Source organism: Polypterus senegalus, chromosome 12 (assembly GCF_016835505.1).
Source record: "Polypterus senegalus isolate Bchr_013 chromosome 12, ASM1683550v1, whole genome shotgun sequence".
Lineage (NCBI taxonomy): Eukaryota > Metazoa > Chordata > Cladistia > Polypteriformes > Polypteridae > Polypterus > Polypterus senegalus.
In genome coordinates this window covers 102,154,618-102,226,706 of record NC_053165.1, presented here as the reverse complement: position 1 = coordinate 102,226,706, position 72,089 = coordinate 102,154,618, and the positions used below count along the sequence as shown (strand labels likewise).

The 72,089-nt window shown below is 39.1% G+C and overlaps 1 protein-coding gene across 3 annotated transcripts; it reads right to left on the bottom strand.

The window, feature by feature from the left end:
• Positions 1-11,921: 11,921 nt before the first annotated feature.
• Positions 11,922-61,940, bottom strand: rlbp1a (retinaldehyde binding protein 1a). 3 transcript variants are annotated; one of them, XM_039771231.1, is made up of 8 exons: positions 61,803-61,940; positions 42,530-42,570; positions 33,648-33,776; positions 30,075-30,279; positions 23,843-24,021; positions 15,300-15,458; positions 14,975-15,085; positions 11,922-12,247 (listed from the first exon to the last, which is right to left on the bottom strand). In XM_039771231.1, exons 2-8 carry the CDS (start codon positions 42,533-42,535, stop codon positions 12,089-12,091), a joined length of 948 nt encoding a protein of 315 aa, XP_039627165.1. In that variant the 5' UTR covers positions 42,536-42,570; positions 61,803-61,940; the 3' UTR covers positions 11,922-12,088. The 3 variants fall into 3 exon arrangements, with proteins under 3 accessions (XP_039627165.1, XP_039627167.1, XP_039627166.1); XM_039771233.1 differs by lacking the exon at positions 61,803-61,940 and adding an exon at positions 48,940-48,983; XM_039771232.1 differs by lacking the exon at positions 61,803-61,940 and adding an exon at positions 47,923-47,939.
• Between the last annotated feature and the right edge of the window lie 10,149 nt (positions 61,941-72,089).

Genomic DNA, 72,089 nt, shown 5'->3' with positions numbered 1-72,089 from the left:
CGGTCATCCTTCAACGATGGCCCATTATTCATTGTCATTTTCCTAACATTTGTGATGAGTACACGACTCGCTACTTGCTATGAGCCTATGATATTGTAATGACCCGGCAGTCAGCGCTGGCGGCATGGTGCATTGTGGGTATTTCTGTAACGTTACTGTTTGTACTGGGCAAGCAAGGCAATTGATTTCCTGTTGTACTATAAATGTTATATGTGTTTGTGTTGCAGTTGCTTGGGTGGGCTTGGGTCATTTGCAGCCCAGGAGTGGTAAGTGTAACTGTTACCATCATGGAGAAGGATGTCTTTCTGAATGACCTTGTTTCTGACTATCTGCTCAAATAAAGAGATACAAAAGGACAGAGCGGTGTGTTGCTAGATTCCATCTATGCAATTATGTACGGAGACACTCGGGGTCGTGCGGTGTATGGTACACGAGTGTTCGCTTGCTTAATGAGCTGGGTACAGCTGCGTGCATGGCGCTGGCATTCCGCTGGCCGACCAGCTTGGGGGAAGTGTACGGCAGAGTTCGGCTCCGAAAAGTTCAATACTCAACCACGGGTTGTTACAATATGAACTCTATCTAAACTGCTGCCAAACCTAATCTGTACACTTTTGTTTAGACAAAACTTAAAATATGACAGCATGCTAAGAAATAAAATTTAATGAAAAATGAAAATTTTGTAACACGGCTTATACGTTATTAGAGTACATGTCAAATATCATTGTCGTGCCCAAGTGCCAGTAGGCCTACCCTAGTAGGCTGGTAGCTGCCCATTTACAATGGAATAAATTATAACCAATGTTATAATGAAAACCTCACATGACTGAAATGTCCCATTAACTTAACGATAAACTATAATCGTTCTGTCCTAATATGAAAAATTCCTATCCTGTGCTTTATAACTTTATTTCATTATACTAATAATCGCAGCTGAAAACCACTAATTATCGCTCACGCCGACGACCAGAGAACAATAAAATGCATAATACACAATCTAAACTAATTGTTAGTACCGAAGAATATAAATATTAGATATGAGATAAAATAAATTGCAACAATGGATATGCTAACCGAAATGTAGCGGTATCGAAACTGAAATCGGTAAAAGGCAGTTATGACCAAATTTTTCGCTGCAACGTTGTGCACTGACAACTTAAACAACTTGATGACGTAAAACGGTACATTATATCTTATTCTTCTTCTTCTTCTTTTGGCTTCTCCCGTTAGGGGTCGCCACAGCGGATCATCATCTTCCATATCTTTCTGTCCTCAGTATCCTGTTCTGTAACACCCATTACCTGCATGTCCTCTCTCACCACATCCATAAACCTTCGCTTAGGCCTTCCTCTTTTCCTCTAGCCTGGCAGCTCTATTCTTAGCATCCTTCTCCCAATATACCCAGCATCTCTCCTCTGCTAAGGTGACCATCCGTCCCCGTTTTCCGGGGACAGTCCCCTTTTTCGGACAACTGTCCCCACTCAGAAACATTTCCTCGTTTTGTCCCTGGTTGAAGATTTCGTCCCCGGTTTCAGCTGGTTCACTTTTTTGAATGTATCTCATCACCAAGATAATTTGAACTCGCGCGCGTGCACGTTGTTTCAACGGAGGTCATGCTTTACCACATCCTGCAACGTTGGCGAGAAATCACGTGATAAGCTTTCGCTTTGTACTCTGTAGTGTTTAGAGTCCCTACTCGTGATCTGTATGTAGATTTTACGCTCCTTTACCGTAAAATATACCATTTAAACAGAACTGACAATATACATTGCAAGAAGAGTCGAGCCATGTTACCAAAATACAGACCGACCAAGAACAGCCAGCCTAAGGGCATGATGCTTTCAAGCTATCATTTTTAAAGCTTCGCTTCATGTTGGGAGCTTTTTTTTATTCTCCATTGCATGCTGCCGCCAACTTTTAATGGTGATTTCAATATCACGCCCTCGTGTCAAGTTCACGCGCTCAGATTTTATTCTTAGAGTCGTCAAAACCCTCAAACAGCAGGTGTCTGTCGCACAGCGATCACAGCCGCCTGCCGTTCAAAGGCGCTGGGTTCGCTTTCCGGTTCCATCAGTGTTCCCTTTTAATTTCATACTCTGTATTTTTAATGTGAATTCTTCACTTCGCATTCTTCATTTTTAATGTCACTGTCAGGTCGTCACATTTTCCTCATTTCACGCTCTCAACATTTAGTGTTCATTTCACACCTTTACTTCATTTTACCTTCACACTTTGTATTCTTCATTTCAGGCAGTCACCGATCTCGCCTAAAAAGAATGGGAGTGACGTTCACCTTCCTATTCTTATTGCTTGCTGTTTGGCTCGCCTCACCTACCCATTAATAGTATCCTTTATCTCTACAATACATCATGTTTTATTGGAATATCGAGTAGTCCTGATACGTGCGAGCAAGCAACATCCCAGTAAACAACTGCTTTTGTTTTCGGCTTGAATATGCAATTCGCTTAGCAGACAGTTCTTCGGATTAACAAACTGACAGTTGAAATCCAGGCCAGTTTTCCCGTTTTAAATTATTTGAACGATTCGCACCGTCAGCCTGATCTGCCAGGTAGCCAAAACATCTGGCGTGTCATTCTACTTTTTACACATGAATTAATACACAATACAATAATAAAGACAAAAAACACGATAAACGTGTAAACTTATTGAGCATACTAGTTGCACAGGCGAATCCTGGGCAGGAATTTCAAGCCAGCAATTCTGACCAGTGCCACACGACCTGTGAGTCAGACAGCGTGCGCTTTGACAAGAGATTGCCTATTCACTTTATGCCATGACCAATCAGATATTAACGAGCAATAAATCCCTCCTACTCGACACTGTATTCCCTCCCACTTGTCATTTGGCTCCTGTCTGCACCAATATCCTAAACGCATATACAGACATGGGCACACGCTGTATAATTTTCAGGGCTCGTGAAAGGAAGGCGGGAATTTAAACCGTCTCACGCGAAACTACTTGGTCACGGGTGGGACCATTGCAGGAGATTCACGGCAGCCAAGCAGTTTGACACTGTGGTGTATGATGAAGTGCTTCGCTCTATTTAACTCGGTTGCATTTGAGTCCCAGTCCGGGTGGTTCGTTGTGCGGTGGGTGCGGCAACGCGCTGTGATCAGCGCATGCTCCCAACCTCTAAGGTCATTTTGCTGTAGGCGAAGGGTGCGGCAATACGCTGTCAGCGCATGCTCCAAATTTAAGTGTAGGTCAAATCTCGCGTTTCTAATGGTAATCTTATATACAAAAATGGCCGTAATATTGCCATCTTATCACAGCTCAGTCAGTTTGCCCACCTTCTCATTTGTCCACAGGAATTTCGCAGCCTTGCTTGATAAGAAAAAGCATAAACACGGATCGAGTCGCTGCTAGTCAGAGGTGCTCTTTGTGTCGCCTCGCGTATCTGAATGTTGAGAGCTAGCAGAAGAAATTTATTGATCGATTGATTGACTGAACCTGGAACACTTAGAGTTATGACGTTGGTCGGCCTGCAAGCGTATGATTGTTCAGTTACCAGTTAAAAAGACGACGGTACAGCACCTATTGTCTACAATATAAATAATTCACTGCATTCTTAAAAATGTTGTCGGTTATCCATCCATCCATCCATTGTCTAACATGCTGAATCCGAATACAGGGTCACGGGGGTCTGCTGGAGCCAATCCCAGCCAACACAGGAACCAATCCTGGGCAGGGTGCCAACCCACCGCAGGACACACACAAACACACCCACACACCAAGCACACACTAGGGCCAATTCAGAATCGCCAATCCACCTAACCTGCATGTCTTTGGATTGTGGGAGGAAACCGGAGTGCCCGGAGAAAACCCACGCTGACACGGGGAGAACATGCAAACTCCACACAGGGAGGACCCAGGAAGCGAACCCGGGTCTCCTAACTGCGAGGCAGCAGCGCTACCACTGCGCCACCGTGTTGTCGGGTGTGCTAATGCTAAAAACAAGCAACAAAAAAGAAAACTTTTAAGGGAACCAATTAACAAATAAGTTAATCACAGCACAGGTTGAGAGATGCTTAATGAAAACTGTCATTGTTACACAGCTAGGAAACCCAGATTGTGCTTGCCATCCATAGGCATATCCAGCTTTTTTAGCTTATTAAACATTACCAGTTTGACCAGGCACTTATTACAATTTCTAAAAAGGACAGCGGATCGTCCAAAGTGGCCTGGCAGGATGGAGCACTCAGGTATAAATCTGGCTTGAGCACGCACTTCTTTGGAAGGTGTGCTTCATAGATTGGGAGCATGCGCTGAGCGTAAAAACTTAACAAATCTGACAAAGGAGAATAGACTATTTAGCCCAGTGGTTCCCAAACTCGGTCCTGGGGACCCCCTGTAGCTGCAGGTTTTTGTTCCAACCAGATTCACAATCGGTGATAATAATCGATAACAACTGACCTCATTTAATTAGCTGGTCTTTTCTTCTCTTCTCTTATTCAGCATTCAGAAAAACACAACAGTATGTTTTTTTCATTTATAAGACATTTAGAAATATTTCTGTTTTTTTCTAAAGCTGTAAATCAGTGGTTCCCAAACTCGGTCCTGGGACCCCCTGTAGCTGCAGGTTTTTGTTCCAACCAACGTCTGTTGTTAATTGGACTCCAAGCCTAGTTAAGTGAGTTGTTAATTGTCTGTGCTTTGGGGCACAACACTAAGTTTGGTTCATCTTTATTAAAATGTGCTACTTATATGAGGATAATGTTGTTTTTGTTTTTTTTTTACTTTTTAACAATATTTTCATCCTCATTTTCATCTGCTTTTCCAGGTGTTCTGGTAATTTCATTCTTTATTTACGATTTAGTGGGTCTGAAGCTGAAGTAGTTGCAGCCTTTCATTATTCCGTGTCATTTGCTCAGGTGTCTGTTCTGATTGATTTAATTGTCATTATTAGGGTACGAGGAAGCGGAGGCGTGACCACGGGTGGGCACTGCCCCCCGCAGACAAGCCGTGCCCACCCTGCTAAAAGTTCTGTCTGTTCAATGAAAAGTCTGAAGAAGAATAACATTTGATTTTCAAAACTGAGTTGCTTTCCAATTAGACAGGCACCGTGCTGCTCACAGTTCACGCTGCGGCACATTTCACAGCACGTTTTGAACCCGTTGACCGCATTCTTTAATTAAAACAGTGTATACGTTCCATTCTTCTTTTATTTTCTGGTTGGTAACACCAAAGGCTATGCATAGGTGGCTTATTAAAAAGCAGACATCTTCAACCTCTGTCCCTCCGCAAGCTGCTGGCTCCACGGTTGAGCCCAGCACCGCTGCTACCAACCAGTGCAGGATTTACGTATAAGCTACACAAGCTTATATATATATATATATAGCTTAGGGCCCCCAAAACAAATTGTCCGAGTGAGCAATTGCTTGATGTTGATTACAAGAAAAGCAGTTATAGAAGAAGGCATATCAATAATGATGAAGATGATGCTTTAGCGAACCTTGGGCCAAGAGACAAGTTCAGAATTAAAACATTTATACCTGTGATGGATGCATTAGAGTCAAGTCTGGCACAGAGGGCCTCAATATACTATGATGCTGCAAAACATTTTTCATTCCTAACAAAGTTAGAAGCTACAGAAGAAGAGATTCGTGAAGGAGTTAGTGCTTTATGCCAAACATATCCTGACGATGTGGACATGAATCTTGTAGGAGAAGTCAAGCATTTTCACCGGTAGGTTAGACATAGTCAAGCCCATGGTTCAACGTAACATGATAGTCTGACACATCAGGATCTGTATAGGGTAATATTTAACGATCGTGTCCAAACAGCATTCTCTAATGTAGAAGCAGTTTTGAGATTGTTTCTATGTATGATGGTTGCAAATTGCTCTGGAGAAAGATCTTTTTCTCAGCTGAAGAGAATAAAAAATGAATTTAGAACAACAATGACACAAGATAAATTATGTTCCCTCAGTCTCATGTGCATAGAAAGTGAAAAACTACACAGTTTATCATTTGATGATGTCATCAGTGACTTTGCTCTGGCAAAGGCAAGAAAGAAAATATTTTAGTTTAATATAATTCCTTAATCCTTATACCATGTTGCAAGATATTACATAATAAACCTTTGTACATTGTGCCTTTTAAAAGAACGTTTGTTTCTTTTTACCAGAGTTTGCATTTTTAAGTTTATTATGAATAAAAATGATTTTAAGTTAAGCATTTATTATTTCACTATTTATATACTTCTTAATTGTATTTCAGTTTAAACCTCTAGGTATCGGAAAATCATATTTGGCACTTACATAGAATATCTGGACTTATAAAGGGCCCCATGTCTCAAATAGCTTAGGGCCTTATCAAGTCTAAATCCGGCCCTGCTACCAACACGGAGCACAGCGCACCCACGTCGGGAACTGAAACTCCAAAAGATGTAGATAAGCCTACACAATCGTGTCGGGTACTCCAAACCTCTGCCTTCAACAAAATGTACGGCCCGGTCTGCCTGACTTAAATATGGATAGCCCATCCCAGCCTATTCTAATTAATTATCCCGAGCGGGCATTCGGAAAGACACTCAGATGTTTTAGTGCAAGCTGGTATCAGTCTCGACCATGGCTTGAATATCCTGTTGTCCGATAATTTTTGCCCCCCCAGACAAGCCAAATGCCCACCCACACATGATGTTCTGGTCACACCTCTGCGATGAAGGGAGCAGACTACACCGAAAAAGGGCAAAACAACAAGAAAATAACACAAGAGAGGCAAGCATTTAAAGCTACAGCCAAAACAGAAGGGTTTCTAAATGTTGTATCAATGCAAAAGTCACTGTTGTGCGTTTCTGAATGCAGAATAAACGAAGAGAAAAAAGACCAGCTAATTAAATGAGATGATCAGTTATCACTGATTGGGAATCAAAAACACGCAGCCTCAGTGGGTCCCCAGGACCGAGTTTGGGAATGACTGATTTAGGGTACTAAATTACAAAACTGTATTATACATTATTGTCTGAACTAATGTAGGATGCAATTTAAAAAGTTCAACTTATGTCAGATTTATTAAAGTGTATCTTAAGTACAAGGTTGCTAAGATCTAACCTTCTTAATGTCTACTTAGTATATTGCTAAAAGCAGTTTACTGTAAAATCTGATATAAAATAGCAATACAGTAATCCCTCGCTATATCGCGCTTCGACTTTCGCGGCTTCACTCTATCGCGGATTTTAAATGTAAGCATATCTAAATATATATCACAGATTTTTCGCTGGTTCGTGGATTTCTGCTGACAATGGGTCTTTTAATTTATGCTACACGCTTCCTCAGTTTGTTTGCCCTGTTGATTTCATACAAGGGACGCTATTGGCAGATGGCTGAGAAGCTACCCAATCAGAGCACGTATTACATATTAACTAAAACTCCTCAATGATATACGATGTGCTTCCCCGAGCAGATTGTTTGCTTTTCACGGTCTTTCTCTGACATTCTCTGTGCCTGACGGAGGGGGTGTGAGCAGAGGGGCTGTTTGCCTAGAGGATATGGACGCTCCTCTAAGAAATGAAAGCACGTATTGATTTTTTGATTGTTTGCTTTAAACTCTCGCGCTCTCTCTCTCTGACGTTCTCTGCGCCTGACGGAGGGGCTGTTTGCACAGAGGCTGTTTGTTTAGAAGATACGGAGGCTACTCTAAAAAATGCTGAAAGACTTACCTTCACATTGCTTTCTTCTTTGCGGCTGCTTTATCACGGTGCGCATACTTAAAAGCCCAACAGCACGTATTGATTTTTTGATTGTTTGTTTTCTCTCTATCTCGCTGACATTCTCTGCTCCTGACACGCACACTCCTTTGAAGAGAAGATCTATTTGCTTTCTTTTAATTGTGAGAAAGAACTGTCATCTCTGTCTTGTCATGGAGCACAGTTTAAACGTTTGACTAAAGGGTGTTATTTCATGTCTAGAGGGCTCTAATAATGTTAACAGTGTGGGAGAGTTTATAAGGGCTTAAAATATATAAAAATAACCATACAAACATATGGGTTCTACTTCGCGGATTTTCATCTATCGCGGGGGGTTCTGGAACGCAACCCCCGCGATCGAGGAGGGATTACTGTACATCAATAATAAACCACAATTTCTTCAAATGACCTTATTTAATATTATTCATGCTTATTCTCAAATGACAATGAGAATAATGTGAAATGAAACAAGTAACAAGTAAATCGGATACTTCTGAGCAATAACAATTCTTATTTGCTCACATAAGATTTGTAACTTTAGACGAAACGTGTCCCTGGGTTGTTTATTCATCTAATTAGACTGTTGAGGGTTTGTACCACGTAGGATTTAATCATTTGTGTCCTGAAACTTGTTTTTCATTCGGATTTAGTTTATATTTAATTTTGGCTGTTCTTTAATTTTAGCGATGTACTGAGATGTGTCATGTGAGCACTTTAGGTGCATTGGTGACATCAGTGGAAAATGACAGCAGTGCCATGTAGCGCAATGTCCTGGTAGGATAAAAACCAGGAAGAAAATCTCGAGTGAAGTTATTTTTTCTCACGTAGACAAAGCAGCAGGTTCCATTTTGGTTTTAAACTCCTTTTGTTTCCTGAGTTTGATTCTCAGTTTGCTGGCTTTGACTTTGGCCTGGCTCTGACTGTGCGTCTTTCTTATGTTTATCTGCTAGTTTTACATTTCTTTCTTCACAATAACCCTTGGAAACTGAGTCTCATCATGCCGTACATTGCAAAAATAATATCTGATTACAGATTGAAGAGAGGATGCAGATTGCGAGGTAATAATGATAACGCTTCACTTGAAGGGCTTGAAATTCAGTTTGGTTATACCTACCCGACATTTAAGTGTTATTTCTGATGTAATGCTATACTCCCGGGGAAATAAAACACAAAGAGTAGGACAGCTGCTGTACAGGCTTTTAAACGTTTGAAGATATATATATACGTCATATGGAACCCCTCTTAATTCTTTGGGTTTTTGTTTATCATTGGCTGAGCTTTGAAAGTAGCAACTTCCTTTTAATATATGACATGCCTTATGGAAACAGTAGTATTTCAGCAGTGACATTAAGTGTATTGGATTAACAGAAAATATGCAATATTCATCATAACAAAATTAGACAGGTGCATAAATTTGGGCACCCCAACAGAGATATTACATCAATACTTAGTTGAGCCTCCTTTTGCAAATATAACAGCCTCTAGACGCCTCCTATAGCCTTTGATGAGTGTCTGGATTCTGGATGGAGGTATTGTTGACCATTCTTCCATACAAAATCTCTCCAGTTCAGTTAATTTTGATGGCTGCTGAGCATGGGCAGCCTGCTTCAAATCATCCCATAGATTTTCGATGATATTCAAGTCAGCAGACTGTGACGGTCATCCCAGAACATTGTACTTCTCCCTCTGCATGAATGCCTTTGGAGATTTTGAACTGTGTTTTGTGTCATTGTCTTGTTGAAATATCCAACCCTGCATAACTTCAACTTTGTGACTGATGCTTGAACATTATCCTGAAGAATTTGTTGATATTGGGTTGAATTCATCTGACTCTCGACTTTAACAAGGGCCTCAGTCCCTGAACTAGCCACACAGCCCCACAACATGAGGGAACCTCCACCAAGTTTGACAGTAGTTAGCAGGTGTTTTTCTTGAAATGCGGTGTTCTTCTTCCGCCACGCAAAGCGCTTTTTGTTATGACCAAATAACTCAATTTTTGTCTCATCAGTCCAAAGCACTTTGTTCTAAAATTAATCTGGCTTGTCTAAATGAGCATTTACATACAACAAGCGACTCTGTTTGTGGCGTTGGTGCAGAAAGGGCTTCTTTCTCATCACCCTGCCATACAGATGTTCTTTGTGCAAATTGTGCTGAATTGTAGAACGATGTACTGATACGCAATCTACAGCAAGATGTTCTTGCAGGTGATCTGTGGGTTGTCTGTAACCATTCTCACAATCCTGCACATATGCTGCTCCTGTGTTTTTCTTGGTCTGCCAGACCTGCTGGGTTTAACTGCAACTGTGCCTGTGGCCTTCCATTTCCTGATTACATTCCTTACAGTTGAAACTAACAGTTTAAATCTCTGATAGCTTATTGTAGCCTTCCCCTAAGTCAGGATACTGAACAATCGTTGTTTTCAGATCTTTTGAGAGTTGCTTTGAGGGTCCCATGTTGTCTGTCATTCTTCAGAGGACAGTCAAAGGGAAGCACAACTTGCAATTGACCACCTTAAATACCTTTTCTCATGATTGGACACACCTGTCTATGAAGTTCAAGGCGTAACAAGCTAATCAAACAAATTTGGAGTAGCCAATAATCAGCATTGAGCAGTGACAGGCATTCAAAACAGCAAAATTACAAGGGGAGCCAAATTTTTGCACAGCCAGTTTTTCACATTTAATTTAATTTCATACAACTAAATACTGCTTCACTAAAAATCTTTGTTCGGAAAACACCGAAGTACTCAGATGTTCCTCATAAATGAAAGACACACCACTGTTATCTTTTTTTGTTGAAAGTTGAGTAAATTATTATGAAGACTGAGTGGGGTTCCCAAACTTTTTCTTATGACTGTATATACACACACAAGGGACATTCAAAAACGTTTCTGCACTTTTATATTTTCGTTGGAAACAGTGAAGGCGGAAGGAGTAGTAATTGGCCATTAAAAAGTTGGCACAATGCGGGGAAAATTGCATCGCAAACGAAGGTGGCTATCTAGAAAGCGATGTTTGACCATCATTTTTATTTTAAATTATACATAGAAAGCCATTTTTTGAGACAGACCTGCAGGACCTGTTTTTGGGTTCCTCTCTGTCTAAGTTGAAGTGTATATTTTTCGACAAATGGAATTATGAACCTTTGGTGGAAGAGAGTCAATCTTGACTGCAGCAAACTAATTTAGACATGTGTGTATAGCCTATGGTGGAAATATGCCATGTTTAAAGGTTTAATGCTCAACTCACAGTGTCAATTGCAAGCAACTAATCAATCAATCAATATTTCTTGTATGATGCACCATCATGTTGAAACAGAACAACAGAACAGGTGACAGTTGATAAGTGAATATATCATACCATACCATATCATTATTGTTCATTCATGCCAAACTGCATTTCAGCTAGACAGTGACAGAATGTGAGTGCTGCCATGCTTAGTGCCAGAGAGGGCAAATATGACATCTTTAGTGGTGTGATAGATTAGAATGGCAATTAGTTTTATCATCCCACATCTAAACATCCTTTTTTTAAAAAGCGATTGCATGTTGAAGTGTTGAACAAAATTGACATTGAATTAAAACAAGTTCAGTCAGAATGTGATCCTTCTTAACTTCTTGCCCAGTGACCAGGCAGCTGTCAGTCTTTACCCAAATTATGTACTATAACCAAGTTTATTTTTAATAAAACATTGTCCATATAGTATATGGTATTTTTGCTCGATATATGGCATAAACGTTTAATTAAACAGTGAGTATTAACAGCTTGGACTGGCTAGATCTTTCTTAGCTCAACATTTGTCATCCATATTATACCCAGGGCTCTGTGCCTCAGGGTGTGGATTTTATTCTTTCCTTGTTACCTCTGAAAAAGAATCACAGCACATATGGTATTTAAAGTATCAATGATATCATAGTAATTGTCCATAATACCAGTTTCAACAGTAAATGGTTTAATTTGGTTGGTTCTGCCAAGAATAGGGTTGTGCTGAAAGTGTCAATTTCTAAACTCACAAAAACACCACCTGAACTCATTGAGCTGTGAACAATAAACCGGGAGGTATGCGCCTAAATAAAAGTGTAAAGATGTGTTCATAGTTAGCCTGTCAGTTTCTCATTGGTGTAACTAGTATGGAAAGTTGATGACTTTGGGCAGAATGTTTTCCATCTGGATTGTTTAAAGGCTCTTAAAGTCCATCTTGTTTTCACTACTGACGTGTTCATATAGTATTTTTCATTTATTGTATACAAATGTTTAGATGAGTTACAGGAATGCCACATTTTTGCAAAGAAATGCCTAACATTTGTTTCAATTGCCTTAACCTCATTGGGACTAACAGATTTTGGAAGGAAAAAGGCTGACAGAAACAAACTGAACACCCAAGGCTAAAGAGCTGTGTCTTCAGATTCGATCCGTGGCCCAAAGAGTTTTTCAGCGATGCCTTTTCCGTCATATTTTGGCAATGTTCCACCAAAGTCTAATGGCAGGATGTCTTCATCAATCTCTTTGTAAAAAGTTTCCAGGTCATCTCCATGAACAAATACCTGCAAGAAAAACGGGAAAGTTTAATATTCTTCTTCTTTTTTTTTTTTGTAATTACGCCGTAGTCTGCTGATGTGGTAACCCTTCTGTTAGCGCCTATTCTGAAATTCACTTCTGTTATTCTTCTACATGGCACTAGTGCTTGGTAATGAGAAGAGATGGGTTAACACAAATAAAACATGTTGACTACATTAGGAAAGGCACCTGCATGTAATTCTAGACTAAAGGGCAAGGAGAAGTCAACAACGGTACCTTTTTAGTCTTAAGCAGAGAAGGCCATGTAGGAACCTAATAAGTTCATCCATTTTGTAACCCACTTATCCAGTTTAAACAAAAGTCTTAAAGCTTACTGAATACGTTCACTTCAAAGCCAAGATTTTTCTTGGGTGTTGATTCATTTCTTGAGATTGATCACATATTGTATTAGAAATGTGCATATCTATATGACTTTTACAAAAATACAATTTCTTTTCACGAGTCTCAACCATGTTTAAAGACGTTTGTCTGCCATCTTCATTTCATTCTGTTTCCATACACAGTATCCACCTCGATGGGCCTGGTCTTGTGCAGTTTATTTTGTGAATGGTGCAGTAACAATTATATATTGACTAGCCGCCCCCTGCAGCTTTGCCCTTTGACATTGAGGAGGGCACTGCCCGGCTCCCCACTCCTGATGTCATGCTTCCCCATCCCCTCGGCCCATAGCCTCTGTCTCGGATTAGCGCAAATATATCACTCCTGCAAGTGAACTATGATTCTTAGTTCAATGAGAGAAGTTGCAAAATCAACCGGAATGTTCAAGCAAATTATAGAAAGAAAAAAAAAAAACCAGATCGAAATCCATTAAGCAGTTCTCTCATTCGCTAGCTAAGCAGAGGTAAGGTATGCCCTGAGGTCTCACCTCCCTCCCCTTGGCCCATTACGTGTCTCCTGGATTTGCACAAATAAATCGGTACTGCAAGCGAACTATGATACATAGCGCAGTCAGAGAAGTCGCAAAATCAACCAGAATGTTCAAGCAAATTCTAGAAAAAAAACTCGATCTAAATCCAGAGTAGTTCTCTCGTGAAAAGTGGACAGACATACAGAGAGACAGATGTTGGATTTTATAAATATATATATATATATATATATATATATATATATCAGTCGCGGTGCACTGCACAATAAAGTGACTTGACTTAACCATTCAAAGTTTTCCTCCTCTTTGTCTTTATGTTTACCATTTGTTTGCTCAGAGGTTAATGCGCTTGCTGCTTCCTGAGCAGATCTTCTTTTTTTCACTCTAGTGGCCCGCTTCTTCTCTTCTTTTCACATTAAAACTGATTAAGTCAGTGTTTGTGTTGCAATTACTTTGTACGTTTTCCTTAATTTTTCACTTAAGCAGGCACTTAAGTCTTCACTCTGCCTCAAGAATGTTTTAAGATATGAAGAGGTAGGGGACGTGACGACGAAGATGGGAGGGAATGAGAACGGCGCCCATACACATGTGCCGCATGGCCGCCCTGCTGTGTGGTGCAGAGAGTTGATTCTACAATAAAATAAAATCAAAACAAAAAGAGGAATAACCTTGGTGGTCAATCATCACCCCAAAAGCTGAGAGTAGACGTCACATAGTATATGGGTACCAAATTTCAGGTCAATAGTTCAAATGGTTTGCGAGCTGCAGGTGATTTAAAATCCTGGACAGACAAACAGACAGCCATGGTAGTGTATTATAGAAGAAGATATATAGATAATAATGACAAGAAAGAAAAGTCTGTACATAATCAGCACGGAGACAACCACTGCAGCCTAACTACATAGTACACTTCTGCATCAACATAACATTTTTGTTCTTCCAACACTTACAGATTTAATAACCTGAAAGAGAAATGCATGGAAAAAAAACAGAGAATGTTTAAAATACAAGTGCATACAGAAAATATAATTATAAATAGGAAAAATACGTAATTCTCGCTCTCTCACACACACACACAACACAAGTAGAGAATGAACAAGATGCAAGGCGAACGATGCTCAACAGTGAGTTCCTCCGGAGTGAGACTGAGGATTTGCCTACATAGGCCTACACGTCACTTCATTTTTGTCGATTCAGCACAGAACTCGGCACTCAGCAAAGTGAAGTTTAGTTTTTTGGAAATTTCTGTGTTTTTTTTTGTTTTTTTTTTAATATTTTCGATTCGCGGTTGGTTGAATCTGTGGATGCAGAACCCCCGGATATGGAGGTTTAACTGCAGTGACACTCTTTCAATTAAGAAGTCATCTGCTGTCACCTGATTGGACAGTCATGAAATTATTGGTATTTGGCCAGTCCTCCCTGATCTCAGCTTTCAAAGGGCAACATGACCATCTATGGTTGAATCCCTTGTCTTAAAGAGGATCAGACATTCATGTTTTCTGCTCTACTGCCTGCCCTCTACAGTCTAGGAGGAACATCACTCAATTCCACCCTGGTTGCACTTCTTTCTTTCCTTCACTGGTGCTACTGTCTATTGCTCTTCTGGGGAATGAAGACATATGTAACCACCAGCAGCTCCAGTTGTTTTTCTTTCTCTCTACCACTCATTCTTCACTTTGCTGAGCTCTTTCCTGGGCTATTTCTTTCCCCCTGGCAATCCACCACACTCTTGATAAAGAAATGTAGACTTCCCAAGTTTCGACCTCTCAGACTTAAGCAGGCATTTCTTGCTTAGACATTACTAAGCCTTCTTACTCTGACTACTCACCCTTTCAAGCAGCTTGCTCTTCATTAGTGGCTTGACAACATTGTAAGTGGTGGTGAAGTACCACGGCTGATGAATGAAATGGACTGCCTTAAATCTTGCTGGAAAGGAGTCCTTGAATAACAAAATAAAGTGTGTTATCCATAATGTTACATTTCATGTTTATTAGTATACTATGTTTCTATGAATCTTGGCAACAGAACCTGGAATGGAAAACCAATTGTGTTACTTGAAGAGATCAGACGTTTTCGGTCAATTTATCCCCAGAGTGTAAAATCCTCAGACTGTTTAGTAGCTGCCTGGCATGTTTGCTATTCAAGGCGCTTACCTGGAGCATGTCAACCATCTTCTTTAATTCAGAGGGCTTAATGCCAGATGCCTGCTGCATGGTGAAGCCCTTAAAGTTCTCTATGATGCAGAATCCATTGATCTGTGTTTCCTCGTTTTCTAGCAAGCGTTCCAAAATCACACAATAAGCACGCAGGATCTGAGGACATAAGAAGTCATCATTAGCACTGACAGAGCTGACTACAATGTTTGTGCAAGCGTTGCAGTGCAGTGCTCAGTGTCATTTGGTAGTTAAAAAATGAGACAGTTAAGCACAAGGCTGCTAGTTCAATTCATACAGACTCATTGTGTGACCCTGAGTGCTGCCGCTCACCAAGTGCAATTATATAAACTGTTCTCCTGTACACATTGCCTGGCCGTGTCAGCTAAAGCAAAAAATGTACCAGTGTTAATTGTGGGTCCTGACGACTGCTTTATCAGCGGTCTTCTTACTCTAATGTATTTAAAAGGCAAACACTGGCCTGGAATATAAATTGTGTCTGTGGATTTAACTTTCCTCAGCAGAATCCCCTTGTGACTGCATCTTTAATAAAATAGCCACTATGAAGGGCATGACCCCATTACAAAAAAATACAGATGAGCTGCTGGACCGCTATATGTAATTGAGAAAGAGAAAGAAGAAGACGAATAGGAGAGTAGACTTCACAGATGTAGTTTAAATCCTAAATGAAAAGTCGTCACAGCCCATAAAAAACAAGCAAATGGATATAAATTACCAGAAGGCGCAACTCAACACTGCACATTTGGTTCTAATAACAGCAAGTAATCCAATCTAAAATCATTAAATTAGTCGTCTACATGACAATCAAAGAGCAAAGTGACACCCCAGATATCTTTAAGCCTCTCTTCAATTGTTACTTTGTATCTTGTCTTCCACCAAAGTGAACAAGTGCTACCTTACAAGACTGGCAAAGACATGCAGACAAAGATGCAGACAGATTGGAAAGAGCAGTATGATGATCATCTCTTGGAGATTCAAACCCATCAAATGCTGGCACTGACCATCATAATAAAATGGTTTAGTGATGACAATGATGAAAAACATTAATGTTTAGAGGTTGTAATCAAGTAAGTTAAGTGTAGAAAACTGAAGAATGTGGAAGAAAACAAAAAAAGGAGTCCCTGACTAGCACTCTTGCCTCTTGTCTATCTGATATTACAGTCACTGTTATTCTAACTCTAAACTCCTCTAGCTTTTATAAAAGCATATCAAGCTGCATACAAGAAATGGAAAAAAACATAAAATTAAGTCGCTTTTCCGGAAAAACAATTAATGTCACTTTTTTTTACCAAAAAACCTTGATAAACATGCTATTGTTAACTATCCATCCAATATCCCACCCGCTATATCCTAACTACAGGGTCACGGGGGTCTGCTGGAGCCAATCCCAGCCAACACAGGGCGCAAGGCAGGAAACAAACCCCGGGCAGGGTGCCAGCCTACACATATTGTTAATTATACAATACATTATTTAAAATGCATACATTGGTCTAAAAGAATCATTACAACATAAAGTAGTTTTGACAAGAATGGGACATTCGGCTCAACAGGGTTTTCAAGACGTCCCCAAAAAGACATCAAGTTGAAGAACCCTAAAGTTCTCATTTAAGAAACTACTTATAATGTTATACACTTAATTTATGCCACCTTTTAACCTCTTTTGTCCAAAATTGATGAGGTTCAGCGCCTGCAATTGTTCCTCACAGCTCATACCTCACAGTTCTGGAAACAGCTTATTCTCTCTTCTCTGGACCTTTTCTAGTGTTGATATGTCTTTTTTTGTAAGATGGAGACCAAAACTGCACACAGTATTCCAGATGAGATCTCACTAGTGCATTACATGTATTAAGTATTACTTTATTGACTTGTACTGCACACATTGTACTATGTTAGTATATACCCTAGCACCCTATCAGCCTTCTTAATGACTTCTGTACACTGCCTGAATGTAGTGAAGAGTCCACAATGGCTTTTCAAGTTTCAAACTTGCAAATTGTGTACAGAAGCTTTTTACTGCCACTCAATAAAAAAAGAAATAAATTATTGCATTATTTTGCAAAAGTATTGTGTTATTTTGCATTCATAAATTGCATAATTTTGCAAGAGCCTTGCATTATTAAGTAAAGGTATTCCATTATTTAGCAATAATCCATCCATCCATCCATTTTCCAACCTGCTGAATCCGAGCACAGGGTCACGGAGGTCTGCTGGAGCCAATCCCAGCCAACACAGGGCACAAGGCAGGAACCAATCCTGGGCAGGGTGCCAACCCACCACAGTTTAGCAATAATTATTGTGTTTTTTTGTAAAAGATCCTTGTGTGGTCAGTATCATAGTGCACAGGCATGCTGAACACATCCTGTGATGGCTAGTGAGGGATATATTAAGGATGTGCACACATGTAATCAAGTGGCAAAAAAGTGAACAAAAGTCATAGGTATACATTTAATTCTACAGGTGCTGAAAGATAAATTTAATCCGTATAGTTCAGGGTCAAAGTGACTGCAGTGATTATTGCAGCAGCATTTTGTGTATGGCAAGAAACAACCTACTGCATGGAGATTGAGATGAGGAACACATGTAGCTTGCAATCACTAGCTGAACAAAAGTTACAGGCATACATTTAATTTTAACCAGATTGAAGTTTAGCAATTTTGGTACAGTTGTTTTAACATAGGCAAAGTGTTAGCACAGAGGCGGGTGCATTGTTAGGATTTGCAGAGATCGGGTTTTAGCCCCCCTGTGATTTTTGGGTGCAGTCTTACTCAGATTACCCAAATAATGGAAGGTTGCGTGGCATGAGGCTCCCATCTTGACCTTGCTCGATTCCTATCCAATATATAAATTTGCAGAGTTTCCCCTTTTGCCTTTGGCACTATGTTAATATGTTTTTCTTATGTGCAAAACTTTACATTTGCTTACATTAAATTTCATCTCTCACATATCTGCTCAAGCCTGTATTTGTCCAAGTCCATCTGTAATGATTTGGCTGAATCGTAATAAAATGTCATTCCCCTAGTTTGATATCATCTTCAGAATTAAAAACACTTGATATTTGTATTCTTGTTTAGAATCACTTAGATATACAGTATGAAAAAGAACAGTGGCCCCAATTTTTGTGCTGTTATTTGTAAAGTTAGCTATGTTAATATTTAGATAAATAAAGTCCAAATGACTGTTACATCCCACTCTCTTGTTAAAAACGGGCATACTAAAACTATTGGTTTTGCATTTGTTGTCTATAACGCTCCCAATTTAAGGCATCTATCACTAACACACTAAATAATTTGTGGCTCATCACCCAAAGTAAAGTGGATGAACTGCAAGCATGTGTGTGCACTTTCAAGCCATTACAGAGATGTGTGCATTATGGCATTTACAGAAATCTGCTTGATTGATTTGGTGCACCCATTCATTTGGACAGAGACTCTGCCATCACCGGTAAGTCACACGACAGTGACATCTGTCTTTATATATCAATCAATCAATCAACATTTATTTATATAGCACATATTCATACAAAAAAATGTAGCTCAAAGTGCTTTACAAAATGAATAGAAAAATAGAAGACACAATAAAAAATAAACATAAGTCAACATTAATTAACATAGAATAAGAGTAAGGTCTGATGGCCAGGGTGGACAGAAAAAACAAAAAAAAAACTCCAAAAGCTGGAGAAAAAAAATAAAATCTGTAGGGGTTCCAGACCACGAGACCGCCCAGTCCCCTCTGGGCAATCTACCTAACATAAGTCAAGCAGTCTTCTTTGTATTTAGGGTTTTCATGGAAGGACCTGATGATGATGGTCACGTAGACTTCTGGCTTTCAGTCCATCAATGTATATAAATAAACAATTGCGTAAATTGGTGGCGGTTAGAAAAAAAATGTGCATGAAGGGTGGAATTTCTGTCTGTCTCACTGCACTTCATTTATTCACCTAAAGAGTTTCCACAAATTTTCATGACGATTGAGTTTTATGAACTCCCGAGTGGTGGTTAGTGAAGCTGCTGACACAATCTCCATAGTGAGGCTTGAATCACTGTCTCCTGATATTAACCAGTGTTCACTGAACAAAACACAGCATAACTTTTACAAGTATGTCACTTGCTCAACTTGACAAAACAAAGTGCTTGATCAGTGCTATGGGAGCATTGAAGTCACTTATGAAGAGCGAGCCAAACCCACCACTTGGTGCATCTGATCCTATCTGTGTCCAGCTTATTCAATCTATAAGCCAGTTTCAAATAAGAGAAATTAAAAAGTTAAAAGTCTGGGACAAGGAATTTGTTGAGAGCCTGCATGGGTGTTTTAAATGCACTGGCTGTTCCATTTTTAAAGAATCCTGTGCTGACAAAAATTAATTGACAATCACTCTAAGCACTTACGGTATATAAAATTTTGTAGGATGCCATAATCCCTGTCAAATCAATCAAAATACAGTATATCATATTAACAAGTAATGTACCAGATACTTAAAACAATTGATAACCAGAATAACAGGACATTTCAACATTGAACATTAACTGAACAGAAAGAATTACAGAAGGTAAAATTTGAAATAAAGTAGGCAAAGGCAAAGGCTGAAGTTTAAGTACAGAAATGAAAATAAACTGTGGACTGATAACCTGGGCTCATTGTGGAACAGCATGAAGGTGATGGCTGGCACTCTCACTAAATGTAATAATCATGTTGACCTGGCAGAGGTTAAAACTGAATATCATTTGGCTAAAAATTCAGTATATTCTATTTAAGGTTTGAGACAAAAGATTTTGCTTTAGAAATTAGTCAGCAAAAGAGCTGACTCAAGACTAAAGCTAGGAGTCAGTCCTTCTTTGACCAGAGTGACGTCGGAAAGATCCTTCAACAAACGTGCCATTTCAAGCTGCCCTAAGAGTCTAATACAGTTACGCTCTTCTGAGACCTCAAATGTGGCTTTACTAAACCTTAGAGTGTTAATCAGTAAGACTTTTTACTTTAACAATTTTATCAGTGATTGGAAAATGTACTTTGTTGCATTGAGTGAAACTTGGCTAGCAATGATGTTGCAGCAGTGTTGATTAAAGCAGTACAATTTTGTTCATTCAGTTAGTCAAGGTAAGAAAAGTTGGCAGTGAAGCGAGCATTTTTTATAACTGTTTAAACTGTAAAAATGCCAGTTTTCGTACTTTTGTCTTTCGAGTATCTTATTCAAGAAATGTTCCAGTCTCTCATATTGTCCATATAAAGACCTCCAAAATATAATGCATATTTTATCAAGGAATTCTCAGCCTTACTGTCTATAATAATAACTAACTATGACAGGTCCCTAATTGTAGGTGATTTCACTTTTTATATGGATAGCCAGTGTGACACTAAAGTATGAGGATTTATGAACTTACTGCAATCTTTTAATATTAACCAGCACATAAGGGTGGCCATATGCTGGATTTAGTCATTTCGGAAGGATCAGGAATTGATGTGAGCAGGTTGTGCATTTCGATATATCTGACCACTTCTGCATTTTATTTGATGTAGAAATACTGGTAACTAGAAGTAATGAGAAGCATAATTAAAAAAAAAAAATTATGATGCACCTGCAAGTTCTGTGTTTGCTAATGTTCTAAATAATCAATCAGAATATAGTGCTTACCCTAAAACGGTTAGCAATGTAATCAGTAAGGTGGAAAATTTGAATGGTTTGGTGGTACAGTATCTGCAGCCAAAATATTGGCCCTATAAAAATTGTTAAGAAATCCACCAGCCCTTAAATATAGTTTCTAAACTAAAGAATAAATGGCAGATAGCTAAATGTAAATGAAGGAAAATTAAACTATACTATGAAATATTTAACTGAATATAACAAAGCAGTCCACCTGGAGGGGCAGTCTTATTTCACTAATATTATAAATGATAATGCTAGAAATCCAAGAGTTTAATTCTCTACTATTGATAGTCTTCTAAACCCAGCTCATTCAGTGGAATGTCTCTTGAACATTTCTAGCAAAACTAGAAAAAATAATTGATATTAGATGTAGTATAATACATCTCTCTAAAGTCAATCCTGTTATACACAATCATGCTGTTGTTACCAAATGAAATTCCTTCACTCAAATAGGTCTACCTGGACTTCATAGAATAATTTCTCAACTGAAGCTGTCCTTCTTGTCACAGTCCTAACTGGCTTTTTCAAAGAAATCTTCAATGTGTGTATCGATAGTATCGTTGACACAGTAACTCATTATTCGATATGTGGGTCCACCCAATTTCTGTTAAGACTGCAGTTATTAAATCCCTGCTCAAGAATAATAATCTTGACTCCTCTGTCTTTGATAATTTTAGACCTATTTCTAACCTGCCTATTAAAGTAAAAGTTTAGAAAAAGCAGTTTTTCTGCAGTTAAATGATTACTTGAACAAACATTCTATTCTTGATAAGTTTCAGTAAGGTTTTAGAAGAAACCATAGTACAGAAACTGCTCTGGTTGAAGTAATAAATGCGGACACAGGCCACGTATCTGTTCTTGTTTTCTTAGACCTTGAGTTAAGCATTTGATACCATAGACCACAATATTCTTATAAACCACCTTAGACAATGAGTGGGCCTCTCAGGTAATGTCTTAAAATGGCTTCAGCCTTATTTAACAGATATAAATTTCTTTCTTAGATGTGGTGTACTTTGAAGACCACTGTGATCAATTTGGGCCTGCTGCTTTTTTCGTTTTACATGCTTCCATTAGGCCAGATTATAGTGAACCACAAGGTAAACTACACAACTACATAACTATGTAGATGACATGCAGCTTTTCTTATCTATAGCATCTGATGACCCTGGTGCTCTGGCCTATCTGATCAATGTCTTATATTTCTGAATGGATGTGTACAGACATCCTACCCCTGCAGAACTGATTTAAGAGAGGTTAGGGTGAGGGGTTTCCATGTCGTAAAGGAACCAGTTGGCCATGCACAGTTGAATTTCTAAGAATTGCCGATATCCAGGTCAGTGCCCCCTAGGGGTTTCTTGTAGGGGGTGTCCCCATGGAGGTTTCCAGTCAATTGTTCCCCTTGAGGTTTCCTGGAGGGATTTTCAAGAGATTGGAAATCAGTTGCGGGAGTCCGGGAGAAGACACTGATTGTTGGGAGACTAAGAAATATCTGGGAGAAGAGAGCAATACTAATCAGATTCTCAGGAGAGAAACCTTCCAGAATGGTAAACTTAATACTGTACTTGCAGTCTTGGGGCATCTTATATATAAATGACTACGCGTGGAAGTGTGTGTGTCTGTCTGTTCGGCCCAGAAGTGAGAGGTGGAGTCGTGGTAAGGGTTCCACCTCCCAGGAAACAGAAAACTTGCTTAGCTGCTAATAACACAAGCAAGGTGAGCATGTTACCAAACAAAACCTTAGAAGAAAGACAAAGTCGTTTAGCCGCTAACATCAGCAAAACGGTATGCCTTTTACTTTTCCTCCCGCCGCTAATGCACAAGCGATGCAAGCACATCAGTAAAACGAATCCTCCTAGGGGAGAGATGCCCAGAGTAGTTGCTTTCAATTACCTGACATCTCTACATTTTAGTTTTTTTTCTGACGATTTCAATAGTTTCTAGGACCCCTGGCTTTTTACAGCATGGGCTTACACATCTGGTTATGTGTTGGTTTAATGTGATTCTGAATACTTAAGCCAAATTGCGAGTTTAGTTAATTTATTGAAAACTTTTGTGTTATTAAGGAAATTGTGTGTGTGTTCATTGCACAATCAGAGCAATAAGTGCTACTTAGTGTTTTAATTCTAAGTATTACTATTTATTTTCAATGTATTATTATATAAATATTGCATGAAAACCTATATTTTGCATCTATAAATTTCTGAATTTCTGAAAAATTTTGACCATTTGACCATTTTGTTTGCTCAAAGGTTCCTCTAACGCACTTCATGTTTTTAATTGCAAATGAAAAAAAATGTACAATCCAATTAATCAATTAATTGACAAATAATTGACAGATTAATCGATTATCAAAATACTCATTAGTTGCAGTCCTAAATTTTATTTTAAATTTGAGATACTGTATTTTCCTTTGTTCTTTTCTTTTATTTCATTCATGAGCAATCACAAGTTCAAATGTATGCAACTTTTTTCATTGAAGTCAAATGTTCAATAAGGATGGATGTCGACACTAATGATGCAGCTGCTTTCATAAAGTATGCCAACAGTTTTGCTTGATAAGACAGTGTGACATGTTAATAAAGCCTTTTTTATGACATCACCATAGCAACAGGCAAGATGCCAGGCAACTGATGACACAGAAGGGTAGAAAAAAAATATTAAGCTGCACAATAAGATTCCTACTTCACAATCATAACTGAAACAGAAATAATTTATTTTTTAAACTTAAACTGCACTCATTAAAATCATTTAAACCAGCTAGATATATCCACCTCCATCTTCTGTTATTAATTATTTTTGCATACTTTATCATCAAAAAATAATTAGGGTAGATCTACCGTTGTGCCACCAATGGTATACTGGTCTACGTTAATCATTTTACCTCATCAAAGGTGATTTCTTCATAGTCCCAGTTTTCGATGTTGAAAAGCAGCACTACACGGCCATATTTGTCTCGGCTGTGCAGTATTCCTGGATATCCAGCTTCAATTGTGCTGCGGACTGCTTCAGGAGTTAGATTCTCAAAGAGCTCTGGGTACTGCTCTCGAAAGCGCACATATCCTGACAGAGATAATCAGACAGTAAAGGGTCATTGTCCTCCAGATCCCTGTCTGAGTCCAGACATTAAGCTAGTTGTGTTTGATAAAGAACTAAAATGAGGGGGTGGGCCAAGAATACAAGTCACATTGCCAGTCTTGGAAACAATACACACAGTTTTGGATCTCCAGTCCATCTAGGTAGATCTCCTACCGAGGATTATACACTGCTCAAAAAAATTAAAGGAACACATTGAAAACACATCAGATCTCAATGAGGAAACAAATCCTGCTGGATATCTCTATTGATATGGACTGGGTAATGTGTTAGGAATGAAAGGATGGCACATCGTTTGATGGCAATGAAAATGATCAACCTACAGAGGGCTGAATTCAAAGACACCCTGAAAATCAAAGTGAAAAAATGATGCAACAGGCGAGTCCATTTTACCAAAATTTCATTGCAGCAACTCCAAATTGTACTCAGTAGTTTTTTATGGCACCCACATGCTTGTATGCATGCCTGACAACGTCGGGTTGGGGGCATGCTCCTAATGAGACGACAGATGGTGTTCTGGGAAATCTCCTCCCAGATCTGGACCAGGGCATTACTGAGCTCCTGGACAGTCTGAGGTGCAACTTGACGGCTTCAGATGAACCGAAACATAATGTCACACCCAGAGGTGTTCTATTGGATTGAGGTCAGGCGAGCATGGGGGCCAGTCAATGGTATCAATTCCTTCATCCTCAAGGAACTGCCTGCATACTCTTGCCACATGAGGCTGGGCACTGTCATGCATCAGGAGGAACCCAGGACCCACTGCACAAGCATAGGGTCTAACAATGGGTCCAAGGATTTCATCCCGATATCTAATGGCAGACAAGGTGCCATTGACTAGCTTGTAGAGGTCTGTGCATCCCTCCATGGATATTCTTCTCCAGACCATCACTGACCCACCACCAAACTGGTCATGCTGAATGATGTTACAGACAGCATAACATTCTCAATGGCTTCTCCAGACCCTTTCACGTTTGTCACATGTGCTCAGGGTGAACCTGTTCTCAAATGAGAAAAGCACAGGGCACCAGTGGAGGACCTGCCAATTCTGGTATTCTATGGCAAATGCCAATCAAGCTCCACGGTGCTGGGCAGTGAGCACAGGGCCCACTATAGGACGTTGTGCCCTCAGGCCACCCTCATGAAGTCTGTTTCTGATTGCTTGGTCAGAGACATTCAAACCAGTGGCCTGCTGGAGATCATTTTGTAGGCTCTGGCAGTGCTCATCCTGTTCCACCTTGCCCAAAGGAGCAGATACCGGTCCTGCTGATGGGTTACAGACCTTCTCTGGCCCTGTCAAGCTCTCCTAGAGTAACTGCCTGTCTCCTGGAATCTCCTCCATGCCCTTGAGACTGTGCTGGGAGACACAGCAAACCTTCTGGCAGTGACACGTATTGATGTGTCTGCCATTCTGGAGAAGCTGGACTACCTGTGCAACCTCTGTAGGGTCCCGGTATCGCCTCATGCAGCTAATAGGGATAATGTCCATAGCCAAATGCAAAACTAGTGAAAAAACATATGAGGAGGGAAAAATGTCAGTGGCCTCCACCTGTTAAACCATTCATTCCTGTTTTGGGGGTCGTCTCATTGTTGCCCCTCTAGTGCACCTGTTGTTAATTTCATTGACACCAAAGCACTGAAACTGATTAACAAGCCCCTCTGCTACTTAACTGACCAGATCAATAGCCCAGAAATTTCACTGACTTTATGCTATACTCTGATTAAAAAATGCTCCTTTAATTTTTTGAGCAGTATATTATACCTCATTTATACTAAAGTTACTGTATGAAACCAAGCACCATATGAATTTTAAAGTTTTTTTAATATACAGTACAATAGTTCCTTTAGATGTTATTTGGCAGCATAAGGTTTGTCTCTTGTGAGTGTTTAATTTAAATACAATTATGTGATTCAATAATGACAATAGATAAGGGGCCCATTTCTACTAGATACAGGATACAGATGGACTAGCTAGGATCTGTCACCTTCCTGAGATAGATGGGGCTTTAAAATTTTGTCACTTATTACCCAGTATGGTCTGCTATGGCAAGCATTCAGACATTCATTACCAACTTCTTCTTTTGTAAATAATACAGCTCAGCAAGATAGAGGTGAAAAACATGTGGGACAGCCAACCAGATGTCATGTTCAGCAAAGCCTGCAGCAAATTCACCTCCATATAGCATTTTTTTTCTTCTCTTGGATCTAGCACCTTCAGTATCAGACGAACATCTTCCTTCTTCACATGCAAACCATTTTCTTGACATTTTGCATGCATCCGTCGGTAACCATGAAGCTGACCTGAGCTTTGCAATTGTTGCTGTTTAAACACAATCATTTCCCCAATGTTGCTATAGACCTTACAACAAAATAAACCTTTAGACTTCAATATACGTCTTAAATACCTTTCAGTGATAATGTATCCATGACGAACTGCAAGAACAAGCACTATGTCTTTGGGTTTAAGACCAAGCTGAAAGTATACTCCTATAAAGTCTCCAATTTCCATTTTTCCTAAGTGCAACTATGAAACAGAACTAATATGCATCAGAAATTATGTGTAGGTATGGAGCCCCTTTTCAGTTACTGTGCGGTTGATAGTATCTGGTGCTCACTTGAAAGTGTCTGGTGTGCTCTTGATATTATGTTTTGCTCACTTGATACTATCTGGTGTGTTCTCAATGCTATCTGGTGTGCTCTTGATACTATCTGGTGTGCTCTCGATGCTATCTGGTGTGCTCTTGATGCTATCTGGTGTGCTCTTGATGCTATCTGGTGTGCTCTTGATACTATCTGGTGTGCACTTGATGCTATCTGGTGTGCTTTCGATACTATCTGGTGTGTTCTTGATACTATCTGGTGCGCTCTTGCTCTTTTGCTCACTTGATACTAGATGGTGTGCACCAGAAAAATCCCCAGAAAAAAAATTACACAATGTCACCTTGGGGGCTCCGTAAAATAGACAAGGAAGAGAACAAAAAAAATCTCCAAATGGCAAATGTAAGTTTTACTTGGTATCAGATTTGTGCATTCAACCACGAATACTACTATTGCGCAAGTAATTCTTGTGGGAGAGAAGTTTTCAGAAAGTCTCATAAACCTGCTGTACAGAAACTGCCTTAAGCATGTGGCATAGAATCGGCTCCACTATCTCCCCATAACCGTGGCCTATTTCTACACAATAAGCTTTTCTGTGTCCTAGAAGCTCTATTAAAAGCTCCTAATTAATGGGCAACAGCATGTTTTCCCAGGAATGAGCCTTAAGAAAATAGGCAAAAAAAAAATTAATTAAGCAACGATCACAGATTTATAATGAATGCTTATCATCTGACTGCGTGAATAACTCTTAAGTTGAGTATTTACATTGAAATAATGCTTGCCTTAATTGCAATACGTGTTACAACATTATATAAAACTGAACATACTAAAAACCTGTGATTCATTACTAACTCCTACTTTTATTATCCCCGTTTTCAAAAATGTAGGTACAATCTAATTCGTCGAAGAGTTTCATTATGATTGAACTGCATTGATTGTTTAATTAGATAACCTCAGTTATCTTATGTGAATTAAAGGATAAGTTTGGTATTCTTCAAGTCGCAGTTGTTACTTCACAATCATGGCATATATTAGTTTGCCATATCAAGTTTTGTTTTAAAGTGAGCATGTTTGATATATCTAAAACAATATAGCCCACTGTTGATTTTCATAATTAAGATAATAAGTACTGGGATCATATAGTGAAGAAAAGACTTAAAACTTACCAAATAGATCCATTTTTCAAACCAAAAATTTTATTGGGTATGGATCCATATCCTGAGATTGCACAGATACGTACACATTTTATTTTATATTGCTAGTCTATTTTTAACTTGTAATTTTTTTTTAAAGTATTTTTAGCTTTATTGGAACTAGGCTGAGTGACTTGTTGTTCTCGTCATACACATTTCATTGTAATGTTGACCCTGTGTTAACCTATATATGACAAATAAACCTAAACTTAAACCATATTGTAAAGCAGTGTATCCATTTCATTTGAAAAAAGGAAAATAAATAGCCAAACGCAAACCATTGTGAGATTCAGCCAATTTAAAAGGAAAATGACTGTATGCTTTGCTTTACTTTACTGCTTGCTGTCCTCTGCAGCACCTTTCTGGGTCAAAGGCATGGGTTCACCTCAAAAACACACCACCAAGTGTCGTTATTGACATTGAACGTTGATGCCTGTACATGAATTTGTGTCAATACTGTAGACAACTAGACAATAATAACTGAAACAAGTGACACGAATGCTTAGGTTCTTTCACTTTATGGAAGCTTACTTTATTGTTTCAAAAAAAAAAATAATGCCTGTTGCCACTGGATTTATAATGTACAAATGTGCTTTGGTGAAAGAGAATATTGAGCATGGCTGTATTGTGTAATCAAGTGATACAAACAGAGCAGACATGATAGACGTACATCCATCAATCCATAGCCATAGTTCAACAATTCATTAAAGGACAGATATCGTTGGTTTCCATTTATTGGTAATCAGTTTCTACTTTGTTTTCTATGTGCTTTAAAAAATCTATGTCTTTATGTGCACTAGCTCTGTATTAAGCAATTTGTAAAATTGATATTTGCATTTCACCTGAGAACTTGTCACAGTGCTCTGTACCTGCACACAGTGAAGGCCGCTATAGGAAAATAAAGATATTTGAATTGAATCCATCCATTCTCCTAACCCGCTAATCCAAATCAGGGTGGCAGGGCTGCTGGGGCCTACACCAGGCAGGAACAATCCCCGGACAGACTGCCAGTGCACTGCAGGGCGAATACAGACATACACACTAGGACCACTTTAGCAATGGCAGTTTACCTCAGTTTAATCAGAACGAAGTTCAGTAAGTTCTGTACTGATATTTCCTGTCATTCGTGACTCCACCAGGAATCTGCATGTCCTCCCCATGAATTTAAGGACTGATTGGTATCAGAGAGTGTCAGGGAGTTTTTCATTCAAAAATGTTGTCCTCAGTTTTTTTTTTATTACAATATCCTCAACAAGACATCTCATCATGGATTTAAAAGTTCAATAACTGGTTTGTGGCACTTCACTTCTCTTTTATTGCACACTTTGCCTTTTCCATTTATTGACTATTTCTTTTATTGTTTCATCTGAAAGTGGAACACGTGAGTGGCTTGGCTTTTTAAAAGATCTAAGGCTTTTATTAAAATACAAAGCAGTGTCCTCAGTTCACGTCAGATTTATTGTTATGTGTACAAAGTACTATGAGACACACAAGTGTGCTTCTCACTACGCATCTTGCTATTTCAAAGTGTGCTATTCTATAGTGTTTATGGCTTTTCTTCTTCACAAATACCCATCAGCTTAATTATGAAACACAAGAGCAAGCTAGTAATTTTTTAAAATGCATAAAATATGCTTTACTTTAGAACACAATTTTTGTTGGACACTAATAATGGTGAAGAAATGACTTGGACATGAATAATGAACTTATCCTTTAAAAGCAAATCATGTCTTTTTACACAGAGATAATGTTACTTGAAAAAATATTTCTTTTGGGGTATTTTGTGGTGTGTTAATCGATAATTAAGAGCAAAGGAGGTGGACCTGGAAGAGGTACATATTGTGGGTCCTGTTCTGCTAATGACATTTTTTACTGACTAAAGACATCTGGGTAAGCTGAGTGGAGCTGTTAAAATCGTAGTACTGTGGGTGTGTGTTGCATTAAGTGGCACCGAAAAAACAGCATAACACTTTTTATCTCATCGAACAGCATCTAAATGTTACAACTTATGGCCAAAAGTGTTGTCCCAAAGTTAAAACTCCTTATTACAATCTAATCACAATTTACAGGTAAGAGTAATTCAGGAAGAGCTGCATAGAGTTTATCCCTTTCACAGTTCACCCTGACCTTGGCATTGTAGGCAGAGTTTCCAAGACTACACCTGTTATTTTGCTAGTCTTGGTAGGATGGCACTGGCATTAATAGAAGATTGAATGTCCACCCACTTACCTTTCATCAGCTCATAGGCACGGTTGATGTCATATTTACGAGCACGAATAAAGCGTATAAAGAACAAATCAGGTTTCTCCAGCATCCATGCTGCCACTGATGCTTCTGTTTCCTCCCCAGAACTGGCCTTCTCCTGGATCAGCGAACGAAGCTCCTTGACTGCTAAAACTTTCTTTTCCTCAGTCTCATTTAGCTCATCTTTTGCCTAAATGTCAACAAAAAGTATTTGAAATGGAAGCCTAAATGGAGATTATTGAAGAAAAGACAGTTTTACAATGGCTGTTAGAAAACAAATTAAATTACTATTCATCATAATCTGAGAGCAACAGTTAAATGGGAAAAAGGCAGCTGGAGGAACATAAATGCGTAATAAAACCAAAAAGGACTGTTCCTGTATTAAGGTATTATTAAGAAAACAGTGAGGGACCATATCATTGTTTTTTGTTAAGTACAGCAAGGGTGAAATTAAATATACTAGAAAAATAATTAGAAGATTTTACAAATGACGATTTTGTTTCTGGAACACTTTTGGACGTATCTTATGGATTTAGTTTTATTTCTCATTTACTTTTTTTTAATTAGATTTCCAATTAATCATTGTTTTGCCAAACAGTAAGTTTATTTTCTTAATCTTCCTAATCCTTCACAGGGGGCCATACAGGGTGAAAGAGTATCTTTTCCACATTAGGGCAAGGAAGGACTGGAGGCAAACATCACAGAGCCTGCTTAGTTATATCAGGCCAATCAGCCCAACCCCAACCTCGATATCTTTAGGTTATCTGAGTACACAGAAGTGACAAGAACAATAAATCATAAACATAAAGTAAAAGGAATGTTAGGATAACGACTAGGCTGGTAAATTACCTCAGCAGCTTGGAGCCATGAGACAGGAGTGCTAGGCTATTGTATGTGCCACTGTACTGCTCTTACTGTATGCCGGGGTGCCCACACTTTTTCGGCTTGCGAGCAACTTTTAAACTGACTAGGTCGAAATGATCTACCTACATTAAAAATGATATATATATATACATAATTTATACATAAACTATATGGTGTTGTACCTTGCATTACTGAATAACCTTTCTGACACAATAACAATTCAATACATTTATGGTCACTACAATATTTGTATTTAATAATCGTCATGTGGGAAAAGGCTGACTCGCATAAATAAGTAGAGCCGAATGATGCTGTCAAGGAGCTTTTGAATTCAGCTGAGTGAAAATGACGGCTGTCCGATTCACTGCGATTTTAGCTCCCTCTCCTTTCTCTTTTTCAGATCGCTTTCGGAAGGAAGTCAGTTTCGTAGTTTTTATGAACAGTTCGAAAGTGCCTTTCCACATTTTCCTTCTTTGGAATAGCAGTGATAGATTGACAGATCAGACAAACTCACTTCGATTGTGACATTGTGAGAAAAAAATCCTCTTCCAATTCCACATCCAGCCCATACCCTCCCCAAACATTTTTTTTTAAATCCCTTCTTTAGTCGATATAAATTGGAAAGCTAACTAGATCACAGCCGGAGTTTTGCAGTAGCTCACGCATTAGATCGTGCGTGCGGGATGACCAGTGTGTTAGAAGAGAAGAGATCTCAGACTGGCCGCCCTGTATGTCAATCAAGTGGCAAATGCCATAGGGAGGATATTTGATAGACTAACGTTTAAAAAAAAAAAAATTTTGAATGGAACGCGATCTACCTGCACTACCTTTGCGATCTACCGGTCGATCGCGATCGATGCATTGGGTTTTAGTAGTATTTTACTTCTGTTTCTTTATTTGAAATTTAAAACTTTTAAGACCAGATTTTGCACAAAATTATAAGCATTCACCCACAGCAGAAACTGAATCTACAATACAATACAATTTATTTTTGTATAACCCAAAATCACACGAGAAGTCCCGCAATGGGCTTTAACAGGCCCTGCCTTTTGACAGCCCCACAGCCTTGACACTCCAAGAAGACAAGGAAAAACTCTCCAAAAAAAAAAGCTAGTAGGGGGAAAATGGAAGGAAACCTTGAGAAAGGCCTTTCAAAGAGAAACACCATCACCAGGTCGGTTGGGCATGCAGTGCGTGTCAAAAAGCTGGGGGTAAATACAATACAATACAATACACAGAACAGAACACAAGTAATCCTTAATACAATACAATAGTAAAATAAAAATATTACAACTACAGAGCAGAATTCAGCAGTAGATGGTATCACATGATATGATTTGGATTTGTTCAGAGTTCTGGAGACCTCGGCCATCAAGCTGCCTCCCCGGATTGGCCATTCTACAGCTGAGTCAGCGCTGGGCCAGCCAATCCGGTGAAAGGACTCCTCTACCCGATGATTCCTGTGATCCTCTATCAGAGATGACTTTACCTTAGCCAGGGGTCCTCAATCCCAGTCCTGGAGAGCCGCAGTGGCTGCAGGTTTTTGTTCTGACCTGGTTGCTTAATTAGAAAACAATTCTTGCCAATAAAGCACTAAAAAGCTATGAAATTAAATTAACTCTGCTATGTCAGGTCATTCTCATATCCTAGATTTTCTTTCCCTTTCTATCATGCCAATGATTTGAAGGCTAAAATGGACAAGTAATTCTCAGTCCATTACTTTTTTCTCTTCATTCTTCTTCCAAGTATTTAATTAAACCCAATAGTGCAGATAAATACACACAGGTGTAAATGTAAATAAGCTAAATGGAGAAATGCTGCTCTCTCTTGTCATTTGCATGTTATTGATAATAAAGAGCAATTAAAATAGCTGTTTAAGACAAAATTAAGCAATAAGGGCTCAAAATCACTAAAGTGAAGCAGAAGTGTTACTTTAGCAATAAGTGCTTTTTATTAAGCAACTGGGTTGGAGCAAAAACCTGCAGCCACTGTGGCTCTCCAGGACCGTGATTGAGGACCCCTGCCTTAGGCAGGCAAAACAACTTGGCAGGTGGGCAACTTGGTCTAAGGGCCATCTGGTTAATTGTCCCTCTTTACCACTTTAAGTCTGGCTTCAGTTCTGTTTAATCAAGTATATGTGCTGCTCTGGCACTTTGTATTGATTGACCATTCCTGTATGATTGTAATTGAAGACATCTTACATGGTTCTTCCATGAGTGACAAGCCAAAGATACTCAGTTATTTGCTATTTTTCCAGCAAGTTTCAGCTTATATCATAATACTTGCACATGGATTGTGTGCTATGGTGCCATTTAAACTGATTCTTGCTGTCATCTGATGACCATCTGAGCCTATTTTCCAAAGCAGGTTCTTTGTACTGCTTCTGGTCTTAGCTGTAAGTTGCACCTTCGCTTTCTGTTACTTACACAAGACAAAATAAGGGAAAACTTAATAAAAAAAAAGTGTATCTATGGTTTGCAACTCATTCTGACTTCAAACTGTACCCAAAATAATGCACAATTAAAAGATATAAATGGCATAGTTAGAACAGCATGGCAGCCGTACCAAACAAACACAAAAATTACACATTTGATTACCTGAAAAGAAACAACTACATTACCAACAGCCTCTGATGAAAAATCCTGTGCAAAATTTTGGAAAATGACCCAATACCATAAAAGTAGGGAGGTGTACCTTCTGCTGGGTGTGAGGGGGCAGATTTTCGCATCGCCCAAAAACGGGTCCGTGGTCCTTGACAGTGAGGCGCTCCAATTTGGTCCGAAGGGCTTGTTCCTCTTCAGACACCATGCGGAACGTACCTGTCTGCAAAAGACATGAATTTACAAAAACACGTGGAATGAATTTCAAAACACACGTCCAAAAATGCATTTAAGGAAAAGCCAAGCAGGAGGTCTAAGCGAGAACATCTTAATTCTCAAAGAGCCAGAGTAACCTTGGCGGCTTAGAAACCATAGCAAAGGCACATTTTAACTTGATATTGGGTATACATAATGCCACTGGCATGGAAATGCATGAGGAGAAAAGTGGGAGGCACAAAAATAGAAGATAAAAAAAGGATGTAATGAAAAAACGACCAACAAACAGAAACAGCTAGAACAAGACTGGCAAATTCTATAAAGTGAATGAGGCTTAAAAGTTGTCACATCTGACCAGCTAGCACTGGGAACTAAGCACTTTTGTAGGATTTGGAGTGCGTACCTTCTGCACTGGCCAATAAGCTTCCTCACATGACGCAGTAAGTCTTTGAAAAGCTTTCTCTGAAACAAGGGATTAGTAGCTAATTCTTGAAACCACAGCTCATGTCAACAATAAGCTCACAGTATCTCAAGGCCAGTGAGATTAGCAGAGCAAGCAGAAGAAGAAGTGGTTAGTTGCATCAATGAGAAATTCTAGGGAGCTCAGCTTCACAGTGACTCTTTTGTAACAAGAAAACTGTAACAACAACTAGCCTCTTACACTCCAGAAGCTGACGATCTGACTATGTTTTAAAGAACTGGTGCATTCATTTTTAGATTGAAGCAGCAAAACACACAATGCATGCAAGCTATACACGTTTCATAAAGGCTTCTGAAAATGAACTTCAAATGCAACTCCTTCTAGCACCAACTTGTGCCACCTTTGTAAAATGTTCTTTCAAAGAGTTGATAGTATTGTGAGAAGGGTGTTGGACCTGATCGCTTTCTTAATATTATGAAAGGTTACAGGTTGCCAGAGTATTATGCATGAATGTGATCAGACTGGAAGACACAGGGAAAAATGAAAACTCCAAAACAGAAAGGGCATCCTGCACATAAACCAGAGGCTGTCATACGGATACGTGCTGAGTTCATACTGGGAATTAAGACGACTATTGTCTTCAGTGTAGCAGATTGAATGTGCCTGTCTATTATACCAGTACTATTGTGTCAGGTGTGGCAGGCGGCTTGGGGTGGCACCCAGCCGGGATGCCTGGAAGGACCATAGGAGGGATTGCACCTCCTCCAGACCACGAGGGGGCAACTTGGAAGCTCAACCCTATAAAGGGCCCGCCACACCTGGAAGTGCGGGGGGAAGAAGACCAGTGACACCCGGAGTGCTTCCGGGTGTGCAGCCGGTACTTCCGCCACATTGGGGAGTGCTGGCGGAAGCTATTCGGGAGGCACCTGGAGCATGTCTGGGTGTGGATAAAAGGGGCCACCTCCCTCCATTCGATGGCTGGAGTCGGGAGTGCAGACGACAAAGTCTTGGTGGAGAGGAGTGGAGGCAGCCTGAAGAAGGAAGAGGCATTGTAGAGGCCTGGAATTTGGGAGAGCTTTGGGGTTGTGTGCACCCTTGTATATAGTAGGAAAATATGAGTAAACGTGTATTGGGTGAACCATCATTGTCCACCTGTCTGTGTCCGGGCCTTATTCCACATAGGCCAAGGCCATGTGATGATGTAGGTAGGAGGTTGTGTCATCAATCAGAAATAGTAATATCAACTGGATAAAAATAAGTTGATCTCACAGTTTCTTAGAACACAACCTCAACTGCATTGTCACTCAGAGTATCTTTTAAACACATGTGACTCTGTGGAGAAAAATGGTTATGTTGTATTTGTCTGTTAATGTATTGTTTACATTGTGAAATTATACTGAAAGAGCAACCCAGCTGGGGTCCGTTTGCCTAGCCCTGTTTGGCAGCACTTGTGCTACACCCAGAAGAAGCTCGTTGGACACCTGGAGTGCTTGTGGGTGTCCTATAAAAGGCCGCCACTGCTTGGGCAGCCAAAGTCGGGAGGAGGTGGACGAAACTTGCTTAGGAGAGGAGTTGAGGCGGAGAAAAAGAGAGAGATAGAGAGAGAGAAGAAGTGAAGATCAGGACTGTGAACTGCACTGTCCTTTGATTGCTACTGTGCTGTGCTCTGGGGAGCAAGTAGAAAACACTCCACGTGTGTAAATAAAAGTGTGTTGTGTGCTGCACTTGTGTCTCTGCCTGTCTGTGTCAGAGTTGGAACAACTGGAGCACCCCTGGCTTCCACACCTGCTTCCATGCCATAGTGGAAAAGCTGCAATATTATCCGGCCGTTTGATTTCAGAGCCATCTAAGCTATAAAAGTACTCTTAGTTGTATGTTCTTATAATTTTACTAGACAGACAGATGGGATAAAAGCTGGATAGCGTTTGGTTGTGAATATATAGGTAAAGCATTTATACAGTCATACATATTGTACTGAATTTTGGTATCCAAACTTCATATATCATATTTGTATACCACGGCAGAAAATACGTGCCACCAGAAGTACTGGTCCAATTTGAATGAAGCCTGACACAAACTGTTAATAAGAAATCATTTTAAAAACCAGGGGAAAAAAATTGATACAGTACAGGGCTTATCTGGGGAATCATCATTATCATGCACATGGATATACTTTAAAGAATTTAGGCAAACAAATGCTGGATGGTGTTCTGTAGCATAACCGTACCGACATTATACAAATGTCCCTCCAGATAGCCAGATATCTGAAGATGTTGTGCAGCAAACTGAAAAACTAACTTTGATTGTCCTCACTTACTCAGGCAGTTTTAGCTTCGTAAAGGTTGGATTCTGATGTCACCTTTAGAAATCTCATGTTGCTTCAATGGTTCACAACTGAGTCCTTTCCTTATTAGACAACTGTACCAAACATTTCAGCTTCAGAAATACATATAGTACTTGTGTATCCCCCTTATAGTGTACTGTAAATGCGAGACCAAAGAGTTGGCAGCTCAGATTGATAGATAGAACTTTATTTGTCCCCAGGGGGAAATTTGGCTTTTTACAGAAGCTCTTTAAATAAATAAATGCATAAATAGGTAAATAAATAGACGTACACACACATCAAAGCACGGGCAAAGCTCACCTAATTTTTTAACCCAGACTTTCCATTTATAAAAAGAAGCTGAAAAAAAGAGATCATGACATTAATTTTAGCCTAAAACACAGGAAAAGTCAAAATCAGAAGATCATAACCAACCAACCATTATTCAACCCGCTATATCCTAACTACAGGGTCACGGGGGTCTGCTGGAGCCAATCCCAGCCAACACAGCGCGCAAGGCAGGACACCAGCCCACCGCAGAGCACACACACACACGCACTCCAAGCACAATTTAGGATCGCCAATGCACCTAACCTGAGTGACCCGACATTTGCGCGATAGACATATGAGCGCCAACAAAATAGCGGCCATTAAAACACGGCGTCAAAATCGCACCAACAAAATATCGCGGACAAAATTGCAAAAGTTTCCTTAAATATGAATTACTAGTTTAAAGCATATATAATAATGTTTATTTTAGAAGACAATATTATGAGACACGGCACGCAGATAGTCCTTAAGATCACGCCCTGCATATGTAGGAAGAATTGCAACAAGACGTCTTGATAGCTGAGCATATTTAGACTTGCTGGCTGCCTGACTGCTGGTAATTCCGCTTTGTATACAATCGACCAACGTAATTGTCCTCCCAGTAATCATAAACATTCTGGAGATTGTCGGGTCTATTCTCGCTCAGTTCATCAAAAGCGGACCCAACATCTTCTGGAGGAATGAAACTCAGTGCAATTAGCATCTTTGAATACAGTTATAACCTAGCACATAATGTGTACATAATGCACACGTACGCGTCCCACTCTCTTGGCCTCTCTCGCGATTTTGTCGTGGCGATTTTGTCGGCGCGCATTTGTCGAAAACCAGTTAGCGAATTTGTTGGCGCTCATTTGTCCGTCGCGGTTTTGTCGGGGCTCATATATCTATCGCGCTTTTGTCGGTGAACCCCTAACCTGCACATCTTTGGACTGTGGGAGGAAACCAGAGCACCCGGAGGAAACCCACACAGACACGGGGAGAACATGCAAACTCCACGCAGGGAAGACCTGGGAAGAGGACCCAGGAAGCGAACCCGGGTCCCCTAACTGCGAGGCAGCAGCGCCACCATGCTGCCCTCATGAAAATCAGGTTCTACAAAAACAAAATGCTAGGCAAACTCAAAGTCAGACGAGGCTCACTATAATTATGAAATCATAAACCACTAGAAAAGACAAAAGCTCTAATAAATACTAATAACAATCTCAGAGTCAGCTTTGAAAGTGTTACCACTAGACATCACAATACCTAATTTCTGGGCCATGCCCCCTAAGAACTACACATAATGTCATGGCAAAGGAACCACAAAATGGTGGCACCCATGAAAAAACAGAATGATGTTACCGTAAAACAAAAACATAATACTAACAATATGTAACATACATTCTGAGACAGTAACTTGTAAAAATAATCATACAGGCAGATTCCCTTCTGTCCAAAGCCTTCCAAAAATGTTCAGTAACCCATAAATAAAATGAATACTGAGCAGTAAAAATGTATTCACAGCTGAATTATGACAAGCATATTGTCGCATGTTCAGACTGTCCCTGATTAGCAGCAGTGGCTAACTATCGCAAGTAATGACTACTACAACATTATGTCTGGTTTTAGGTTGTCTTCCCTGATAAAATTACATCCAGACTGAGCCATTACTACATTATCCCCATATTTGAATTTGATGGTCTTCATGACCAAGGTTATAGTGGAACTCTTTGATGAAGCTGACCTTAGACTGATGAACAGCAATTTTGTCATTGCAAAAATCAGTCAGTCAGTCATCATCCAACCCGCTATATCTTAACACAGACATCCTAGCCCACCGCAACATTGCAAAAATTTTGGTTAAAAATTAATGAATTACTTCATGCTGAAAGTTGCCCTGCTAAGCTTCTGTAAACTGTAAACTTTTTCTAAGAAGTTAAACTTTTTTTTTTTTTACATATGTTTTATTTATAGAGCAATACCTTTCAGGACTGTTCATGGCTATCAGCATAAGGTTATTCATAGGTGCACTTGGGACCAGAGTGCCCAAGGCTGTAGGTCAATGACAAATTCATGGTAATGTTATCAGAAGACCATAAGTCTTGGAAACCCAGGTGAAGAGAGGGGCAGAGCTGTCAACTGTTCACTGCTTCATTGTTATGAGTTGGGTCAGATGAAGTGGGAAGATACCACCCAGACAGTCAGACTGAAGAAGGAGGCCTCACAAGCTTGAGGGACTCCAGAAGCAGTTAACAGGCGCTGACAGGCCAAATGGAACATAGCAATGGTAGTTGTGGAAGCAAAAACTCGGGAGTGGGAAGAGATTGATGAAGCCATGGACAGTGACTTTCAGTCAGTCACAAAGCAATTCTGGCAAAATGTCAGGTGATTCAGGGGGGAGAAGTAGTGCTTTGCTTGTGCGGTTTGTTGCAGGGATGGAGTGCTGCTGACCTCAATTGGGGATATAGTCAGACGGTGAAAGGAGGGAGTATAGGGTAAGTGGGTCAGCTGTTGCTGACTGTTTCATTCCTGAACAACTGGAGCAAAAGTTTGGTTTGCATTGCCGGCAGTAAATCAATTTCATTCCAGTGCTTTTGGTTCTCCACCAGTGCTGACTTTTGTCTCCAGTTCTGTTCATAAATTTTATGGACAGAATTTCTCAGTGCAGCCATGGAATGTAGGGTACCCAGTTTAGTGGCCTGAGTTGAAAAGCAATCCTCTAATTTAACCAGTCAATCTGTGTTCCTACCCTCAGCTATGGTTACGAGCTGTTGGGTAGTAACCAAAAAAAGAAGATCATGGATCCAAGTGACTGAAATTAGTTTAATTTGCAGAGCATCTATGCTCAGCATTAAAGATTGAGTGAGAAACACAGACATTATCGAGGAACTCAAGTAGAGCAACTGCTCCACCACATGAGAAGGAGTTGGTTGAGGTGGTTAAGGCACCTGATTAAGATGTCACTTAAACACCTCCCTGGGGTATGTCCAACTGGGAGGAGACCACAGGGCATACTGGAGAGTCTATATCTCTCAGCTGGCTTGGCAATGTCTTGGTATCTCTGCAGACGAGCCAAAGGAGGTGGCAAGGGAAATGTATGTCTCTTCAGCTAAATGATGTGAACATTTTTGGTTAGTTCAGGTCAAAACTATTGAGTCTTTGTCTGGAGCATTTAAGATTGATTAGCTGGCCAGGCATTGCTAATAATCAGTGCTTTACTGTGCATACAGTATGGGTGGTTTCTCTGTGTGTGTATGTGTTCATGTTAAGCATAGGATGACCAACCCAGTCCCAAATGCTAATTCACAGCTGTTATGGCACCTTGACCTGCCATAGACAGAGATTATAAAAGACACCTGAAATGGAGTCCTAGTCTGAGATTTGTCAGTCCTCATAGTGAAGCCATTACCTAGCTATCCATCCATCCATCCATCCATCCATTTTCCAACCCGCTGAATCCGAATAGGGTCACGGGGGTCTGCTGGAGCCAATCCCAGCCAACACAGGGCACAAGGCAGGAACCAATCCTGGGCAGGGTGCCAACCCACCGCAGGACACACACAAACACACCCACACACCAAGCACACACTAGGGCCAATTTAGAATCGCCAATCCACCTAACCTGCATGTCTTTGGATTGTGGGAGGAAACCGGAGCAAACCCACGCAGACACGGGGAGAACATGCAGACTCCACGCAGGGAGGACCCAGGAAGCGAACCCGGGTCTCCTAACTGCGAGGCAGCAGCGCTACCACTGCGCCACCGTGCCGCCCTATTACCTAGCTAACCATGGAAAATGGCAAAGTTCTATGGATCAAAGATAGTTCATTTCAGTCCTGAATTGTCACTGTGGCTGTGGTTTTTAGTTAATTTCAGTCCTGAATTGTCACTGTGGCTGTGGTTTTTAGTTAACTTGCTTGTTAAGATTCAAAACCTATAATTTTTTCTTTAATTCTCAAACACCTATACTCAAAGTTTTAATTGGTTCTTGTTTTTTTTTCTATCCAGGTGCCAACTAGAAATGAGATAAAAACACCAAGGAGACAAATAGCTAATGAGCTAACATGTTCCCATTTGCACATCTTTATGATCATCATAAGCAAGAAATAGTAGAGAAATGTGAAGGTCTAAAATGTTTTAATCTGCTTTGACCCATGAAACCATTAAATAATGTTCTCAGTAAGGTAAAATCATTAACATTAGAAATGTCCTACAGTATCAAATGAGAATACTAACAAGCCATAGAAAAGCTAGAAATTGTTTGGTGGAAAAAAGCTGCAGCCACTTCCACTGTTCAGCTCTTAGATTTGGACCCTTACTGTAGATGTGAAAAGAGCACTGCTGGGGTAATGTCACACTGTGTACCAGTCTTCACATTGTTTGTATTTTCTGTCCCTCCCAGATGTTAATAGGCATTGTCACCAGCATCATCCCACTTCTCAGATTTGCACAGTCTCACAACCAGCCTCTGTCAAACTCACTCTGATTTTGGCAAAAATGAACAGCTGTATTGCCCAGACCTTTTTGGTATGATAAAACTGCAATCCAAGAATTGTATCTTTATGAAACGATTACCCAGTTATGTCCTTTTCAAATCTGATGCAAATAGTAAAGATCGTAATGGACAGCCAAACCTAAACATTTGAATTCTTGATCTCATAGAATGCAGATCTCTCTATTATAAAAATAATCTTGGGAAGGAGACGAGACGTGGATTGTCTCAGAGACACTTTCACGTCCTGCAAGACAAGTCATCATACCAAGTGATGTAACCGCGCCTGGGGCCGGAAGCCCCGTGTGACAAGAGCTTATGCAAAGAGATTTGGAAAAGTCTTGCGTGGTTATGTCAGACACATTTCTTGGAGAGAGAAACAAACAATATTCACTCATGGGGCAGTTATACATTGCGTTGTCACGATGTAATTCCAAACACGGAATCAAAATTCAATGCGATATTGATGAAAAGGTAAAAGTGAAAAGAGATTAAATATATGGACATAGGTTATATGACAGAAGTGCGCTGCACGTGATGAAAATCATGCGGCATGGCAGCAGCAGCAAACCAGCAGCTGATTAAGCAAAGAGGAGGTAAAAAAAACGGTATGTGTTTCCCATTGTATCACCGTTTAAGAGGCGGTGTCAGAGGAGCGATCGCGTCTCCTTGGGATGCATTCAGCCCCCCTCTTCACAACGCGAGCGGCAGAGACTTATAGTGGTTGGCACGTAGTGCAGGCAGATGTGGAGGTGGGCAAGCAAATCGAGCAGGGGGCGAAGCCCCCTAGTTTAATATATAACACTAAAATTCCCAATTATGACCTGAAATAATGAACATTAGATCACAAAAATACAAAATAAATGGGAGGGTAGCCAAATGATGATGATAACAAATCTCCCAGCTCCTTTCTAGATGTTGAGCTCCCTATCTGTCTGTGGAGAGAGTTTGTGTGTTTTGTCCATAGTGTATTGTTTCTCAAAAATAAAACCCCATCTTCCCATTTCCTGTGCTTTGTTTTTGGAAGGCCAGTCATGATATAATGGTGTTAATAAGAAATGTTCTATTTCTTTTAACCATTTTTTCTAGTTTTAAGTAAACCTGCATTATCTGCTCTGTGAGTTTTCATAAAATGTATGTGCAGCCATTTTAAAAAAGAGGATCTCACTGACTTATTCAAAGAAGAATGAATATGATGATAACACTTCAACTTACAGCCATCTCTGTGGTGCTCCAAAATTATCTGTTGGTAGAATCTGCAACATATAAAGAGAGAAAAGGAAGAAGAAAATGAACAAGTAGAAATGCCAGATACTCCTCAGTTTTTTTTATTGTCAACGAATAGAAAAACATTAAAAAATTGGTTAATTTATTTGCAAGCTGTGAACTAAATCCATTCCCTTACCGAACAATACAGGAGTACTATCTTTACCCAGATTGCATTAACAAACAGGATTCCATGTGGCTTGACACACTCATTGAAAATGGAGTTTCTTGACTTAGTGTTATGACTTAAAATGCAAAGATAGGAGTGATGAATTTGAAAAGACAGGTACTCTATGCAAATATTCCTGTGCATTCATTTGATGAATGGGCAATATAATAAAATACCAGGGTTAACTCAATAAAATGCTAAGTTTATTAAATATTCACGATGTGCAAGCATACAAGATGGCAAATGCCACTTTTCAAACCCTGTCTGCTAACCTTCTCTTTTCACTTCTTCTCACAACACCAGACTATCCCACACATTTTCTTCATGGCCCATTTGTTTTCACCGGTTACACTTGCTTCATCTACTATGTGTATTTCTCTTCAGTAAATGCCTTTAATGGAGTGCTCTGTACGCCTAGTCTTTCAACTTAAACTCATTAAGTGTGGTGCTTGTCATTTGGTTTTATAAAACAATTGTACTTCTCCAGTCATCTATAATACACACTTTGTTCCCCTTTTACACTGTACTGTACATTTGTTCCTGCTTTGCGCTGTTCTTTTCCATAGGTGAACAAAACAAGCTGGAACGGGATGGCCTGCTTTTATACTAATTAACCTTTTGATGTTTTGTGGAGTGTAACTTAATTTGATAATTTTTTGTGTCAGTTTAAAGAAAATAATACACAAGAAGAAATAAGAATTAGCTTCACTATTGATTATGGACACGCAGATACAGAATACTTATCAACTATGTACTGTATTATCCATAAGTTCCAAAGCAAAGTACTGTCGGTGCATTGAGAACACCTGAAAAGTTTAATATCACTTTTAAAACTGGGAGATTCTGCATCCTATTAAAACAAAATGACTGCTTATACCAGCGTTTCTCAACTTTTACGTATTTGCGACCCGAGTTTTCATAACAGTTTTAATCGTGCCCCCCAAACGTTTTTTGGAAAGGAGCCCACTAATACCAATTTATTCTTTTTTAATTAATGATATATCATAGATGCATATTTTATTATACCTGCATAACTTTTATCGACATTTATCTAACTCTAGATTTATTTTTCTAGTATCAGAATGTAGTTTAAGTTAATTTTTTTTGGTTTCAATAGATGTATTTTTCATATTTTCGATTCTTGTTTTCTTCGTGCCCCCCTAGGAGGGCCCACCCCACAGTTTGAGAACCAGTGGCTTATACTCCTTTTCTTAAATAAAATAACCCATCCATCCATTCTGTATTCCACTGACTGGGTTTAAGCTCATGTGGACCAGGAGTAAAGCCTAGCAGCATTAGAACACAAAATATCAGCAAGCTAAAATGAGAAATAAGCCTCCATGTTGAAAGCACATCATCTTTCTTCTTATATAATACGCTACCATGGCTGTCTGTTTGTCTGTCCAGGATTTTAAATCACCTGTAGCTCGTACAGCAGTTGATCTATTGACCTGAAATTTGGTACACATATACTACGTGACGTCTACTATCTGCTTTTGGGGTGTGATTGACCTCCAAGGTTATTTCCGGGAAGCAGGCTCACCAAATTCATGTAGTTCAGACTTAGTGCCACACTGCAACCAGATTAATTAGCAACATCACTTCTATCACATTGATCCTTAACACAGGCACCCCATGGGGCTGTGTGCTAAGCCCTCTAAGCTTATTTCTAGTTCACTGATGACCATGTGTTCACTAATAACTGTTTATCAATGATGTGGCTCCAGCTCCATCATTAGATTTTCCAATAACACCACCATCATAAGCCTGATTACCAAGAATTGGAAGGATGATATACAGTGGGTCAGCAACGTTAAAACTTTTTGGAGTCAACAACGCCTTTATTTTCTCACACATCACAGAAAAGCCCAGCCATACCTCATCCACTTTTATAAGTGCACAGTGGAGTACAACTTCGCTGACTGTATGACATCCTGGTAAGGCGTCTATCAGGTCAAGACCACAAAGCATTGCAAAGTGTGTTGAAGTTGATGCAGCATATTACAAGCACACAGTGTCTTTCTATCCATGATGTATGCAGTATAACATGTGCTTTGTGAAGGCAAAAATCATTATTAAAAACATCAGCAATCACTTTTCTCTCCTGGCAAACAGTGCAGGACCAGTAGCACACACACTCCTAGATTTAGTGACAGTTTTGAACTATAGGTCATAAATCTACTTATCAGCTACTCAAATAGTTAAATGTTTCATGAAAGGAGAGATATTCTGTAAAGTGTTATTAATATTGTTTATTTGGCAGATATCTTTATCTAAGGCAACTTGTTTGTCTGTAGTACTAGGATGTTTTACTGTGTTAGCCATTGTGAATACAGTGAGAAGTCAAGTAAAATGACACCTTTTATTAGCTAGCTAAAAAGATTACAATATGCAAACTTCTGAGGAAACTCAGGACCCTTCTTCTGACAAGATGTCTGTGTCAGTGTGTGTGTGACATCTTGCCTGAAGAAGGGTCCTGAGTTCCCTCAGAAGTTTGCATATTGTAATCTTTTTATTTAGCCAATAAAAGGTGTCATTTTGCTTGATTTCTCTCTAAGGCAGAGGTCTCCAACACGTTGCTCTACCGGTAGCTCGCAACCCCTTTCCAAGTAGCTCACCAAAGAGTTAATGAATCCTATATAAATTTGAAAACTTGATTAGTCAAATTAGGGGTGGGCAATCCTTCCAAAAAATCATATCACAATCCTTTTAACATAAAATTATGATCCACAATCTGAATTGCAATCCATCTTTTCAATGTGGCATACACTTAATATCCTGACTCAAACTCAAGACCTAAGTAACACTTTATTTTAAATATCAAACAAAGTTGAATTCAATTGTTCTCTCGTTTGCTAGCTAAGTGGAGTTAAGGAACATGCCCCGAAGCTAGCTAGTGAGTGAGGAAACCATCCTTCCTTCGGCCCGCTGCGTGTTTCTCGGCACAAATAAATCGGTACCACAAGTGAACTCTGATACATAGCGAAAATGAGAGAAGTTGCAAAATCAACCGGAATGCTCAAGCAAATAATAGAAAAAAAACAATCTAAATCCATTAAATAGTTCTCTCTTGAAAGCGGACAGACAGAGAGACATTGGATTTTATATATACTGTATATATATACAGTATTAGTAAACCTTCAAAATAATGTGCAGTTAAAGTCTCAACAGCATTTCTGAAGCTTAGTAGAGCCAGATAACTAGAAGAATCTTCACCAAGCAGCTCTGAAAATGTCTGCTTTGTTTGGGTCTCCATACCTCTGCGAGTCTGACATGAATGTCATGAAATCAAAGTTCAGAAGAAGACTGACAGACGAACATTTAAATGACTCCATAAGAGTGAACCTCAGTGGCTACACTCCACCATACACCTCAGTGCCAGTCATCTGACTCACTAAAAAACACGTCACACATGCAACTGGACCTGTGAATAAAGTGACACAGTGACATGAAACAAAATGACAAATGAATAAGGAATATCTGTGGATTTGGAATTGCATTGTTTTGTTTTGACAGCATTCATGTTTTAATTCAATAGTGTGAGATACACTAGAAAATGCATACAGACATACAAAATGCACTTGCAGAAGAACTAAATATTTTTTTGTGATGTTTTAATGCAAAATGTGAGTTGTGGACACCAACATGTTGTAAATGCTCGGGCAAAGCAAGCTTATTCAGTTTGTGTGGTTTGAAATAAGCTATGAGAATAAACATTAGAAACATGAGGAGCTCTCTGCCATTTTCATTTTTTAAAAGTAGCTCTCAGGGGGAAAAAAGGTTGAAGACCCCTGGGCTAAGGCAACTTATAAAAGAAACCAAAATAGGTACAATATGTCTAATTAGAAGGTATACGTTTCACAAGTAAAATAGAGTAAATAAGTGTTAGTTCCAAGTTAGTTGTGCTACAGTATTTGTTCTCTGTTATTTGTGTTGTACTCCCGTCACAAGTCTGTGGAAAATATGCAAGTAAGAATAAGCATTGTGCTCTTTACAAGCCAAGGAGTTCGACAGCTAGCTTCCATTTGTCACTGGTGACATTACATACTAGCAGTGTCAAATGTAAATACGAGGTTCTATAAAGGAGTGAATGTGATCCACACAGCACTGAGACAAGAGTAACCAGGCTCAGTGAATGAATAGATGGTTTATTTTTATGTACTGTAATTTAAAGCTGCCAGACATCGGAAAAAACAAATCAAATCGAAAAATACTCTAGACAACAGGATATTACAAACGTCAGAGGTGAGCTGATGAATGTCATTGTGACAGAACTGAGCTGTTGTATGTTTCACAAGTCTGCCACACGATGTTATCACTTCCATTATAAGAAAAACATGAAAATACTTTATCATCACCACCTTCTACCAGGAGTGAGGCCAAATTCTGCAAAATGGTTTGGCCTAGATAACATATGGATGGTCATGGTATAATTTTGGGACCAAGAAAACAAATTAGCAGCAATCAGTATGATACATCTAATGAACATTTGCAATAGCTTTACAATTTTACAGAACAGTCTTAAAGTAGAAAAGTTGACAACTCGTATATTTAGTATCCTAATAATAAAGCCAGCAGTTTCTAACACACAAGGAAATGAGCAGAAAGTTACAACATACAGCATAAAGTTGTCAAAACAAAATTTAAAACAACAAAATAGTCACAAACTGCAAATATTTTGTATGGTATAACATAATACATATTATACCGATACAAATTCCCCAACAGAACAAACATATACTGTATAAATATATATATATATATACTGTAATCCCTCCTCGATCGCGGGGGTTGCGTTCCAGACCCCCGCGATAGGTGAAAATCCGCGAAGTAGAAACCATATGTTTGTATGTTTATTTTTATATATTTTAAGCCCTTATAAACTCTCCCACACTGTTAACATTATTAGAGCCCTCTAGACATGAAATAACACCCTTTAGTCAAACGTTTAAACTGTGCTCCATTACAAGACAGAGATGACAGTTCTTTCTCACAATTAAAAGAAAGCAAACATATCTTATCTTCAAAGGAGCGCCGTCATAAAGGAGCGCGTCAGGAGCAAAGAATGTCAGAGAGATCGCTCGCAAAGAAAAGCAAACAATCAAAAAATCAATACATGCTTTTAAGTATACAGAAGCACCGCGATAAAGCGGCATTTTGTAGAAAAGCGTACGTGTCCCCTGTGTAAACAGCCCCTCTGCTCACACCCCCTCCGTCAGGCAGAGAGAGTGAGAAAGATAGAGAGAAGCAAACAAGCGCCACGCGGGAAGCATATCTTATAGCATTGAGGAGTTTTAGTTAATATGTAATACGTGCTCTGATTGGGTAGCTTCTAAGCCATCCGCCAATAGCATCCCTTGTATGAAATCAACTGGGCAATCAAACTGAGGAAGCATGTAACCTAAATTAAAAGACCCATTGTCCGCAGAAAGCGGCGAACCAGCGAAAAATCCATGATATATATTTAGATATGCTTAAATTTAAAATCCGCGATAGAGTGAAACCGCGAAAGTCAAAGCGCGATATAGCGAGGATTACTATATATATATATATATATATATATATATATATATATATATATATATATATATATATATATATATATAAAACCCTTGTAAAAATTCTAATTAAAGTGTCAATTTTAATACCGCATGTCAGTGTCTAAGCTGTAACCCACCATAAATGTCACAGGTTGCAGAGTTCTTTTTTAGTAGTGGAGAGTTGTTTGGCACCTTAGAAACTGCCACGTTCTCACTATCGTTTAACCACCTGTGCTTTGCTTCGGTTATTTCTTTCATTCCACTATCGTAATAATAATTGTCTACTGAGTAACATCTCTTTTCTGGAGAGATGTATAGTTTGACCCCCAGAGACAGCTGTTCTTGTCTACTGCAGTTGGCGAGGTACGTTTTTTCAGCATACTGTCTATGAATGTATCACACAGGTCAAACGCACAAGCAAATGAATGCTACACATCATATTCAGAATAATATATTTCATTATTATATGCTCAACAATATAATATTAACACAATATTGCCAAATTTTTTGTTATACAATTTATTTTCTTCCAAATGAAAAAACTAAAAATAATATGATAATATTACATAAGTAACTCATTAATGATGGTGGAATGTAAATACAAATGAGAAACATTTCGCTGACAGCTCAAGTTCATGAACATAGTTTACCCGCTACAGTGTATTGTAATTCTGTATTCTGACCAGAGTGGAGCCCGGGACGTATACAGCCGTCCTAACCCGACACAGACAGGCAGGACACGTTTCTCCACACAGCACACAATTTATTCCTCTTCACCAATATACAATCAAGGGCAACAATGCTTGCACAGTCCTTTCGCCTCCAGTCCTCCACACAGGCTTTGTCCTTCTTCCTCCCGTGAGGCGGCTCCTTTTATAGGTCCTGGGAGTGTTCAAGGTGGCTCATCAAGATTAACTGGAATCACTCCCAGGTGTGGTAGAAGTCCATTATAGGGCTCTGTAGCTCTCCCTGGCAGCCCCCACAGAACCCAGCAGGGCTGTACTAAACTCCAGCTCCCAGCATGCCATGCGGGAATCCGTGGTGCCACAACCGCCCAGCAGGGATACCTTCTAGCGTCCCAGGGGAGGTATTGTCTCATCGATGCTCTCTCCCCCGGTCCTCCCATTCTTTTGGTGTCCTGGCCAGGTAATGGCCGTGGCCACCTGTCACACCAGCTATACATATTATAGAGATTGGAGAGCTTTGCATACACAGGTACATAGAAAACTGCATGCTTCTTTTAATATTATATTACATTATATTTTATCATTTTAATTGGTTTGCTCTTTGGGCTCCATTGATCATAATGTTCATAAGTTAAACTTTGTCTCTATTTCTCTTGCATATTAGATTCTTTAATCGGTGTATACAATGCATTTATGACTCACTGTTACACAGTGTATTGATGTTGTGCTGTAAGTGTGTTCCTGTGAGCTTTTGGTTCTTTTATTACTGTTTTGAATTTCATTTTGATCACTAGGACACCAAGACTAGGATATTCGACATGTGATAGGACTTGCTCTGACAGGTGCTACGTAAAACATTATTTTAATGATCATTTAGATGAGTTTTCTTTTGTAAAATAAATACATTTTGTCATATTACAAAATGCCAATGTGTAAATCAGGATAAATCCAGTGGTCCAGCATGCAACATTTTACCAAGCTGATCAAAAATGAAAAATAACACAAATTGAGATAAATATAGGGATATATCTCTATTATAATAAAAAAAATCTTGGGTCGAGACGTGATCTTCTCGGAAAGACACTTTGACATCCCGCAAGACTAGACTTTACAACCTTTGGAAGCAAGACCCATGAGACAGTCACTTTTGCACTTCACGCCCTACTTAAAAACAATTTAAAACAAGATCACAGACATCTAACCTTTCAGTTGTTGGAATGCTTTTGGCAGACACACTTCATGTGCACCCAGCTCTTAAAAATTTTATATGGTCTAGATGGCACATCAACGACTAAGCGAAGAAGAAAGAGCAGCTATGTGCAAATTCTGAAAATAAGGAAAGTAATAATCTACCCGGACCAAGTGGAATTGAAAACCTTGTAGGTCCAGTATGGGGTCAGAAATAAAAGACTTCATAAAGACGTTCAAAAACGTTGGCGTGATACACATGCAGTTATGAAAGTAGTAAAATTCAAAAGTATCAAAAAAAAGTAAAGATTGCATTAGCACTAACAAAAAGAAATTAATACTCGAAATAATGGAAGGTGGCACGGTGGCACAGTGGGTAGTGTTGCTGCCTCGCAGTTAGGAGACTCGGGTTCGCTTCTCAGGTCCTCCCTGCATGGAGTTTGCATGTTCTCCCCGTGTCTGTTTGGGTTTCCTCCCACAATCCAAAGACATGCAGGTTAGGTGCATTGGCGATTCTAAATTGTCCTTAGTATGTGTGTGCGCCCTGCGGTGGGCTGGTGTCCAGCCCGGCGTTTGTTTCCTGCCTTGTGCCCTGTGTTGGCTGGGATTGGCTCCAGCAGACCCCCGTGACCCTGTAGTTAGGATATAATGGATGGATGAAATAACAGAACAGCAAAAAGATATTGAATATATGGACCTAGGTGATATGTCAGAAGTATGTAGATATTGTAAGGCTTTAAAGTTTAAGTCAGAGACTTGTAGATCGTCTAATTCGTGTTGTATTCGCGTATCCGCGAGAATTAAAAGATTTGTTGTTTGGTGAAAGTGAAATCCACAAACACTACAGGCAAAATATCCAAGTCTACAGTAATCTTTTCGCGTTCGCATCATTCAATGCTGAAAAACGTAGATTTACACAATAATGCACCATACGCTATGAGAATCTGTTGTCCCGCAACAATTAAAGCTACGACAAGTTTAATGTCGAAGAAACCACAATTCAGTCAGGTGTATATTTATGATCACAGAAAAGCGATGCAACATAGAATCGAAAGGTTATGTAACAATTCCCATGAAAATAACAATCTCTTTAAGTTGTATATCCAGATAACCAAACCCGGGGGTGGACGAATGAAGCGAGCAGGGGGCGGAGCTCCCTAGTTCTACATAAATTAAAGAATGTGTAACTGATATGTTCTATAAAATATTTATTTTGACTGCTGCTGTGTCACACTTACCACTACATTCCTGCTACAGGTATTCTGCATCATGTGCTATATGAGAAAGGAGAAAAGTATGATGCGTTTATTAATTGAACTTTGGAAGGAGTTTATAATTGTCAACTCCTCATAAGAAAGACTGACAATAATAAAAATCCTGTACTATAGTTTGTTAATATTGTATTGAAAAGGAATGCTTGTTAGATTGATGTATGACATTGCCCTGCTTTGGACTGCTAGCTGCTCATAGTTGTTTCATACCTTGTTCCAGATACTCTGACCATCAACTGCAACCCTGAACATAATTGAGTTGTTTCTACAATGGATGGATCAATCTTTCAGTTTGTTCCAGTACTGGTCACTGTATAAAGAAAGTATAGTATTTTGTTACTGTTTTGTGTGTGCCATTATATACAAATTCTAACACAGCAAAATGTATTTGTTCAAAATTCAACGGCAATTTGATGTCACAGCAATACAAAGGCAAAGTTTTTTGTGTCCTTAAAAGCAAATCAAATATTTCCCAATTTTCTGGCTACTGTACTGAAAACATTATGAGAACTGCAGTCATGTAAAAAAGTAAGTGTGCCCTCTTTTTTTTAGTAATTTGGTTTTACATATTGTCACGCATGTGCGCCTGGGAGTCATTCTTCTGGTTCTGGCAAGGTAAGCAATACCACCCCATGACGAGAGAGGGCACTGTTGCTAACACTGCCTTGTTTCCCGCCTGCAGTTTATACAGGCAGTCCCAGGATAACACCTAGTGCTCGCCTTCAGCTCCGGGATAGATGACAGAGGTCTGTGCATCACAGGTTAAATACGTTATAAATTGAACTGAACTGGCCAATTTAAGCCATTGTTTGACTGCTTGTAAGCACAGAAATGCTGAAACAGTTTTGGTTTCCTTTTGTAAACCTTTGAAATGTGATTGGAAAGAAGTGTCCACACACACTGCAGTCCACATAATGATAAAAGGCCTACAGCTGTAAAGCAGTACACCACCAGACTGACAAGCTTATTATCTGGTTGATGTATTCTTTAGAATATGGTCCTTTTATTAATATGCATATTAATACATGAATTGAAATGGTCTACAGCAGGTCCAGGCAGTAATAGGTGAAAGTCCCACAATATCCCATGCTTAAATTACAATTTCCTCTTGTTTCTTTTCATTGTTTCTTAATGATTTTGCTCAAGTATTTTCAGACGTTTGATTTTAAGCAGTTTCTATACATGTAGACATGTAAATAGTAGACAAAGAGATCGCCAGTGTGCATGGTAGCTGCTCTGGAGAGAATTTGATGGCATTGTTCTACTTCAGTGCTGCATTCTGAAGGAACCACACAGATAATCCTGTTATGACAGTTATTGACAACAATGAGAGCTTTTTTTCATTTCTCTAAAGCCAGATTTTCTTAAGACGACTTATCTTCTTGCAGAGAGCCTTTCTGAGTTAGGTTAGTGGTGCTTCAATTGGAGTTTCTCCCAGCTTTTTCACCTATTTGCACACTGCTATGAGACGAAATTGGTTATAAATGAAAGACTATTTTAACATCCATCTATTATCCAATCTGCTATATCCTAACTACAGGGTCATGGAGGTCTGCTGGAGTCAATCCCAGCCAACACAGGGTGCAAGGCAGGAAACAAAACCCGGGCAGAGTGCCAGCCCACCGCAGTATTTTAACATGGCATAAAAAACATTCTACTTTTCTATCTAACTTAATGATCGTTATGTCGTTAACAAAACTTAAAGTAAAGCCTTTTACAGCTATCATAATGGTTTTCTGGGATTTTCTGAAATAAATTTCCCATCTTCAAATACATAAATAGTATTTCTTCTTCATTTCGTTAAAATACATTGTTGGGGTATGTAATCAGAATATAAGTTTAAAATGTCACTATGCTCTGTGCAAATATTTTTAATCTGCTTTTCTTTTCTTCTCACATGTACAGCTAACACAAAGCCAGATTTAGTACAGGGGTTTTTAGAATTGCTAGGCAAGACAAGTTAAGAACAACTGCAAATGGGCAACGTGCACTATTTCTGTGTGTTAGAGTCAGCATGCAATTGTATCCTCTTTTTGCCTTGTTTGGAATTCTATTATTCACCTAAGTGGGGGTCTGTACATGGAAAAAGAGTATAAAGCCTTGGAACATTGCCCGGCACACCTTTGGTAGCTGACGAACGAATAGGAGATAACGTCATCCGATCCTGAAAATCCTTCCAGCGCAGCGACGAAGATGGCAGACTGTAAACATCGAGCTCCCACTTCACTGAAAAGCCTTTTCATGGCTTCCTCATCTGTTATGCCGCGTAAGTCATCATTAAAGAAAGCTAAGTTATTTCTCCTATGTGATTTCTTACCGCTGTATCACTAAGGGAAGGGTATCACCTTTTAATATTATACAGTATCTACAGTATATAGTTTTGGGTTATGTAACATGCTGCAATTAAAAAAGAACTTATTCCAACCAGGGAGCTATCACCCCTTGCTAGATAGAAGGTAACATAATGGCAACAATGGTTGGTGTTTCTGCCTCACAGCTCTAGAGTTGTGGGTTGTGTGAAGTTCTGTGGTAAGTCATGTATTCCATGTGATTTTGAACAAACTTCATGACTATGATCAAGATGTTCTATTTATTGCCCAAGGTAATTTTTCCTACATATTCGAATATCTCTCCTCCTTCCCAAATGTACGGGTGACAGACAATGAATTTTTCCCTTTTTCAGTTGCTTTTCAAGTTTTTGCTAGAGACCTTACCGTTTGCCTTGAGGGTGCACAAGTTAATAAACCCCAGTCACAATGTACCTCTATATGCTGATGACATGTGACTTTTTTTGGTTAACACGCCAAGTGATCACCTATTAAAAAAACTACTTGACTCCATCAGGTACCACCTTGGTTACAAGATAAATTGGTTAATAGCTGCTTAGATTTCTACATTCTCACAGTTTCTCTGTCTTTTAGGTCATTATTCATACTGTTCCTTGTCCCAGTTTTGTTAGTGTTATGCTTCATCTAATTCCTCCAGCTGTTTAGTCACTTTTCTCTAACTTCTTATGAAACAAAGACCAGTTGTTAATGACTCCACACCGATTTGCAGCAAGGTTGATAGTGGAGCTTCCCTGCCAAAACTAGAATTTCACCATTGGGTTAATATGCTGGTTTGAGTATGGTAGTGGTTGCCTCTTTTAGGTAACACTCAGATCAGAGATCTTTATTGTCACATATATTGCAAAATCATAGGGAAATTCTTGTGGCACAGTTGCCATAAAAACAGTAAAAAAAAAAAAATAAAAGTAGCAAAAGATAAGTAGATAGAGTAAATAAGAGTGAAAAAATTGTAAAGGATAGTACAATTTTACATAAAACAGCAGGTTGGTACTGTGCACAGTTCATTGAAAGTGGGCTCAGTTTACTGAGAGTCCAGTGACCTTATGGCTTGGTGAAGAAGCTGTTCCTGAAAAGTGTGTCGTGAGTGGTGGGGCTCTGGTAGGGCTTTCCAGAATGCAGAAGTGAAAACAGAATATTTGCTGGGTGACTGCTATTGGAGATGGTAGATTCAACTCTCCTTAGACATCTGGTTGAGTAGATGGTATGAAGGTGTGGCAGGTTAGTGTTATAGAAGCTGTACGCACAGTCCTTTGAAGGAGTTTACAATCCTGGCAGGTCAGGTTACCAAACCATACCATGAATGCATCTGGTCAGGATACTTTCAATAGTGTAGCATTAAAAGTTCATTAGTGTTTTGGTTCTTACCCCAAAGCTCTTCATCTTCCTTGGGTGAAAGAGCCTTTGATGAGCTATTTAAGTATGCAGGTTGTATTGGCAGACCATGGAAGGTTCTTGGTTTTTGATGAAAGTTACTAGTGTGTCACTGAGTTCTCTTTCCACTCTTCCCTTTTCTGCAGTTAAACTCACATCTGGATCCACAAAAATGGGCCCTCTAATTACATATAGGCTAAGAATAGGATGTAAGGTACAGCATCTTGGTCCTTGCCCAAAACAACATAGTCTCCACAAACCTGCCTCTCATATTGGAGGTAATCCTTTTGCTTTCTAACCTTGGGCTTGTGAGAACGTCATACTCTGGGTAATGCATTTGATAACTCAGGTCTTTGCACATTCCATTTGCTAAAATCTTCCTTCTCTATCCTTTCTTCCTCCTTTGTCTTTTATGAACAACTTCATTCTGCTTTTAAGGCAAGTGGGGCTACAATCTCATCTGCTCTATATTCTACCATTTATATAAATCTAGTCAGAAACCACTGTCCACTTTATATTCAATACTATGTAAAGCATTTTTTATATTTCACCCTACTTATTTACATGCCTGGCTAATTGATCTCTGAGTCTAAATGTAATTTTTATTCTTTGAACAAATTAGGCACATGCATGCAAATATTTTGGGATTGCAATTCAGCGTTTAGTTTTCAACCTAGTATGTCAAATAATTTTACATCCATTCTCTCAATATTGAGCCGTTACCCTAGAATCAGTGAGACGTATCTATTAAGTGACCAAGAAGTCCAAATAATTTCATTATTGTTACAATCTAAGAAGGTAGGGCCTTTTAACATTTTTCAGCCTTGAGTAAAAAATAATTTAGAGTTTTGCCTGATGAAAATAAGGAAAATTTTCAAAGTCCTCAATAAAGTGAATCTACTATAAGATATACTATACTATACTATACTATACACCCTGTACTTAATTTCTTAGAGTTTCAACAGTGGAAAAGGAAATCCAAGAAGTCATTTTGCACATATAGACAGTTAGGAAGTTTGGAAAATGATGACTAGTCAAGTAGACAGCGTAGCAGCACATACATTTACACATTATATTTGTTAGCTTTTATTAATGTGTTTCACTTTTCCTATGGGACTGTGAAATTTGCTTATTGCTAGAAGTTGTGAAGGAGTAAGCTGCACTATAGTGTATTTAAAGTTTACCATCTTATTTAAACAAAGGCCAGATTTTACACTCCCGTGTGGAAAAGAAAACATATTTAGCATGGCTAACAGATACAAAAGGTATGTACATGTGTGGCATTTGATAGTATATAGCACTCAAACGATTAGCTAACAACTAGCAAAATGCACTTTGATAAATGATCTCCTCTCATTTATCTTCTACTAGCTGAAATACCCAGACTTGCCCGGGAGGAAAATAAAGCGTTTTTTTTTTTTTTTTTATTGTTTGAGAAAAATATAATTAAAAAAAACCCACAACTTTAAAAATAAAAATAAATTAACAATGAAGACTCACTAATGTGCTTGTCTTGAGGTCTTGTATGCATCTTATCATCCAGCGGACGCTCTGAACCAGCCAACTCTATTTAATTTCAAAAGCAGCAGGAACCCAATGTAGTGGTGCGCAAACATAAAGAATGATGGCAGTCACCTCCAGTTCGCCCCCTAGTGGTCGTTCGCAGTGTCAACTGGATGATAACATGCTTACAAGACCATAAGATCACCCCCCACCCTACCCAGAAAAGGGGTGGTTATGGTTGATTTCACCCTGCAGTATTTTTAGTCGACCAATGAGGAACATGTGTACCAAGTTTCATGAAAATTGCTCCAGCCGTTCGGAAGTGATGCTGGAACATACACATATATACATACACACACTGACTTTTATATATATAAGATTGTTTTGTTTCTGTAGAAACACATTTTATATCTGAACCCAACAGAAAGTACACATTATCAGAGAGAAGCTGTGAAATGGGGAGAACTTTATGATTAGCTCACTGAGCCTTCCAAACCTGAGTAATAGACCCCTTGGGATTAATAAAGTATCTATCTATCTATCTATCTATCTATCTATCTATCTATCTATCTATCTATCTATCTATCTATCTATCTATCTATCTAATAGAGTGTAGTGTCCTACTGCAGAGCACATTTTATATGACTGACCATTTCTTTAAATCAAGACTTGTAGACATATGGGATCAAACTGGAAACCTGAAGGCCTCTAACTGCTCGTTCTCCCAATTTTGGCATTTCAACAGCAAAGTCTTTGTTATCAACCAGGGTCACAATTCACAAAGCATGAGCCTAGAAATAAGAGTCCGAACTTGAAGGGCACAAAGAAAACAATGACAGAGAAATGATGCATTGTGGGACACCCCATTAACTTGACAGTCACTCAGCACCAGTAATTAGAGCAGAACCAAGATAAAACAGTTACATGGGAGAGCCACCAAAGGAAGACGGTGAAATTCAAAGCGGAGACATAGGCATAGAAAAGGACGCAGCTAACATGCAAGTGAGGTTGGTTTGCCTTTTACAGCAAATCGCCACATCCAGGCAACAGTTAGGTACATTCTTAAAACTCTTCCTCTTTACTTTCTCAGTATTCATAAACGTTTTTTTTAAACTTACTTCTTGATTTTAGTAGAAGAACAGCTTTGAGGCCATAAATTAGTACAAGTAGCACAAATAAATTCTACACTGACCAATTTAGTGCAAATATTAAGAGCACTCGCCCTGCCAGGTTTGTTTCCTGCCTTGCGCCCCGTGTTGGCTGGGATTGGCTCCAGCAGACCCCCGTGACCCTGTAGTTAGGATATAGCGGGTTGGATAATGGATGGATATTAAGAGCACTGTCCCACACATGAGGCCTTCGGTTTTGTTCTGTTTTGATATTTCAGAGACACAAACATAATTCCACTGTTGCCTCACTTTGTCCTCTAGTGAGAGTTTCATTACACTGTTTACAGATATTGTTTTGATGAAAGGCACCACAATAAAATAAAGACTGGTGACATTGTTTTAAAACATATAAGAATACCTCATGATAAACTATAGCTGTGCTATATCATGGATTGAATATTGCTTTTTAAGGCTTAACTAAACAGCTTTATTATTTTTTTTACCATTTCTGAACAACAACCCCTACAATTCTTACCTTCTCAGCAACATTCATGAAGTCAGCAACTTGAACAAATCTCTTTCTCTCATAAAAATGCTCAATGTTGCTATCGATATAATTTTAAACATTTGTGACATCATGTAAGCTTTTCTACAAGGTGATGAATTTCTGCCCCTGTAGATTTGATCCAAATGTCATTAGAATCCATCTGAAATCTCCGGTTATGCTTTGGAAATATGGAAAGTCAGTTTTCAACAAGGGTGGAGTAGTGGTAGCGCTGCTGCCTCGCAGTTAGGAGACCTGCATTCACTTCCTAGGTCCTTCCTGCGTGGAGTTTGCATGTTCTCTCCGTGTCTGCGTGGGATTCCTCCCACAGTCCAAAGACACGCAGGTTAGGTGCATTGGTGATCCTAAATTGTCCCGTGTGTGTGCTTGGTGTGGGGGTGTTTGTGTCCCTGTGGTGGGCAGGCGCCCTGTCCGGGATTTGTTCCTGCCTTGCACCCTGTGCTGACTGGGATTGGCTCCAGTAGACCCTGTGACCCTGTGTTAGGATATAGCGGATTGGATAATGGATGGATAGATGGATAATGACTGACTGACTGACTAAATGACTGACAGTTTTCAACAATCATCTTTTCTGTGCCTGAGCAACTGCAGGAAGCCATTTAGAAACAACTGGTGTCATGCCTGCTGCAGTACGGGCACATTTCACTTTTATAAAATGTCTTCCAGAAAAACAGTCCAGCATAGTTTATGCACAGACTTACATTGCTTTGCTATACACAGCATACCGTGATACAGCGTTTAAAACGAAAAACCTTTTTCTTCTAACCGAAGATCATCTGTTGTGAAGTAATAACTTTGTCTCAGATTTTTAATTACAGTATATCAATAATATCTACAACCTGCTGTCGATCAAACTCCTTTTTTGGTCTCTTACTGCTGCATAAGTTGCATTACATACAAAATGGCTATAAGTCAAAGTCAAAGTGAACTTTATTGTCATCTCAACCATATACAAGTATACAGAGAGACAAAATTGCGAAGCTCAGGGTCCACAATGTAACAACATGAAGTGCAAATAATAAATTAAAAATAGAATTAAAATTTTAATTTAAGTTTCTCTCTATTATAAAAAAAATCCTGGATAGAAACACTGCGGTGTCAAGACGTGATCTTCACGTGAAGATCACTGAAGACACTTAAAAGAAACCGCGAGATGAAAGAGATTGGCCATGGAGCGTCTCGCGGGGACCTTAAACATGAGACTTTGTGCCAAGAGATTCACCCAGGGCCGTCTCGTGATGATGTATAGAACATGAGATTCTTGCACGACATGCCCTGCTTACAATCAATATCAAATAAACGCAGAGGCAGCAAAACACTCAGTCGTGTAAAGGAGGCTTTGAGCACACACAGATCCAGGGCTCTCAGTGCATATAAAGTGTATAAGGACAATACGTTATAGATGAAACATCGACGACTAAGCAAAGAAGAGAGCAGCACGGAGAAAAGAGACTCAAAAGCGTTGGAGAGAAAAAAAAGAAAAAGAAGAATCTAGGTGCAAATTCAGAAAATAAGGAAAGTAATTATCAGCCTGGAACAAGTGGAATTGAAAATAAGAAGGTCCAATCCAGCTCAGAATTAAAAGACAAAGAGTAAAAGACAACGTAGAACTTCATAAAGACGTTCACAAACGTTGGCGCTATAAACATGCAAAGAAGGTTAGAGATTATGAAAGCAGTGGAATTCGAAAGGCTCAAAAAAAAACGTTGGTGCGATACACATGTGGAGAAAGTTAAAGAATATGAAAGTAGGGAAATTAGAAAGTATAAAAAAAAGAAAGTAAAGATCGCAGTAGCACAAACAAACAGAAATTATTACTCAAAAAAAGGAAAATAATCACCTCGGACCAGGTGTCATTGAAAAAAAAGCAGGACAAAGCACGGTCAGAAATAAAAGACAAAGAGTAGAAAACAAAGTAAAACGTCATAAAGAGGTTAAAAAACAAGGGGGACAAACACATGCAGAGCAGGTTAGAGGTAATGAAAACTGGAATTCAAAAACTCGTAGAAACACATGCACAGCAAGATACAGAATATGAAAGCAGAAAAAAACAACAATGTCAAAGAAAGAAAGTAAAGATCGCATTAGTGCAAAGAAAGAGAAATTATTACTCAGAGAAATAACGAAAAGGCAAATACAGATCGAATATATGGACATAGGTGATATGTCAGAAGTATGTAATTATTGTAAGGCTTTGAAGTTTAAGTCAGAGAATTTCAAAGACGGAGTTTACCTCACATGCATTTATTGGTTACTTCGCAAAATAAAATTATTAACTGCTGATGATGAAGATCGTTGTGTCTGCACTGAAATTCCAAACAGAGAAAACCGATCCTGAATTATGGTACAAAGTCATTAAACACGTCTCACTGACCTCATTAAAAAGATTCAGCACATTGGAACTCGAAAGATTCCAAATATTGTTTTTACAGAAGTTCTGAAACAAAAGTGAAACTAATGAAATAGCAACAATTCAAAGAAATCTTAAAAGTGTGTATCCGGAAAAACAAAAACAGGGGTTGGCGAGCAAAGCGAGCAGGGGGGCAAAGCCCCCTAGTAAAATTAAAACACAAACAAGACAAGACAAAGAAGTAGCAGCAATGTTGACATGTAGTTAGCAGTATGAACATTGATGCAATGTATGGTATTTGCAATCTAGATACATAAATATAGTCAATAGATATGTAATATAATTAATAAATAAATAAATAAATAATAGATATAGATAATACAGAAATTATCGGTGTATGATAATAGTTGTTTAAGACATGTGTAGACAATGACAGGTCAGAATGTTTCACAGCAGAAGGATGTCAAGAGTGTCAAAATACTTAAAGGTATTGCATTGCGCTTCCATTGACTGCAGGAATGATTCCTCACAGAAGGATATCCTGTCACACAAACTTAATAAAGAATATAGACTTTAAGTCATAATGATAAATTAAGGCTTAAGACGTGACCATAAATGGATAGGGTTCAGTAAGTCATTCAGTAACTGTCTCCAGAGTGACAACACTCGGCAAAAACAAAGTTGGGAAAAGGCCATGCATTCATATCCATACAGAAGGAGCAATGAAAGGACTGGGCAAAAACTCAGCACATAAGTAAAGTGGTATAAGTTAGAATGAAAAACTTTCATTATTCAATATAGTTTATATTATGAACAGTTTTCTTGAGTTCTACTACGGGTAAAGGTTTCTTTATAATGTCAATAAAATTGATTATTACCCAGAAACAATTTCTGACAGCAGATTGTTACTTGACGCCCAAACATATTGACTTTACAGGACCAGTGCCTTTTAGCTAGCAAGAGACAATAGAAAACTGTAACCCGACTTATTTTTGCACAAATTAATTTCTTCAATAGATTATTAAGAATGCATATAAAAATATTGTCCATAGTCATTTTTTTAATATCTCAACTCTAGGTCAAATTGACAGAAAGGCTGCTCCCATTATCATATGAACTTACCGTGAACCGGTGCACCACAGCAGTTTTAATCCTGAGTCGGTTGGTAGAAAATGGAAACACAAACACAAGCAGAAGAAAGACAGTGAGAGAAAAAAGAGAAGGCACTGAGTTTGCTGAGAAGGGCCTAAGACAAGCTGTGAGCCAGGACACAGCTGAACACACTGATTTGTAGGGTCACACAGTCCCGGATTAGCCTGTCACATGGTATTACTCAGAGCTGATTTTTTAATTAATCAGCACAAAAAATGGCCAACAGAGAAGAGAGCAGGAGAAACCCTATTAACAATGAAAGAGGTATGTAAGTTCGGAGTCGAGAAGAAAGAAGTGGGGGTTAGGGGGGCATTGCGGGCAAAAGGGTTCTACTTGTTAGATAATAATTGGCAGGAGTGGTGAAAGAGGATGACAGGAAGATCAGGAAGTCTTTGTTTTTACTTCCAATAAAAGCTGAATGAATTCCAAAACTCATTAACAACAACAACAGCTGCTATTGTGCCCCCACAACCCCGTATTATGTTAAAAGGAAGCTCAATATGCCACTGTTGTTCTCATACGTTTCTTAAGTTTAGTGATACAAGGTTATAAAATGAACATAATAAAGCAATAACTCAAAAGTAAATTTGGCCAGGTTCAATATTATCTGATGAAAAAGGTGCAAATCCTTTATTTTGTTCTAGCAGCCATGGTCAGCAACACAACAGAGGCAGGGGAATCATGCTTGATGATCAGATTGCTTGTGCTTCCACCAAGGTTGATCTCCTAGTTTTCTGCTTTTTGAGAAGGTCATAATTTGAAACTTGGAAAAAAACAAAAAATATATTTCACTTGCTTCGTGAAGCGCCCAGGTCAGTGACAGATCAAAATTAGCACGGGGGCACTGGATTTTCGTTGGGTTAGGAGGCAATGTCTGAGTACAATACAAATAAAGCCCATGTGAGTTTTCATTTACAATAAATATGCAGGAGAGTGCATAGCAGCAGAGACAAAAGCAAGCAGAACTTCATCACAAATCAACGGCACAAGTTTACACTGTGGAGTGGTTGTGTCGATCAAAGTGGTAAAGGCACACATGCAGAAAACCAACATACAACACTCAACATATAGCACTGCACAAGTGGAGATCACTAAATAAATACATTAAAATAAAAAAAAAAATAACATGACACTGTCAAGATTACTAAAATAATGCCGTCAATACACCGGTGCCTTAATATTTAGTGTTTTGTAATTTTACAGATACAACAGGCATCCAATAATGAATTAAGATGTCCAAAATAATTAATAATTCCTTTCTAAACTCACTTAATATGAAGACTTAACAAGGGATGTGAGGTCAGAGCCTCACCTGTCCTCATGTAAAGTAAAAAAAACTAATAATGATAACATAAAATAAATTTGTCTACTGGTCTGTGCTATATATTTGTTTTCTGTATGATTCCAATAATTTTGATCATTTTTAAAGTCAAAATCACTGAATTTGTGCATTTCCTGTTCAAATACAGGGGAGAAACGTGAGGTGCGGCAGGGACTGCGTGCAATTGGCACTGCCTGTTGCTCTCTCTCTGTATGTCGCCAATATAAGGTTTGCAGACATGTTAATTACACACCCTGACTTTCCACAAACTGGCCAATATATTTAATGAATGAGTGTGACTTACTGTATTTAGTCTTGCTGATCGGATATAAAAGCGCAGTGAAGAGGCACAAGGTGAGGCAGACAGTACCGTACTGCACCAAAGAGGGCGCATGTAAGCCCAACAGGTGCTTGTTGCTGCTGTTCTTCTTCACAGAGGCGCCAATAAGTTAGTGAAATCAGAAAGTCAAGTGCACTGCAGCGGTCCGTTTATTTTTATTTTTTGTTCCGACTGACTGCCAAAATGGAAGATTAAGATTTTTAAAACTAAAGGAAAATAAGGAGGACTTTTACAAGAAAGTGACGGAGAAGGATAGGCTCATGGACTTCATTTACAAATAAAGGTAAGACCATAAACGGTTTTCAATTCTATTAAAATATGGGATCAGACTAAGAAAAAAGCAATGCAATGTTTCAAAACTAAATTTTGACCTTAAATAAATTATTCTTTTTTTTTCTTGTTATCCTTCTGTTGAACAGTCTGTATTAAAATTGATTAAAGCATCAGAATTAAATGCAATTAAAAACAACTAAATATTTCAGTTAATTGTCGAAATTGAAATATGTATTTTTTTGTACAGCACTCAATACTTTCATTTGTATTGAATGAGTATGAGTTGTGGAATTGCAATGACAAATTTAGAACACATGGAGGGTGAGGAGCAAATGCGCTCGCTGCTAGAAATGTAACGTTCTTTCTTAGCCAAATACTGTATGCGCCTTACTGATGTGTGTGTAAAGAAATGTTGATGAGATATGAAATATAACCAGTAGTCATGTGCATACTGGCTAACAACTGAAGAGTGAATAAGCTACTCTTTGGGGTTCATATATTTGTAAATCTGACTGTGAAGGAGTCCAGTTACCAGCCATGAACCTCCTCGTACGTCTCTGTGTACAACAAATAAAAAACATAATATTATCTACTGTAAATAGTTAAATCCTAACTTATTTCTGTCTGTTAAATATTAATGTTAGCAATACAATTCTGATACGGGATAATTCAATAGATGGCATATATCATGTTACATCATTTTCTAACCTGTTTAATCCTGACCAGGCTGGTGTGGCTGTTGAGGTGGGGCTGGGAGACTATGCCAGGTAGCATAGGGCACAAAGGCAGGAACAAACCCTGCACAGGACACCAGTTCATTGCAGGATGAACACACACACACATAAACCAGAGCACTCACAGGAAACGCACACTGACATGAGGAAAACAAGCAAACTCCATGCAGGGATGGCTTAGGATGTGGTCTACTGGTCACTGTGTAGATGGCATATTTTGTGCAGAATTACTGTCAAAACAGGAAAATAATGTAAAAACAAACTATAAATATGAAAGATATAATTCACTTACAGACATAAATTGATCTTTAAATATAGGCATAAATGTTGTGACAGATTAAGGGCTTGCTCGCACCCTTGTACCTTCAGACACCACGTCAGACACCAGATAAAAGTCCAATTATTATTTATAATTATAATAATGTGCACAAAGCACGCTCCTCTCCACAATTCCCAATAAACAAACAATACTCAAATAACCAAATCCTCCAATCTCCCAGACGCTTAGCCACCCTGCCTCCCAACTCAGCTCATTGCCTGGGAGTTCCCACAGTCCTTTTATATTCCCCGACCCGGAAGTGTTCCCAATCCAATAGTCCACAAGTCCTTATTCCTTCCGGGTCAGAGTAAACAATGCTTTTTCTCACCCCGGAAGCCCGTCGCTCTTCCTATGACGAACTTCCGGGTCATAGGGCACAAAGAACTCTTCGGTCCTCCCTGCAGCTCCCTCTCGTGGCCCCAATGGCATCCAGCAGGGCGGTGCATAAAAACTCCATTGTCCACGATGCCCTGCTGGTCTTCTGGGGACCTCCATGCTGCAAGGAGGGCTCCACCTGGCGGCTTGGGGGTATTGGCTGGGGTACAGGGCCGGCCATATCTTACAATGTATATTAAATTAATAATACTAATTACACTGATAATAATCCTAAACAACATGTCTGCAACTTCCGAAACACCACTTGTGTGAAAAATATTTTAAATACTGTAAAAATATTTATATATTATGAATTCAAATAGACAAGTATGTCATTATAACTTCAATTATATTTACCTTATTAAAACATGCACACTTCCACATTTAAAGAACAGAAGGAACAAAAAAAATGCTACTAAACTAAATGGAGCAAACTACAGTATTTAAATAGGTTTCTGGGTAAACTGTCACTTTCTGGGGTGTTCAGGATGGTTTAGGGGCGAGGAGATTTTGGGTTGGGGGAAAGTGAGTGAGTTGCAGCATTCAGTACAAAGAAATTTGGTTCCGTTTTGGGCTCCTGTTGGAAAATAAGACAAAATGATTCTTCTGCTCTGTGAGTATTTATTCCAAAAGTGTAGAGGAAGAAAAAATAAAGAACTGTAAATGTGAATAGCGCTATTATTAGTGGTGCTTTAAGGTAAACGCAAGGTTTTAAAAATAGACTCATTGTACATTTTCTGAAGCAACTGCTAGTTATGACGCCCTTTAAGTACAGTGTTGTTCAAGTTCTGCGACAAATATGTCTGACTACAACCTCAGAATCTTAAGAATCACTCTGCATCTGGTTTTGATGCCCCCAGACACTGTGCACCCTTTACCTGGTGCTTTGTGACACACCTACCTACCTTTATCTGTCTACACCTACCTACCTTTATCTGTCTGGTCTGGAATCTCCTGCTGTGCCACCTTAGGGATGGACACTATCTCTATAAAAGATACTTGGGCCAGGCCCGCAAATTCTCTACTACAACACAGGCTGGATAAGCTTGCATCTCCTGCAAATGTAGCTCTCATAGAAGCCTGGCCCCTCCAAGTCATCCTCTAAAAATCCTAACATCCAACAGCAGTTGCATTGCATCAGCATAATTATTAAAATTTGTCTTTGAATTTATACTAAAACTGCTCTTCTATTAAACCTTTTATACTAAGCATTTTTCTATTAAAATCAAATGAAAAAAAATCATTTAAACCAGAAAAATTAGATTAATGTACTGCTGCAGTTTTTTCTGACTCCTTAAGCTCCTGTAATATTCTCCCCCTCAATTGCCTGGTGTTTGTCCTTCTGTGGGGTTAACATTACTTTTTCTTTCTCTGCTCTCCTTATTTTGTATTCGTTTTATTCCTTAAATAAAAGTTGTCCACTCGCACTGTTTGTATTCCTTCGTATTAATGAGCCCTTACACTGTCACTCTCTTAACTGCTTTACTTTCCTGGAGGCCAGGAACTGTTCAATCTAGAAGAACTCACTTACTGAATACCTGTTGCTAGTTCATTTCTTACTGTCTTGTCTGCTCCTACAGCCACTGATCAGCGTGATTATTTTCAAATATAATCTTGCTCTGTCTGAGAATCAACATCAGATTTTCTTTTACCTGCAGTTGTTGAAATGGACAATCAGGCTTCTCAGTTTTGAGGCATTTAAACCATGTATAAGGTAAGCTGATGAGATCTCAATGTCAGATTTAAAGTCCTCTCCAATTATTTTAGAGAATAGTTCACCTATGAATTTCTCTGGGTTTGGAGTTTCACAGTTTTCAGGGAGACCTTTGATTCTGATGATGTTCCTTTTACATCCATCTTTCAGTGCAGCTAGTTTATCACTGAGTACTTCACATTCAATTTCTATAGTACAGTAGATGTTTTTTTGTCAACAGCAGATATCATTTGTTCAGCTTCAAGTTGTAAACGTTTGCTTAACATTTATTTAAGCTGAGCACCAAATAGATTCATTTTATTCTCAAACTTACTCATATTTTCCTGTATTTTTTTCATTCATTCTTGCTAGAATTTCTTTAAAGGTTTCAGCAAAGTTATTACATAAACATTCCTCCTGGTCTTTTATATCCTGAAGTAGCTTGACATATCATTGTTTATATCCTTTATATCCTTCTTTATGTCACTCTTTATATCATTAATGTAACATTTATGTCAATTATATTCCACCTGAGTATGCTAATCATTACCTTCAGCTCAGATAGTTTGTTTCCACCTTCTCTGCGCTCCAAGGGTAGAGTTGTGGGTCTGGTTGGAGTTGTTGGTAGTAGTTGACAGCAGGGAAAGAGTGGTCATGTTCAGTTACATTTTCAGTTCATTCAAAAGAGAACAATGGAACAATATTTCCCTCAAATTTACCAAAAATGTGGTTGTTCTGATCGATGGACAATGTATGTCGCTTCCAATGCCACTGAGCTTGCACTTTGTGCTTAATAATGACTTGTACCATGTGGCTGAGCATGAGAGTAAGATGAAGGCATTGTTGTTAGTCCCACAAACTTACTGGTGGCAGGTTTGCAACTTAGCACACACCCGTCTCCTAGGTGCCCACCTGAGAACCTAGAAACATTAGAATGTATTAATTTTCAGATTTTTTTGGCCAGGAATTAACAAGGAAGTCCGATGTTTTTGTGCTTCCTGTCCAGAATGCCAATTATGGCATATTCCTATGAGGAACCATGCTCCTTTGACCCAGGCAAAGTATTTAGGGTTCTTAGTGGACAGTTGTATAGTCCAACCATAGTGTACCACAGTTGATGTCATCTTGAAATGGCCCTATCCGAAGACCAAGTGGCAGGTCCAAGCCTTCTTAGGTTTAGCGATCTGTGCCACCACCACCTGATCAAAGCACCGTGCTGTCCCTACATTGATGGATTAAAGGCCAGAAGTCCACATGACCGTCATCATCAAGTTCTTCCATGTGAACCCTACATACAATGAGGACTGATTGAGGTCATTTGTGTTAGGTAGAATGCCTAGAGGAGGCTAGGTGGTCTTGTGGCCTAGGAACCCCTGCAGATTTTATTTTTTTTCTCCAGCCGTCTGGAGTTTTTTTTTGTTTTTGTTTTTTCTGTCCTCCCTGGCCCATTGGACCTTACTTTTATTCAATGTTAATTAGTGCTCCCTAATTATATTTTCTTATTTATTTTGTCTTTTTTCTCTTTCTTCATCATGTAAAGCTCTTTGAGCTACATAATTTGTAAGAAAATGTGCTATATACTGTAATTAAATGTTGTTGTTGTTGTTGTAGTGGGGTACTACTGTTGGTCTGTCCGTCATTTCTCCAAGAGGGCATCACCCTTGACAAATCTTACAAAGAAGCATGCCCTTAAAATAGTGGCATGGGATGCTAAAACAGAAGACACACTCCATGACTGAAAATAGATCCTTATGTCAACACCTGTTCTAATAACTTCCGATTTCTGTTTACCTTTTGTCTTACAGACAGACGCTCAGACACAGGTCTTGGTTCTGTGCTGAGCCAAAGCATCAGCGGTGTTGAACACCCCATCAAGTTCCTGAGCTGGAAATTACTGAATCGGGAAACCAGGTTTGCGGTGGTGGAAAGAGAAGCTTTGGTGATAAAGTGGGCTAACTGAGGTACTACCTCCAGGGCCATGAGTTTACTCTGGTGAAGAACTATGCACGCTTCCAGTGGATGGAACTTCATAAGGAGATGAATCCACACCCCATCAGATGGTTCTTGGACCTGCAGCATTATTGGTTCAAAGTCCTCCATCATAAAGGTTCTCTACATGCCAATGCCAATGCTCTCTCTCATATTCATGACCTCACATTTCAGGCCACCCAACCCGATGGAGGTGTGACAGGACATGATAGGACCTGTCACGCATGTGTGCATAGGAAAGCGCTTAAAGGCTCTGCTGATTGTAATTACCTGCCACTCCAGGGGTTGTTACTGTGTTCTAATGTCTTTTTTTTCTTCACTCTGCAGACCAGGGGCCTCATGCATAACACCGTGCGTAGAATTCACACTAAAACATGGCATAAGGACAAAAGCAGAAATGTTCGTACACACAAAAAATCCAGATGTATAAATCTGTGTGTTTTCCAACTTCCACGTTCTTCCGCTCCATAAATCCTGGTCAGCGTGAAAAGTAACGCATGCACCTGCTGTCCCGTCCCGTCTCCTTCCAGAATTACGCCTCTTTGAATATGCAAATCAATATAAATAGCCCTTAATTAAGCTCAGCATTCTGTGAAAAGGCAATGGCAAAAGCACTGGGAAAATATAAGAATTTTAGCTTTCAGCGAATACCAAGTGGAAGCAAGGAAAAACTTACTACAGTCATATGAAAAAGTTTGGGAACTCCTCTCAGCCTGCATAATAATTTACTCTACTTTCAACAAAAAAGGTAACAGTTGTATGTCTTTCATTTCCTAGGAACATCTGAATATTGGGGTGTTTTCCGAACAAAGATTTTTAGTGAAGCAGTATTTAGTTGTATGAAATTAAACCAAATGTGAAAAACTGGCTGTGCAAAAACTTGGGTCCCCTTGTAATTTTGCTGATTTGAATGCATGGAACTGCTCAATGCCGATTACTTGCAACACCAAATTGGTTGGATTAGCTCCTTAAGCCTTGAACTTCATAGAGAGGTGTGTCCAATCGTGAGAAAAGGTATTTAAGGTGGTCAATTGCAAGTTGTGCTTCCATTTGACTCTCCTCTGAAGAATGACAGCATTGGATCCTCAAAGCAACTGAAAACAAAGATTGCTCAGTCTCATGGTTTAGGGGAAGGCTACAGAAAGCTCTCTCAGAGGTTTAAACTGTCAGTTTCAACTGTAAGGAATGTAATCAGGAAATGGAAGGCCACAGGCACAGTTGCAGTTAAACCCAGCAGGTCTGGCAGGCCAGGAAAAATACAGGAGCGGCATATGCTGCAACACACAGATCAACTCCAAAGACCTGCAAGAACATCTTGCTGCAGATGGTGTATCTGTACATCATTCTACAATTCAGCTCAATTTGCACAAAGAACATCTGTATGGCAGGGTGATGAGAAAGAAGCCCTTTCTGCAATCGCACCACAAACAGAGTCGCTTGTTGTATGTAAATGCTCATTTAGACAAGCCAGATTCATTTTAGAACAAAGTGCTTTGGACTGATGAGACAAAAATGGAGTTATTTGGTCATAGCAAAAAGAGCTTTGCATGACGGAAGAAGAACACCGCATTTCAAGAAAAACACCTGCTAACTACTGTCAAATTTGGTGGAGGTTCCATCATGCTTTGGGGTTGTGGGGCTAGTTCAGGGACTGGGGCCCTTGTTAAAGTAGAGGGTCAGATGAATTCAACCCAGTATCAACAAATTCTTCAGGATAATGTTCAAGCATCAGTCACAAAGTTGAAGTTACGCAGGGATTGGATATTCCAACAAGACAATGACCCAAAACACAGTTCAAAATCTACAAAGGCATTCATGCTGAGGGAGAAGTACAATGTTCTGGAACGGCTGTCACAGTCCCCTGACTTGAATATCTTCGAAAATCTATGGGATGATTTGAAGCAGGCTGTCCATGCTCGGCAGCCATCAAATTGAACTGAACCGGAGAGATTTTGTATGGAAGAATGGTCAACAATACCTCCATCCAGAATCCAGACACTCATCAAAGTCTATAGGTGGCGTCTAGAGGCTGTTATATTTGCAAAAGGTGGCTCAACTAAGTATTGATGCAATTTCTCTGTTGGATTGCCCAAATTTATGTACCTGTCTTATTTTGTTATGATAAATATTGCATATTTTCTGTTAATCCAATAAACATAATTTCACTGCTGAAATACTACTGTTTCCATAAGGCATGTCATATATTAAAAGGAAGTTGCTACTTTGAAAGCTCAGCCAATGATAAACAAAAACCCAAAGAATTAAGAGGGGTTCCATATGACGTATATATATATCTTCAAACGTTTAAAAGCCTGTACAGCAGCTGTCCTACTCTTTGTGTTTTATTGCCATAGAGTGTTGGAGAAACTCGAAAACTCAAGTTCACAAAGTCGCACAGTGCCCAAAATAAAAAAGAAGCTGTCAGATATCAAAGTTGCTGTGAAAAGGCGAATCGTAGCCCACTGTCTGAGTTTCGTATGAAAGCTTATTAGGGTACAGAGAAAAGAAAAAAATAGGGACACAGTGATAAAAAAGCTCGAAATGTCAACTTTAATCTTGAAATTTCCACTTTAATCACGTAGTTTATTTTGTCATTAAAGAAAAACATCATAAACTGCATCTTAAAATCGTTTAATTTACTAGTTTCTCAAATACCATCGTATCTAAAGCAGCACGTTAAATGCTTTGTTTTGTATGTGTTTTTCTATGTGCTCTATGTGTGTGAATCACTACTTGCTCCTTAAACAGGCTTTCTCTTCATCTGACTGGACACAGAATCCATTACATTATTGATATTACAGCTCTCTGAATAATTAAAATACTGAGAGGTATATTTCATATAATTTTCATGATAATAGGATGTTATTAAACATTGGAACACGGTGGTGCAATGATAGTGACAGTTCACAAAGTGATTTCAAGTGAAGCTACTTTTATGGGAGACACAAATCTACCAGTGCAACACTCCCTGTTGCCAAGTAATGTTGAACCAAGTCGGCACTACGGTGTTCCCAAATACGTACTTTGCTGATAAACTGAGCGCACTGCGCACTGAGTTCGCACGGCGCTTTGGTGGCTTTGAAGAACAAAAAAAAGAATTTTGAGTTGTTTCAACCCATTTGCCATCGATGTGGAAACTGCACCTGTGCAGATTCAGATGGAGGTGATTGAGCTGCAGTGTAATGGCACACTGAAGGCAAAGTACGATACTGC

Coding starts and splice junctions, on each gene's coding strand:
- rlbp1a (XM_039771231.1), bottom strand. Junction 24,022..30,074: donor TGCCTATGAGCTGATGAAAG/GTAAGTGGGTGG, acceptor TATCTCTGTCAG/GATATGTGCGCTTTCGAGAG. Junction 12,248..14,974: donor AGAGCAAGCTGCTTGAAAGG/GTGAGTAGTCAG, acceptor TTTTTCTTGCAG/GTATTTGTTCATGGAGATGA.